At 39.7% G+C, this 70,689-nt stretch overlaps 6 protein-coding genes across 12 annotated transcripts in view; 2 read left to right on the top strand and 4 right to left on the bottom strand.

Moving 5' to 3' along the window:
* Positions 1–3,226: 3,226 nt before the first annotated feature.
* Positions 3,227–7,894, bottom strand: PYR4 (pyrimidin 4). Of its 2 annotated transcripts, none has more exons than XM_008794055.4 (7): positions 7,466–7,894; positions 7,187–7,368; positions 6,605–6,741; positions 5,137–5,302; positions 4,934–5,050; positions 4,146–4,306; positions 3,227–3,608 (listed from the first exon to the last, which is right to left on the bottom strand). In XM_008794055.4, exons 1-7 carry the CDS (start codon positions 7,681–7,683, stop codon positions 3,414–3,416), a joined length of 1,176 nt encoding a protein of 391 aa, XP_008792277.3. In that variant the 5' UTR covers positions 7,684–7,894; the 3' UTR covers positions 3,227–3,413. The 2 variants fall into 2 exon arrangements, with proteins under 2 accessions (XP_008792277.3, XP_008792278.3); XM_008794056.6 differs by having other exon boundaries at positions 7,187–7,384; positions 7,466–7,650.
* Positions 7,895–19,661: 11,767 nt separating this feature from the next.
* On the top strand, positions 19,662–30,489 carry LOC120112297 (uncharacterized). Of its 2 annotated transcripts, none has more exons than XM_039131139.2 (4): positions 19,662–19,725; positions 20,011–21,751; positions 27,515–27,970; positions 30,056–30,489. In XM_039131139.2, exons 2-4 carry the CDS (start codon positions 20,252–20,254, stop codon positions 30,326–30,328), a joined length of 2,229 nt encoding a protein of 742 aa, XP_038987067.2. In that variant the 5' UTR covers positions 19,662–19,725; positions 20,011–20,251; the 3' UTR covers positions 30,329–30,489. The 2 variants fall into 2 exon arrangements, with proteins under 2 accessions (XP_038987067.2, XP_038987068.2); XM_039131140.2 differs by having other exon boundaries at positions 19,718–19,893.
* A 3,326-nt stretch (positions 30,490–33,815) lies between these two features.
* LOC103708936 (beta-glucuronosyltransferase GlcAT14A-like) lies at positions 33,816–36,980 on the bottom strand. 2 transcript variants are annotated; one of them, XM_008794052.5, is made up of 5 exons: positions 36,520–36,645; positions 35,550–36,217; positions 35,373–35,448; positions 35,144–35,259; positions 33,816–34,506 (listed from the first exon to the last, which is right to left on the bottom strand). In XM_008794052.5, exons 2-5 carry the CDS (start codon positions 36,136–36,138, stop codon positions 34,007–34,009), a joined length of 1,281 nt encoding a protein of 426 aa, XP_008792274.3. In that variant the 5' UTR covers positions 36,139–36,217; positions 36,520–36,645; the 3' UTR covers positions 33,816–34,006. The 2 variants fall into 2 exon arrangements, with proteins under 2 accessions (XP_008792274.3, XP_008792272.3); XM_008794050.5 differs by having other exon boundaries at positions 35,550–36,980.
* Positions 36,981–45,254: 8,274 nt separating this feature from the next.
* On the bottom strand, positions 45,255–47,522 carry LOC120107321 (uncharacterized). Its single transcript, XM_039120554.3, has 3 exons — positions 47,199–47,522; positions 46,362–46,587; positions 45,255–45,855 (listed from the first exon to the last, which is right to left on the bottom strand). Exons 1-3 carry the CDS (start codon positions 47,421–47,423, stop codon positions 45,440–45,442), a joined length of 867 nt encoding a protein of 288 aa, XP_038976482.2. The 5' UTR covers positions 47,424–47,522; the 3' UTR covers positions 45,255–45,439.
* Positions 47,523–52,898: 5,376 nt separating this feature from the next.
* Positions 52,899–64,928, bottom strand: LOC120112296 (protein SPA1-RELATED 4-like). Of its 4 annotated transcripts, XM_039131138.3 has the most exons (8): positions 63,437–64,928; positions 63,105–63,262; positions 59,267–59,577; positions 58,602–59,173; positions 58,378–58,524; positions 57,944–58,255; positions 54,597–54,656; positions 52,899–53,495 (listed from the first exon to the last, which is right to left on the bottom strand). In XM_039131138.3, exons 1-8 carry the CDS (start codon positions 64,172–64,174, stop codon positions 53,304–53,306), a joined length of 2,490 nt encoding a protein of 829 aa, XP_038987066.3. In that variant the 5' UTR covers positions 64,175–64,928; the 3' UTR covers positions 52,899–53,303. The 4 variants fall into 4 exon arrangements, 3 of the variants coding, with proteins under 3 accessions (XP_038987066.3, XP_038987065.3, XP_088561044.2); XR_005513768.3 differs by having other exon boundaries at positions 58,355–58,524; positions 58,602–59,577; XM_039131137.3 differs by having other exon boundaries at positions 58,602–59,577.
* Positions 64,929–68,024: 3,096 nt separating this feature from the next.
* Positions 68,025–70,689, top strand: part of LOC120112295 (putative hexosyltransferase MUCI70) — a 10,597-nt gene continuing 7,932 nt past the window's right edge. The window contains exons 1-5 of the mRNA XM_039131136.3: positions 68,025–69,021; positions 69,687–69,977; positions 70,089–70,302; positions 70,425–70,534; positions 70,651–70,689. The exon at positions 70,651–70,689 is cut by the window's right edge and continues 161 nt beyond it. Of these exons, the coding sequence (XP_038987064.3) occupies positions 68,751–69,021; positions 69,687–69,977; positions 70,089–70,302; positions 70,425–70,534; positions 70,651–70,689 (925 nt within the window). The 5' untranslated portion in view covers positions 68,025–68,750. The remainder of the gene's footprint in view (positions 69,022–69,686; positions 69,978–70,088; positions 70,303–70,424; positions 70,535–70,650) is intronic.

Below are 70,689 nucleotides of genomic sequence, written 5' to 3'. Positions count from 1 at the left end.
AACACCGTATTTTTTAGAAAGTCACCGTTCTCTTTCAAAGAGTCATAATTCTTCTGAAAGAAGCGTCTTACGAAAGAGTTTTTTACAACATTTAAAACAACTAAAGATTAGGGGATAAGAAAAATTTAAATTTTGCTGTTAATAATTAAAACTCCAACGTTTTTCTGGCATATAAGCTTTACAATGACATGTTCAGGGTTCTCGATATATTATTTCGGCATTCATTCAGGAAACTAAGTTGTTTAATGTGCCGAATTGCAAATGAGTGGTTGCAGGGCAAAAATTTTCTGTGCATGCACCAAAGAAGATTCTCTCCTGTAGCATGGATCTCAATGTGAAAATCCAAGAGCCATACTGGGACGGGACTAAGCAAAATTACCATGGAAGGTAACAGGATCTAAGCAGAATTACCATGGCAGATGTTAATTCCTATGTTATACATAATTAACACATATAATGGATGGCCCCTAGGTATCCGAGTCTTGGTCTAATTTACTAAGCCAACTTGTTATATCCTTGTTGCACCGGGTGCTCATGCTTTTTGTCGGATAAACTAGCTTATTTTATAACCTAAAAATAAAAATAAGGAAGAAGAGGCCTCAAGGCAAGCACATGGCCGGTTGCCGCAAGGCCCGCAACCGAGCCTGGTTGCACCGGGCCACGTCGCACCGGCCCGGAAAGTCTCACGTCTCGCACCCTAGTCCGTGTCCAGCGCGGCGGGCTCCAACTTATTCCGTTAATGGCCAGCCCGGCACCAACTGGCCGATACACATCCCTCTCTCTGGATCACCCTCTCGTGAATTAAATGCTCCAACCCTAAGCCCAAACCCATACTTTTACTACAATAAATAAATTCAGAGCACTCTATGACGCGGCTTTAATTTTATCGACCCGAGCGGCTGAGAACCTAGAACTGACTGCTATAAATGCTCGCTTTGTGGCTCCAATGTTGGTCATTAGGGCTTGGGAGCTGAGCTTAGGAACTCGTACTGGGAAGATGGCTTGGTTGAGGGGACTCCTATTTGGGCTTCAGTTTCTGGTTCTTTTTCTGGGCTCTCTTCCTTCTCCTGCCAAGTGTGGTCCTGTGGGAAAATTACTGCCACCCTCGCCGCCACCATTGCCGCCACCATCGCCGGCACGCAAGCCCCCAAAGCCGACGCACGACGTCTCGGTTGAAGGTGTTGTCTACTGTAGGTGCAAGCTCCCGGGCTATCTTAAGCCCAAGGATGCTTCGCCTCTTCCCGGTTTGTTCCACCACCTTCTCTTGATGTTGCTGTCTAGCTAAAAACCTGTTACAAGAGCTCTATAATATATATTACCACATATTGGCCATCCCAGCTGGCTGGAAACTCTGCGAGTCTACTGGTATGCAGCCCATATAACCCTGTGATCTATGCTAGCGAATCCCATGCATTTCTCCTACTGTATGTATAGCATTAACTCTCGCAAAAGCACAGCATCTAGTAGCATTGCACCTGCATATCATTTGCCTCTTTAGCCTTTCACAAGCCTTGCATGTGTAGCTGGTCGATAGAAGTGTGAAGTGGCCGTCAAACAGATTGTCCCAGCGTGTTCTCGGAGACGATTGGTTTAGAAAGATGCCAGTCCCATTGCTATCCTCCAAAACAAAGAATTAAAAGGCATGCATTTGAGCTTAGACCTCGCAGGAACAAGGTGTCCCTCCTACGTCGACTGCTCGATCGCTTATTGCACGCTTACACCCTATAAATGCCCCCATGAGGCCACAGTATTCTTTTTTTCTAATCTTTAACAATTTTCATCTCTTCGTTGTTGCAGGTGCGCTAGTTAACTTAAAATGTGGCAACCTATCTGCGAGCGGGAAGTCGGATGCCAGAGGCTACTTCTTGCTCCATGCCAAATTTCCTTTGCTCGACGAAAAACTAATGAAGAGATATGTGGCCAATTGGTGCAAGGTGTACGTGGTGTCGACGCCATTGCCGGCGTGCATCGTGCCGGAATTCCTTGGACCCAAAGGGAAGGGAGCTTCTGTATGCTATGAAAGGAAATTGGTGGCTAGGTCCGGCTACGCGGCAATTTTCTCTGCACGCTTCTCGGAGCTCGGCCCGGCTAGCTCTAAGATGTGTCACACTTGAAAGAGTGTTTATATATGTACCAAAAAAAAGAGAGTGTTTAATATTATTGCTTTCCTTTTGATGATTTAGCAGGTGTCCTGGTTGGGAAAATAAAGCTGGCGCCTTAGCTGGTTGTTGTAAAAGTTTGGATGTCATTTACTTTCTGTAAGCTTTGGCTACATGCTGTTGGTGTTGGGATTAGATTTCAATAAATTTCATGGTTAGCTTCTTGGTAATTTGGAGCTTCTCAATAGCACCATTACGGCATGCAGGACGATGAAGTAAGCAAGTTTGTAACACCTTCTCACCTCAATTCCATTAAAAAAAAAGAAAAGAAAAACAAAAGCGCCCCATCTATAACTCTTGAAGCCTTCCTCACTTGTTGATAGCACAGTAAAAGGAAGAAAAATATTATAAAAAGGAAACAACCCATTCTTCTTCGAAGAAAAGAAAAAAATACATTTAAAACTATATATATATATTTTCATATATAAAAGGAAATTCAATCGATTCCTTTCTCTTCTCTACTAAAATTTAAATTAAACTTCGGAATTTGGGATCACAAATCTTATTTCAGTTTATTGTTTCTCCTCCCTTTAATCATACTGATTTGCTCCATCTCAGTTGGCTCTCTTCTCTTTCTAATCAGAGCCATCCATCCCATGTCAATCAACTCTCTCTTTTGCCATCTTCGTCTATCTCATGAAACATAAAATTTTTCTCTAGCCAATATTGATGATTGGACATAGCTAGCTAATTGGACCAACAAATAGAAAAATAATTGCTGACCTTAATTATTGAAAGAAAAGAAAGAAAAATAATTGGAGACTATGATGGAGATTTCAGCAGCTTTATGAGCATCCATGGGATCCTTCTTGCTGCTTGCTGATGCACTAAGATACCGTTCTTTTAAGTCTTCTTTGCCTTTAAACTATGAAAACATGTTTATGGAACCGCATGGAAGCAGCAGTTTCCTCTTCCTTTAACCTTGTAATTTTCTTTATTTGCTCCTTCACTTATTCGTTGTAAATTCTCTTATTGTACATCCTTCTCCTCCTCCAAATTTGAATAATTTGGTGACTAATGGTGGTCTAGAGCAGGAGGAGGAGCAGGAGAAAATATGAAAGCTTACCTAGCAAAAAAAATTAAATAATCTAACTCATAAAAATCATCTACTTCAAAAATGAAGTGAACTCAGGCGCTCAATCAGAATTCTGTCTCCCACAATTGATCTGCTGCAATAAAAATAATAACAAAAACCTACAACATGTTCCGCCTTCCAATTTCCTCTCAAACAAAACAAAAGCCATGTCCCTGCCATCAGCTGTTCGAGGGAAGCCATTCAAGAGTCTGTCCTGCAAACATAGGTACTACTTCACCGGATGCGTATGTATAGGATTCTGGCACTCTCCACGCACTCTGCCGCAATACAATCTTTGATGCGTTTCTTGGAAGACCATAGAAGTCTGGGCCATTGAAGCTTGTAAATGCCTCTAGTTTGTCAAGTGCACCAGCCTAATCAAAATAACACCCAAAAAAATGTTCATCAAACAGATTTTGTAAGATTAACTTTGCAAGACAAAAATGTCTAAGAAAATTGTATCGATTCTGCTGATATCTTTATCATCAACAGCACAGTTGCCAAGCTATGCCATCAACATCAGTAAAACTATTCAACCTTTCATGTATCTACACACTAAAAAGAACTAGAGACTGCATAGTAATTATCTTCATTATCTTTAATACTATGCATATCAGGATGAGAAAATAAATAAAAGTTGTAAAGAATCCAAACTAGGTAGATGAAGAGAAGACTTGTTTATAAATGGCTTTGTAAGGCATTAAAAGGTCCATATTGTTGAACTCTGCAGGATTACAGGAGCTTTCTAAACATGAATCATCAATGAAACAATAACTCACAAATCTGAGACCAGAAAGATGGCAAGGCTTCCAATGTCTAGTTGTCTCTAATAGCATTTTGACCATGCTTGAGCCATATGCCACCAAATGAGAATGTATTTCAGAGTTTCATCAAACAAAAAGTTTTGATACCTCTTCAAATACTTTGGCATAAAGTGCCAGTGCAACAGGAGCATTGTATATGCCTGCACATCCACAGGCACATTCTTTTCTTCGTCTCTCATGGGGAGCACTGTCGGTCCCCAGAAAATATCGTATGCTTCCACTTGTAACAGCTGACACTATAGCTTGTCCTACAAAAACAATTTACAATATGTAAGCATTAAACTGAAATTTTTGAAATATTGAAAAAGGTAGGAAAGATAAGTTAATTTCCTTGAAATTACCAGAGAAATATAATAACATAAATTGTTTCATTCTCGCATTTCTTCATTGCAAAAGTTCAATAATGTTTACATTAGCAGTAATCACACACATTTAGATGAAAGCACGATAAAATAATGTCGAATTTCAGACTCCCATACCTATTTAAAATATCTATTTATTTTAGTCACATTTTTATTCATAATATAACCTGAATCTATATCATCACAAATGGAAAAGAAAAAAAACACAGATTTTGGACCATGGGATTCACATGACAGCAACAGTATTTTTTTAAGCTTTTCATACAAGTTGAGAAAAATAGATTTGTGATCATAAAAAAATATTCTAGATATCACTCTTATATTTTTTAAAATATTTTTCTCCTGCTGGGGAAGGGGTGGTGGTGGGGGCATGGGGGCGTTTGCACTTTGGAGATGAATAGAAAATTTTGGTAATAATCATTGTATTAGATCTTAGCAATAAGTTCTTGAAGTCCTTGCATACATATTAGAAACAAGAAAGACTGGATTAGCAAAGGGAACAATTGAACATACTATGAGTCTCTCTTTTCAATACTGGAAGGCAGTAATTGTGAGGCTGCAATCCACCTTGAAACAAAGAATTTCTATTGAGAATAAGATGCTGTGGTGTCACAGTTGCAGCAACTTGGCCTAAAGAATTACAATGTGTTAGTAAGAAACTGAGCCCTCAAAAGAAACAAAGAAAATGGAAAACGAAATTCTATAACAAAAGATACCTTCACTGCACGATTCAATAAACCTGACTGCATCCATAGTAGTAATATGTTCCATTACAACTTTGAGTCGTGGAAGCTTCTGGACCAGTGGTTCTAAAATTGTTTCAATAAACACTTTTTCTCGGTCAAATGTGTCAACATTTGGATCTGTAGCTTCCCCATGAACCTGTAAAATGAGTACACAAAGATAAAGCAGTTTCATTAGTACACTGCAGATGGTAACAAAGTAACCGATCAGAAGGAAAGAGACTGTGAAGTGCAGTAAGGACTCTAAAGATAAGAAATATAAAAATGTCCACTTGGAAACTGGATAAATGAAACCTTTATGGCAGAGCTTCATCAAACCCAACAAACAATTCTGGTAGGTAAAGATATATATGAAATGACAAACGCAGGAATTAGTTCTCTGAGGTACAATAATAATTCCAAGGGGCACTAATGATGAAGAAAAAAAGATCAGTCTTTCAACTTCTGCATACTCTAATCATTCAAGATGCAAGTTGTTCAAAAAATAAGTTTTATCTGACACTTATAATACAACCAGAAGTTTCATTAGTACATATCAACCAGAAGTTTTAATTATAAACTCTCGGAGCAAAATTTGATGATTTTTTAAAAGTTTGGTTCTGTTGTACATGGCTTAGAAACTGCAAATGCAACCTGGTTCTCATTCACAAATCAAAATGAAGGCATATCTCTGAATTTAGCACATAAAGTTCATCATCTCTTGGTGACATCTCAATTTAGTAAAAGTTAGTCCCTGCTAAAAATTGCAATACTCTCAAAAATGTTACAAAGTCTCTAATAGATAAATTGCACTGAATTCAGACGGATCTAAGATTTCCTAGAATTTTGCTGCAAATGGTCAAAACAATAACAGAAACAGGGGAAATTAAAATTCCAGCATCTATCCAAACAAAGAAAAAACATGCAATAAATGATTTTACATATATATGATGAGATTTAAGAAAACATTTGGCAAGATTTTGAAATATAAGTATCAAGTTTTTAAGTGCAACTTATCCAAGCATCACCTTCCATATTATATTTCTTGTGGTTTTCAACTCAAATTGAAATAGATCGGGGCATCTTGATATGTCCTCAATTGCAGCACAAAATGATAATACATGCATGTATTTTATATGTTAAGTATTATGAGCTTGAATTAAATGACTTTGTTTGAAAAGGGGTAATATCAAACAGTTCCAGTCAAAGTTGGATCACATATACTGAAATAGAGCAGGGTATAGCTGTTTCATTTTCCTAAATTTTTTTTTATGCTATTCGTGAACCCATTTTATTTGGTTCTGAAACATTTCGTTCCGGTATTGATAAAAGCATGCTTTGGAACCACATTTACAATAACCTTGTTTTTCAGCTACACATTTTGTATTAATGTTTTCAACATGCATTAATTCTTTCTGCATGACCCCCAGAATTGGTGTCTGTATGTCTGGATTTTACCTACCAGCAAAGGCATACTTTGCTCTACCATCTCCTCAAGGACAGGTAAACATTTCCCAAAAACATCTGTAACGCCATCTTGTGAATTGGTTGTTGCTCCAGCAGGGTACAGTTTTACAGCAAAAACCAGACCACTCCTTCCTAAAAATTGACATCAACATTGTCAAAAAGATGATACAAAAACTAACATAGCAAGATGGCGTAACAAAGTTGAAAGCAGAAAAACAAACCGATCCATCCTCGTTGGATAAGATTAGGAAGATTAAAAGATGCTAATTACAAAATTTACTGTATGTCACCATTACAAACCAGGTTACTGATTTGATTCAAAGATGCTGATTCTTCAAGCGGGGGAAATCTCAAAGATGCTAACCAGGATTAAATATGCTGCTCCATACTCTAGGCACGCAAAGGATCGTCAACATATAATTGTAGCAGGATCAAGTTCATGCAAAGGATAGAGCAATATTATCCACAGAACACTCATGGTGGTGTAAATGTTGTTCAATCTAGTTCATTTTTCTTCTAGGGTTTTCGAAAACAAATACAGAAATCATACAAAAAGAGTATTGTTAGTTTGACTCACTGGCAAGCTTGATCTCCTCCGGGCTCGTGTTATCAGTCAGGTAGAGAGTCATCAACGGATCGAAGCCACTGTTTGGGGGCAACGCCTTCAGTATAGATTCCCGGTAAGCCACAGCGGCGGCCGTGGTAATGATGGGAGGCTTCAAATTGGGCATCACAATTGCCCTTCCAAAATGGCCGGCACTGCACTCAATACAAACTGGTTCTTTAGGCGAAGAATAAGCATTACAGCTCCAGAGACTATTAATAAAATCAAGGAGGAGAAAATAGAAAGCCGAACCTATGAGGCACGACGGCTTGTAGGAGGTCGCCATCGCGAAGGTGGAGGTGCCAATCGTCGGGCCTCGTCAGAGTAAGCTCCATCTTCACTTCCTTTGATGTCAGTGGACAGGGTTTCCACGCAGCCGGGCGGAGGGGAAGGAGGTTTGGTTGGCGAGAGAGGGTCACGGAGGAGCCCGGTAGGCCTGTGAGGAATTGGATCGAACAGTAAGCGAGCATTGAACGGGCGATCGAGCTACAGAGAAGAACGGATGGGAAGATCGGAGAGGAGAATCTAGGGTCGGAGTCCCGACAACCGGACTCTACTTCGGTTTTCAGCCGGATGAATTCGGAACGGGTTGGAACGGGTTCGGGTTGTATCTTTTGCACAAAAGAATGATCGGTCTACTTTAGCGACTTGGTTGGCGCTCAGCACAGCTCTCAAAGCGCCACAAAATTAGGTCGAATAAATATTTTAGTATATTCTTGTTTATAGTTATTTTATTTGAAAATATAGATATAAATATGAGTATTAGTTGAAAACAAAATTTTATATTTATATTTATTTTAAACAGATATAGATATAAATCAGATATCAAAAATATAAATACAAATACGTATATAAATCGGATAAGTAAACTTTATAACTATAGAATTAAAGATATTACTAAGTGGATGATAAATTAAGTTAATAGTTTATTAATATGGTCATTTATTTTTTAAAAAAAAATTATGAGTGACATATAAAATTAAATAAGTTATAAATGGAATCAGATATTCGGATATGGATTAGATAGTTGAAATATTTGGCAAATTTTTTGATATCAGTTAGATGCTTAAATTTCTATTTATATCCGGATAAATCCGGATATACAAATAGATTCGAACGAATGTGATCCAATCCATTTTCACCTCTACCTTTGAGTCATACACTGCACAAATCTCGAGGTCACCATTGCGCAATCCAACGGTAGATGCGTGCAAGAAAAAGGTGCATCATTCCTTCGTGCGGAAGATGCAACCCCTATCCGAGAACGTGGCCAATTGCCTGCTGAAAGTGTGACTTGGTTTGGGCTCAACCTTAACCTAATCACACTATCATTTTATTGGGTCAAGTTGGGTTAGCATATTTGAGAATTAGCATGATATGTATTGATATGAGATTCTGATTTGCTCTCAATATTTCCTTAAATAGGTGATAAATTATTCACATATTGATTGTTTGGACTAAATTGTTCTTCGATAGAATGGTAGTCAATTAAATAGCTGCGTCCTACGCTGAAGGTGGGTCAAATTCTAGCAGGATTTGTCAAAATCTAATTTTGGGTTTTCCTTGGTGGAATTGATTAGGTCCATTTTCATTGAGTGTTTAATATGCAATAGCTTTATAATATCCTTCTGAAGTAATACTTTTATCTTTTTAATATGCCTATATTAGGAATTTCGTAACAACAAAAAATATCTCTAGTATTAAAACATATTTTTATGGATTGGGTCCCATGGTCTATATCCACCCCTACTATGTATTCTTTAATATGAGCCTCCAAAATCGTCTCTCACGTGGTCTTTTTGTGTATATATCTACTATCTATTTTTATATATGCATCTCTTGTAAAAAAATAATTGTTTTTATTATCGCATCCCTCCATATTCATCACTCTAAAGTAATCAAGAGAGGAAGAAGTTGATGAGATTAATGTGGTGAATATCAAATATCCTTCAAATAATTTTGATTAGTGAAGTTATAATTATCCATCAAATACGTTCTTCTCTCATATAAAGTGTGTATCATGTGTACTTTATCTTAGTTTCAATGGTGATGGATGTGTTTGTGCTTGTAATATCATCCATGTGAACAAAACAAAAGTAAGAATGGTTTTTGATCTATGCAAAAAGGGCACAAAAAGGTCAAAAAGAAGCCTAAAGAACTGTTGGTTTCAGATAAATTAAAAATTTTGCTTACCTCTTTCCACGAGGTTTTCTATTCCATCTGTGGATATGTTATCCCTATGAATTTCTTTTCCTGATTCGGGGCTCTGGGCCTTGGAGTCATAAACTCTATACTACTGGACTCCAAGTGGATTTGGCATCACAAAAATTCAGAAAGAACCGAAAAAACCTTGATCTTGTCGAAAACTGTTGGACTTGAATTCAAGCACAGCTCAGTTCTTGGATCCAATCTTGAGTTAAATAAATTCTAGCCAAATCCTCACGCCTGGCAACATTATCCACCTACATTTTTGCATCCCCAAGTCCGAGGATACTCTGATCAAAACCAGGTCCAACGTGACTGGCTTCATTCCGTTTGGTTTAGAGTTCACTCAAATTTTCTTTCATACTGGTCGCAAGCTGTTAGGTGCATCAAGGTTTTTTTTAGTAATTCTGAAATACTATGCCATGCATGTATGGATACTTTTATGAGAATTAAAAAAATAAGATATTCAAAAAATGAGTAAGAAGATCATTTTCGAAATTCTACAATACAATCTTAGTATAGTTGGTCACATAAGCCACTACCCAATCCGTAGTACCGTCATCTCAAATAAAATCAAGTTACACATAATTCTTTAACAATCAGTGCATCAAATCTTTGCTAGCAAGCGAAAGAGAGTTGCTAAACTTTCAAATAACTTTCGAGCAATTATTATTATTATTATTATTATTATTATTATTATTATTATTATTATTATTATACTGAATGTCTTGTCTTATCTTAGTGTAAATACAATTTGAGGAGTTTGAGAACAAAATGTCCCAAAGCTAACTAGGTAAAATAGACAAATTCTCCATAATATGTTGATGGAATGACTAGTCATATAAAAAGCCACTCAATCCGTAGTGTCATCTGTCTTCCTAAATATATGAGTTGCCTCGAAATCTACCAAGTCCTCCACCATCCCTAGATAAAAATGAAATCCTTCTGCTCTACAAAAAAAGCACACATGCCTCTAATCACAGATGCCATACCACCACAATTGCCTCCTTCTGCCATCAAAGTTGATCTTTAGGTAATGGGGGTGGGAGCTTCCAAGTGAGAAACTACCTTTGAGGAAGCGCATAACCATTTCCTATTTTTTCCTAATAGCCATCAAAATTGAAGCTACGTATATTGCTTACCATATTTGGCTGACTTGAAATGATTATAGAAGATAAAAATCTATCGCCCACTCAATCTCATGAGAGCTTTGATGCAAGCAATCAATTTTAACCTCAGTACCTACAGATGAAAGTAGATTGGATAATATTCATTTGAATCGGTTTTCGTATCCAAATTTATTTGGATATAAATAGAAATTCGAGTATCCAACTAATATCCATATTCGTATCCATATCCTTAAAAAAAAAAAGATATTGATTTAGGTAGACAACTATCCAATTATATTTATAACTTTATTTAATTTTTTTATAAAACTCATGAACTATTAAAAAAATAAATAATTATATTAGCCTACTATTAATTTAATTATTATCTTTTCAATAATAATTTTATTTTATGAGCATAAAATTTCATTATCTAAATTATAAAGTGAGTAGCCGTGCGTGCGCGCACCCGTGCGAAATCCCCGGCAGCATAGCTGACCGCCAGCCTCCCTCCCGCACCAAAACCAAAACAAACCGAAAGCAAACAAAAAAAAACCGCCCTGCTCCCATCCACCGCCCCATTTCTCGTCAAGAATAATATAAGATAATATAAATATCTCCGACTCCATCGTTCTTCGTTTACCATGGAAACGACCCCCTCGGGGTCTATTTTTCCATCACCACGCGCGTGCGTGAATCGAGAGTGACGCGATGAAATAGAAATAGTTTTGTAGGGCTGCTTGAACGAAGAATAGCAACTTTGTTTGTGTCAAGAATATTTGACAATAATTTTAAATAAATAAACATTTCTCATTTAAGCAAATGATGCATGATATGGAAGCTTCGGCTTTTGACCTGCATACCATTCATGACGAACTTGGCGGCGGTTTGAAAGTATTTGAGCCATTCTTTAGGTACATTATTTAATATATGACGACGACAAATACGTATCTGAAAGTTTGACGTATATGGCTCCAAAATGGACACTAAATTTTCACGGTCTTATATTAAAGCAAAATTAACTGATGTAATTATATAGTTTCAAAGTATTTGAGCCCTATTCTGTTCTGAATTCTCCAATTAAATGCTGGAGATACTAGGAGAGGTGTCTTAGAGAAAAAGGAAGGTGCTCTTTATCAACTCGCTGCAATTATTGTTACGAGATTACTAAAAGTAGTCCGTTGACTGGACCGTATTTTGTACGGTATAATATACGCCTCCAAATAGAGCAAGAGGAGGGACAAATCCGTACTCTCCATCCTCCAAATCTAAGAAAAGATCTCGTCTTTCTTCCACGTTTCGCAGGGCCGCCGGGAGGAGCCGCCTTGTCACGACCCCCGCCCCGTTCCCGGCGGGCCGCCGCGACGGTCCTAGGGTGCGGGTAGGCATAAGGCCACCAGCCACCGCGTAGAACCCTACTACCTATCAATCATCAATAGATCTTGAAAAATTTTGCATGATACATGCACAAAATGATCACTTTTCCTATAGTGACCTGTCAGGATTATCTCAATACATACAACACACTACCTGTCAGAGCAGCAATCACATAATCCGTCACATAATGAACCTGGACAATATATATCAATACATTATCTCAGGCATATAACTCATCTGTATAAAAATCTGGTTCCCATTCCATCCATGGTCAAACCCATATCCACAACAGGATCTATGACTGTAACTATGCACTATATACAATAGAAGGTTTATAATACACCAAAAGGTATAAACCTCTATTTACATTATACTATACTATACTATGGAGCGGCACAGCTAGCAGGCAATCTCTAACCCTGCTCTTCTCTATACAATACCTGCCCTGCAATCAAAAATACCAAACTGGGGAGTGAGTATATGAATACTCAGTGAGTGGAGTAGAGAGTACTATGCACATGAGACAGAATATAATCATGGCTCGAGATGAAATCTCAAGATCAATAACAACATGAACATGAACTCAACGTAGAGAATATAGAGTAAATCATCAATATCACCACAATCAATATCAACTCATCTGAAGCATATATGGAATAATCAAGTAAACATATATGCTACTCATGAATATGCTCAACAGACCATAATGCTGGAACATACAAATCAGGTGTCAATATGCTGAAATCATCACTAGACAGCTGTCGGGAGGTGGGTTTTACGCCCCAGGCGAACCAGCAACAACTCCCTACTGTCACATGCATATGCAGGATAAGACACCATACCGATAACATAAATGCTAGACAGCTATCGGGAGGTGGGTTTTACGCCCCAGGCGAACCAGCAACAACTCCCTACTGTCACATGCATATGCAGGATAAGACACCATACCGATAACATAAATGCTAGACAGCTATCGGGAGGTGGGTTTTACGCCCCAGGCGAACCAGCAACAACTCCCTACTGTCACATGCATATGCAGGATAAGACACCACACTGATCATATAAATGCTGGCCAGTATCCAGAACAGAAATCCATCTCACATCTACATACTAAACGGCACCTCGCGGGAATTCTACATCCGCGGAAAGCCATACTGCACCTCGCGGGGTCTTACTATGCCCGGCGGCAAGCAGAATATAAGTCGTAGGACCGGCCGATCCTACGCCTAGGGCCGTGTCCCCCCCTAGGAAGGGACTGGGCTCCGCCCACCCAGAAGGCTACTATGTGCACAAAGGCCGATGTTCAACCCCATCGACTATAGGTGTCCTGCAGATACTGCCAAGCCATGCATAAATGCCATAATGCACCCTCCCAATACTCTACTAAAAAGGAGTATGATCAAGACTACCACTCACTCGATCATGACCCAATCATAAACTAACATCAGGGTTAGGAGTGAGGGTCAAGGAAGTGCAATACAACTCAATATACCACTAAGAAGGCTCTACAAATCTTTGAAATGGAGGAAATGAAATCAATTTACAAAAGAAATCATTTCACAATTCGGAATCAATTTGATTACTCATCAACCTCTCGTAATTCCTCTCAATGTTCCCTCAAATGCATGTACAGAATAATCAAGCATGGAGAATCAAGATTATAGAGGAATCTACTACAATATCAGTCAATATGCACAAGTGGAATCAATTCACACTTGGCGATATTCATGAAAATGAATTAAGAATGCTCATGGTGCAAAGTACATGGCTCCCACTCACCTGTCAATCCGGCACAGCCCTGATACGCCTCCAAAAATCTACAGCAGGCAGTGGAGAACTTCTTCCTCTTGTTCCCTAGCTTCTTGCCCAACTGTGACATGCATTTACAATACATTTAGTCTTGTATCAAGGGCCATAATCTACGTGCCAATTATAATATAGGGAACTTTAATTGATTCAACTCCCCCGTTCCCTAAATCTTTTCTTTTCTTTCTCTTTTTCCTTTTCTATTAATTAACTCATCATTTATGTGTATTAGGGACTCCCTTGCATGAGTACAAGGTCCCTTTTTGCTTGATCTAGGCTTAATACCCTATTATAGCATGAAATCCCCTATTTTCCACCCGGATGAACAGTAACCCAAACTGACAGTGGGTTACTTCATCCCGGTTTTGATCCACTTTCAGGACTCCAAATTTGATGAAATTTTTACCTAACATTTTACACTCATAGAGGATTCCAAAGAGATAGCATGCATCATCATCGGAGGCCGTTTGGCCTCCTAAATAATTCGCCGAAGTTGGGACTTCGACACAGTTTTTCCGTAGTGCCGGAAGAATTTGTTAAAATCCGATTCTTCCTCTTTTAACCACCTCTACAACCCTTATCCGACCCCTCTAGACTATATCCACCCTTTGTATAGCCTAATGTCATCAAAAGACTAGATAGGGACGGATATTTACCTTTTTCTTTTTTTGAAATCGAGGTCCTTGCGTAGAGGGGAAGGAGATCTACACTTTTCCCTTCAGCTGGCAGCGCAACCGGAGCTTCCTTGCACCTCGAATCCCCTCCCTCTTTCTTCTTCTTCTTCTTCTTTTTCTTCTTCTTCTCTTTTTCCCTCTCTCTGTGTTTCCACGCCTGAGACCTCCTCTCCCTCTCTGTCTCAATTCCCTCTTCTCAGCCAACCCACCGCCAGACAACCCCCATTTAAGTCAAATCAAAGCACTATTCACCTTTGTTTAATATTATTAAATTCCCATTTTGCCCCTAACACTTCAACATATCTACAACTATGCCATTATTTTTTGATTCCTTCCAATTTTACCCCTTATATCAATTTTAAAGGACTATTCTATCCCTTTTTTATATAAAAAAAATATTTTGGGGTTATTACATCCTCCCCCCCTTATATAAAATTCGTCCTCGAATTTAAAAGAGTAAATTACCTGATTACTCGAAGGGGTGAGTGTATCTGCTCTTCATATTCTGCTCGGTGTGGTATTGGGAATCAAATAAATTAGGAGTGTTTTACCTTCTATCTCTACCACACAGGTAGGATAAACATACTTCGCTTTTATACTATCCCCTACATGTGTACTAATAGCTAAGGGAATATGCATTAATATCTTATCCTTAGCTAACTTTTTAGCAAAATAAGGGGACACAAATGAATGGGTAGCTCCAGAATCAAATAACACTCTAGCTTTAATCTTATCAATGAGGAGCATACCTGTCACAGTTGCATTCGATGCCTGTGCCTCTTGTGGATTTACCGTAAACACTCTTCCTTGCCCTCTGCCTGCTGGGGCTAATGGCTGAGATGGTCCGGCACTCTGCTATGATGCTGGTGTCTGACCTCTGCCTCTGCCTACAGGCCCCCTACTACTAGGCCTGTCCATCTGCACAGAAGGGTAGGATGTTAGAGGCACAAACTGCTGGGTGACACCCTGCGGGCATTCTCTGACAAAATGACCCGGCTGTCCACATCTGTAGCACACTCCCTGACCCATTCTGCATATGCCAGGGTGCTGCTTCCCACATATGCCACACACTGGCCATGATTGGAATTTGGATTCAGTTCTGGCCATAGTGACCGGAGGACGAGGTGCTAATGGTAGAGAAGCATCCTGTGACTGACCTCTTCTCCTCCACTTCCTCTTACGTGGGGCAGGTGGAGCTGAGCGTACAGACTGCTCCGTCGGGCCCTCCGGGAGACTTGCTCCCTCAGATCTACCTCGGCTGCTTTGCCCTTTTCCCTTACTCATTTTCCTCTGTTCTCTTTCAGCCCTTTCCTCTTTGTTTCTGATCTCCCACTGTTTTGCTTTATCAATCAGCCTAGACAAGGTGGGGACCTCTACTGCTAGTACTGCATTATAAAGCGGGGAAATCAGACCCCGCCTGAATCTTTCTATCCTGGCAGCTTCAGTGGGGATGATGTAAGAAGCATACTTCCCCAATCTAGTGAACTCACGAGCGTACTCAGATACGCTCATTCCGGGCATCTGCTTCAGCCTCTCAAACTGAAGAGCCCGATTCTGCCTCTCAGCTGGAGACAAAAACTCATCCATCACTGCTTGCCTAAACTCTTCCCAGGTTGGAGGATTCCTACTGTACAATCTGTCCTCCATATGCCTCTGGTACCAGTCCCAGGCATCTTCCTTCATTGTAAGCCCTACAAGTTCTATAGCTCTTGCATCAGAACAGGGCAGTCTCCGTATCATCTTTTCAGTCTCCTCCAGAAATCTCTGAGGATCTTCACCTTCTTCCCCCTTAAACTCCGGGGTTCTGAGCCTCAGAAATTCCTGTATAGTAATCCCCTCATCATCTAGAGCCCGCCTGGCCAAACTTCTTGGCACAGGTACAGGAGGTGGGATGGATACTACTGACGGGGCAGGAGATTTCCCCCGAGCAATCTGCTCCCTCAGAGCCTGATTCTCCGCCAGTAACTGTTCCATCAATGCATCTCTACTTCCTACCTCTCCTTGATCATCAACCCTCCGTCTATCAGCAGGAGGAGATTTTTCTCTTTGGGGCTCGACATGTGCGGAACCCGCATCCAATACTATATTTGGCTCCATCCTCTTTCCAGGACGAGCAGGTCCTCTCCTTGGAGGTATTCTTTATATCTCTCTAAAAAAGTCAAAAAGAGAGGATGGTCGTTACACACTGAGTCATGATATATTTTACTGAGTTGTAAATGACTCATAAAATAACATACAGAAAAATCCTATGCTCCATAGTATAATCCTATACTTAATCCTGACTCATCCTATTGCTCTGACAGGACTCTTCTTAACCTTTGCTCTGATACCACCTCTGTCACGACCCCCGCCCCGTTCCCGGCGGGCCGCCGCGACGGTCCTAGGGTGCGGGTAGGCATAAGGCCACCAGCCACCGCGTAGAACCCTACTACCTATCAATCATCAATAGATCTTGAAAAATTTTGCATGATACATGCACAAAATGATCACTTTTCCTATAGTGACCTGTCAGGATTATCTCAATACATACAACACACTACCTGTCAGAGCAGCAATCACATAATCCGTCACATAATGAACCTGGACAATATATATCAATACATTATCTCAGGCATATAACTCATCTGTATAAAAATCTGGTTCCCATTCCATCCATGGTCAAACCCATATCCACAACAGGATCTATGACTGTAACTATGCACTATATACAATAGAAGGTTTATAATACACCAAAAGGTATAAACCTCTATTTACATTATACTATACTATACTATGGAGCGGCACAGCTAGCAGGCAATCTCTAACCCTGCTCTTCTCTATACAATACCTGCCCTGCAATCAAAAATACCAAACTGGGGAGTGAGTATATGAATACTCAGTGAGTGGAGTAGAGAGTACTATGCACATGAGACAGAATATAATCATGGCTCGAGATGAAATCTCAAGATCAATAACAACATGAACATGAACTCAACGTAGAGAATATAGAGTAAATCATCAATATCACCACAATCAATATCAACTCATCTGAAGCATATATGGAATAATCAAGTAAACATATATGCTACTCATGAATATGCTCAACAGACCATAATGCTGGAACATACAAATCAGGTGTCAATATGCTGAAATCATCACTAGACAGCTGTCGGGAGGTGGGTTTTACGCCCCAGGCGAACCAGCAACAACTCCCTACTGTCACATGCATATGCAGGATAAGACACCATACCGATAACATAAATGCTAGACAGCTATCGGGAGGTGGGTTTTACGCCCCAGGCGAACCAGCAACAACTCCCTACTGTCACATGCATATGCAGGATAAGACACCATACCGATAACATAAATGCTAGACAGCTATCGGGAGGTGGGTTTTACGCCCCAGGCGAACCAGCAACAACTCCCTACTGTCACATGCATATGCAGGATAAGACACCACACTGATCATATAAATGCTGGCCAGTATCCAGAACAGAAATCCATCTCACATCTACATACTAAACGGCACCTCGCGGGAATTCTACATCCGCGGAAAGCCATACTGCACCTCGCGGGGTCTTACTATGCCCGGCGGCAAGCAGAATATAAGTCGTAGGACCGGCCGATCCTACGCCTAGGGCCGTGTCCCCCCCTAGGAAGGGACTGGGCTCCGCCCACCCAGAAGGCTACTATGTGCACAAAGGCCGATGTTCAACCCCATCGACTATAGGTGTCCTGCAGATACTGCCAAGCCATGCATAAATGCCATAATGCACCCTCCCAATACTCTACTAAAAAGGAGTATGATCAAGACTACCACTCACTCGATCATGACCCAATCATAAACTAACATCAGGGTTAGGAGTGAGGGTCAAGGAAGTGCAATACAACTCAATATACCACTAAGAAGGCTCTACAAATCTTTGAAATGGAGGAAATGAAATCAATTTACAAAAGAAATCATTTCACAATTCGGAATCAATTTGATTACTCATCAACCTCTCGTAATTCCTCTCAATGTTCCCTCAAATGCATGTACAGAATAATCAAGCATGGAGAATCAAGATTATAGAGGAATCTACTACAATATCAGTCAATATGCACAAGTGGAATCAATTCACACTTGGCGATATTCATGAAAATGAATTAAGAATGCTCATGGTGCAAAGTACATGGCTCCCACTCACCTGTCAATCCGGCACAGCCCTGATACGCCTCCAAAAATCTACAGCAGGCAGTGGAGAACTTCTTCCTCTTGTTCCCTAGCTTCTTGCCCAACTGTGACATGCATTTACAATACATTTAGTCTTGTATCAAGGGCCATAATCTACGTGCCAATTATAATATAGGGAACTTTAATTGATTCAACTCCCCCGTTCCCTAAATCTTTTCTTTTCTTTCTCTTTTTCCTTTTCTATTAATTAACTCATCATTTATGTGTATTAGGGACTCCCTTGCATGAGTACAAGGTCCCTTTTTGCTTGATCTAGGCTTAATACCCTATTATAGCATGAAATCCCCTATTTTCCACCCGGATGAACAGTAACCCAAACTGACAGTGGGTTACTTCATCCCGGTTTTGATCCACTTTCAGGACTCCAAATTTGATGAAATTTTTACCTAACATTTTACACTCATAGAGGATTCCAAAGAGATAGCATGCATCATCATCGGAGGCCGTTTGGCCTCCTAAATAATTCGCCGAAGTTGGGACTTCGACACAGTTTTTCCGTAGTGCCGGAAGAATTTGTTAAAATCCGATTCTTCCTCTTTTAACCACCTCTACAACCCTTATCCGACCCCTCTAGACTATATCCACCCTTTGTATAGCCTAATGTCATCAAAAGACTAGATAGGGACGGATATTTACCTTTTTCTTTTTTTGAAATCGAGGTCCTTGCGTAGAGGGGAAGGAGATCTACACTTTTCCCTTCAGCTGGCAGCGCAACCGGAGCTTCCTTGCACCTCGAATCCCCTCCCTCTTTCTTCTTCTTCTTCTTCTTTTTCTTCTTCTTCTCTTTTTCCCTCTCTCTGTGTTTCCACGCCTGAGACCTCCTCTCCCTCTCTGTCTCAATTCCCTCTTCTCAGCCAACCCACCGCCAGACAACCCCCATTTAAGTCAAATCAAAGCACTATTCACCTTTGTTTAATATTATTAAATTCCCATTTTGCCCCTAACACTTCAACATATCTACAACTATGCCATTATTTTTTGATTCCTTCCAATTTTACCCCTTATATCAATTTTAAAGGACTATTCTATCCCTTTTTTATATAAAAAAAATATTTTGGGGTTATTACACGCCTCTCTCTCTTTCTCTCTCTCTTTATGTCGCCGTCCCTTTTCTTCTTCTTTTGAATCCAGGTATCGCTTCATTCTGTCCCTCTCTTCTTTGGTTTGATAAAATTCCGGGCTTTTTTTTTTTCGATGGCGAGGAACCCGTGCCGGGACGCTAAAAAGGGTTCCTGTGTGGTGTTTTTTGCTACTTTTCTAGAAAAGGAGATATTTGAATCCGATTTCGATGTTAATGAGGTGAATAAGAAAACAGTGATGGTCTCATCGACCCGTTCGTTGAATGGGACCTGTGTTGCTTTTTTTTCCCCCCCTTTTCCTTCTATTAAAGTTGATTTTTTGATTTTTTGTTTGTAGGATTTATGGAGTAGTTTAATCGGATTGGGGAGGCCGACTGGAGCTCGGTAGGATTCGATGAGGATGGCAGTAGGGTTCAAGAAGCCTTGCTGCCGGGGTTTCCGTGATGGATTTGGAGGGATTCTGAGATCCATGCTCTGGTCGTCGAGGTTTCTTTGATTAAGATTCTCTTTAGATTGAAAAAATTGGGGTTGGAGTTTTGATCGTTCGTTGGTGGTATTGTTGAGTGAAATTGGAGAAAATGGAGGAAGAGTGCACTTCTTGGGTGAGGAGGGCAAAGTTTTCGCATACCGTTTATCACCGGTGGAATTCTTCGAGGTCGCCTTCGATTCGTGATTGTGACTTGGAATTGAATCCGAAGAGCTTGAATCTAGAGTCGAAAAATAGGAGTTCAAGTTTGGAATCGAAGCCGAAGAGCTCGAATCTGGGTTCATCTAGCCAGGCGATTCCATCGTCGGCTCGACTCTATTCTGGGAGGGGGCTCAAGCCAAAGGCGTCAATTTTAGAGTCTTCAAATGTGTCTTCGGTTCCGTTCTCTTTCCAACCCGACAATGATCCGGTTGTAAAAGCGAAAAGCTTGAATTCAGATCCTTCTGTGCTGTCTAAGGTACGATCGGATCGCAGCTTGGGCCCAAACACAAAGAAGACAAGTGTGGTGGCTCCTAGTTTGCCCTCAGTTCCATTATCTCTCCGACCAGATAGTAATCCCTCGAAGCTGCAGCCAGAGGGCTCAGGTTTAGACTCTTCTGATTTCTCTTTCTATCCTGACAGAGATTCTGGCCCGAATCCAAAGAGCTTGGAGTCTGGTAAGGTTTCTATATCTTATGGGAGGGCTATAACAGATTATGAGCCTCCTAAAACTAGCTTGTTTTCTGATGGTAGCAAACAGAACTCTAAATCCAAGCAGAGGTCACTATCTCCTCTTCCGACTACAATCCTTTCCAATGTCTTTAAAGAAGCTAAGTTGATTGGAAAGAGATTCTCCAGCCCACCACCTAGCAGGAAAAATTCTAATAAGACCCCTGAGAGTGGCAGGTTCGCTTCACCGTCACCTCCAAAAATGAGTGATTTTCTGCATTTGTCTTCAATTAGAGCCTCTGAGAACTTGAAGACTAGTTTGAGCTCTAACAGTTCAGGTTCAAACATGGTTTCTATCTCTTCTGGGAGGACCGAATTATATCCCGATTCTCACAATTCTAGTATGATTACTAATGATAGAAATTGGAACAAGCCCAAGCAGAGGTCAAAATCTCCTATTCCCACTACTGTCATTTCAAATGTCTTTAAAGAAGCTAGACACATGCGAAAGAGATTCTCTACCCCACCTCCTAGCCGGAAGAAATCCGATAAGTCCCATGAGCATCATGAGTTCGCTTCCCCATCACCTCCTAATCTGAGTCCTCTTCAGCATTTGTCTTCAGGTAAAACCTCTGAGAAGTTGAAGAGCAGGAATGACTCTTCTTGGGCAAGATATTTTGATTATGGAGGAGGGAGAGTCACTGCCTTGGAGACCACAGAGAAATGGACTGTTGATCTCTCCAAACTGTACGTCGGGCTTCGGTTTGCCTCTGGAGCTCATAGCAGGTTACACCGTGGTATTTATAAGGATCAGCCTGTTGCTGTGAAAATTATCAAGCAACCTAATGATGACGAAAATGGAGTGATGGCTGCACGACTGGAAAAGCAGTTTGCTAGAGAAGTCACGTTTCTGTCTCATCTCTATCACCGAAATGTGATCAAGGTACTTGTTATATTATCTTTAGTTCTTCTGACATTTTGTTGCGGCTTCTGATAACCTGAATAGTTTTTTGCATCAGCATGTTGAGAAGATACATGCAATATGACCTAGTTTGCTAGCACCTTGCTGTAGTTGTCCACTGAGTTTCAGGGATGTTCAACCAGTCCTGAACTTCATTTGAAATGTAAACTGGTGAATCCTTAATGAATTGATTGGACCTAGTCCAGATAAAAGATGTAAACTAGTGAAGTGGTGCCAACCAGCCTTAAGCTCAGCTGGGAGAGGTTGAGGGTTCAAACCCTGGTGGTGGTGTCCCCACCATACTTTTCTTTAAAAAATAAAAAGTGAAGTTGGGCTCCAGATAAACTTCTTGAGCCACGAGAGAGATTTCAGAGTATGATTCTTTATATTATATTTTTTATGGCTATCTACAGGAATTTTTGATGGGATTATGTGCATGAAAAGTATTTATTTTTATGCAGTGCTATCTGGACACTTCTAAATATAGGTTTTTTTTTTAAAGATCCCGTATCTGGTTCTTATGAACACTGGGACATTTGACATCTGTGTCACATTTCTAGGTGACATTGTCTTTATGTGCTCATAATTACTCAGATAAATATGCCCACAAGTTGCATTGTCATAAAACTTAGTTTCTTTTTTTATTCAAGACAGCTGATTGAGAGCATCTTATCTACTATAAAGTTTTCAGCTGAAAACTGAGCACCTTTTGATATGGAGTGAAAAGAAAATCTGATTGAAGGATTCTTCTTATTTTTTTCCCTATGGTAGAAAAGGGTTATGATGTGTAAAAAGAAAGAAAAAGAAAAGGATGAGGTTTAAAGCACTATATAGTGGTAAAGAAGGAGATGATCATCTTGTGGTTGAAGATGGCTCCCTCGATAAGATACCTTGTGGAAGATGGAGGGTGAGATCTTGGAATTTGGGTTGGCAGGTAGTGGATATCATAGAGTAATTTCTTTGGATGATTTTCATCTCTTTCATGTACGAGGCACTATTATTTCTAAGATCTAAAAGTAACTAGAACCTTTTAATGAGTGGGGCTCTTGACCTGATTAATATTCATCCTTTGTAATGTTATATGCTGTGTAGATTTTTTTTTTTTAGATGCTTAAATATTAAAAAAAACCTAACACAACTGTGAATTTTCTTAGTTATGCTTATATAGCGCCAAAAAAATCCGAAGTTTATGTTATGCATAGGGGTGGGGCAAGGATTTGGCACGTGGGGAGGGGGGCAGCTAAATATGTAACACTGCGAGATGGCATCCACTTTAAATAATAAAATATTTATCAACTAGAGAAGAAATTAAAGGAATTATCAAAGTTCTCTTTGTATTGTTTCAGGCAAAAGGAATCATCATGTTTAACAGGATTGAATTATTATCAATTGGCAAAATGTGTTTGTTTAACTTTTGCAGGAACAAAGTTTAGAATTACCTCTTAGTGCTGATAAATTTAGAGCCCAAACGCCAAGGCATCTAATGTATTAGCCCTACATCTCTACCACAATCAGCACTGGAAACAGATCGAATATGGAATGGATACTTGTTTCACTGGTGTTCTTATCAATAGAACATTATTTTGTTCTATGTTTTATGAATTCAAAATGAGTATGTGAACCTCTCCATTTTTTATTACTTTTTCTAAAACAAACAAATGATTATACATAAAACGACAAAGAAATAATTACATCCACTCAATCACCTAACTCTTTTAGTGAATCCTCACAATTCTTCTAGGTTACATACTTTAGCTTAAAAAACTGATGGTGAAGAATGCAATCCACCAAATTAAAGATATCACTATATGGAAAGAAAATCAAATAAAAGATGTTGATGTTGCTACTTATTTCTCTTTGAAGTTTATAAGAGTTATACGAGACTAAATAGGATTGTAAATGAAATCAATTATTCATGTACGGATTAATTATTTGTGTATTCGGATCTATTTCTGTTTTACTACGATGGATATAAATATGAATACAAATGTTAGATGGATGCTAAATTTTGGATACAGAAGCCAAATGGATATTTATCCGATCCATTTTCATCCCTAATCACAATCTAATAGCTCCAAGTCCCCTCCAGATATGAGATCCTTCTGATGGATAGAATTGATAGATCATCTTTGGAGTCTGACCCCTTGGGTTATATAGAGGGATTTGGATCACAAAGTCCTCCTTATCAAGTATGCTTCTCAACATAATAAACACAATCTAAATAGACCCAGCTGCTAGAATCATCCACTCACTCAGATATATCCCTTATCAATAACTGAGATGGATCCTGCCCTCTTATTAATATTTTATTTGTAGGCTGTTGATAATTACAATGCACTAGATAAAATAAAATTACCATCTAAATTTAATAAGGCCAACTGACATTTACTTATACCAATGAATTGTTCTACAAGTATTTTATAAGTATACAAAAAGATGATTGCCCTTCAAGTTGGTATAATTACTTTACAAATTACAATAGTTCAAACCCTACTATGCATACCAACCTTTTACCTCGCATAGGGTATAATAGGTAAAAGTACATTATTATGATTAAATAAAGAGTAAAGACATAAAAATTGCATGATTTATTAATATTATAGTAATAAAAATTTTAAAGTGTTACCAGATATTGTTGTTTCACAGATTCAGTCATAAAAGCCTTGGGGCTTTTTCTAAGTAGTAGACAAAGTAGACACAAAGTTTGGAATAGATTTTGAGCTCCACTAGACAAGATACCTTTTCAAGGGAGAAATTTAAAAATCTTATCTTTATAATGGCAAGCCAAATTCTTTTAAGAAATCAATGCCAAAATAAAGCCTATCACCATTTATGGAAGTCTTCGTTCAAATTTGCCTCTCTTTCTCTCTCTAAGAACTTTTCCAACTCCCTGCCTGTTTCTTCATCCTTAAACTATAAAAAGCAGCTTAATTTCCAAATTTTAAATCTAAGAATACCCCTGATTGGTTTTCTCTTGTAAAGGATTTAAAAGTTGCAAGACTTCTATAGAAGACGAGACTCCAAAAGCTCCTAAGAAAGATATCTTAGTGTATCTGGACTCTAGGAACTTTCAAAGAGGAGGAAGAGTAAATACTTCTCAACCATGAGACTAAGGTGAGGGATAATGCATTGAAACTTTATAAATTAGTTATCTTTAGAATTTAGATTTTAGTTTAATTATTCCAAATTTAAAATCTTTAGCAGTGCAATATAACTAGTATAAATTAAATATCTATAATCCATTGGCAACATGGCAAGAGGACAAAGCACTTCCCCACTTTTCAAAATAATAAATTATATTCTTTCCCTTTAAAACCTGCCTCAGCCCCAATCTTTCCTTATAAGACTTTTAGTTTCCATATAAGGATTGTGGGAAAGATAAATACAAGTTTCAAGGGGGAGCCATATGGGCACCGCCGAGGGGTCCCCCCCCAACAGCATGTTTGGTTTTCCTTCTATTTTATAAAAAGAGAAGCCAAAATCTAGGTTTTCTAGCTTCTTCTAAAAGCACGTCTGACTATTTCTTCTTATAGATGCACTTTTCAGATAATGTTATCAAACACTATTTTTTAAGAAAGTGCATTTTAGAAAGTGACTTTAAAAGCACTTTTTTAAGCAATACCATACATGAGTCTGAAAATTTCTCTAATGTGGCACACAATTGATCCCCTAAGTCTGAAAGTTCCTTCAATGTGTCCCCCAAAAGTTTTGAAGTAGAATATCAGGAAATAACTTGTATCATTGGAATTCCATTTTGTATGGTCTTTTAACAATCACCACTCTTCCACACCTTTAATCTTAGATTTTTGAGTTCCCACAATCAATGATATTTCTCATTCCAAGGCATCTTGTCTCTTTGGACTCTAAATAGCTATTCTCTAGAGATTTTTATTGTTTTGTTTGTTCTATTCTAAACAATATAAAAATTAGAAAATAATGATTATAGACCAGCAGCTCTTTTTCCATCCATGACAGCCCCTTAGCAGGGGCTTATCTTGTAGGACTCTAATTGGTATCTTTTTATTTTTTTTCCTTGACTTTTCAACCTGAATCTCTTAAAGGGACTATTATTATCTTAGTTGGTGATTGTTGGTTGAGATTATCTCCCTTGCTCATGGCTCATGGCCAAAACCTAACTCTCTCACAATTTGCCTTGTAAATGCCCCCAAGTTCTTTTGATAGAAATTATGGGCTTTGCTCAGAAAAATAGGAGCTTGTCCTTCACAGATTTTATGGACTATTATTTTGAGCAAGGTCCGCCATACCGACCGTATCGACGTACCGGTGAGCGCCGGTACTGGTACCGAACCGAATCGGTACTATACTGGTTTGGCTGGTTCGGGTCAAAAACTAAAAAAAATTTGGAGCCGGTACGTGCTGGTACGTACCGGTACGAGTCAGTATGGGTTGCGAATGGTCAGAACCGAAAAATGTAGCTGTACCGTATCGGTGCTGTCCGATACCAGCCCGTACCGACCGGTATGGCATACCATGATTTTGGGATTGAGGGTGGTGGGGTGAAGGGGGGGGGGGGGGGGGGGGGCTACTTACAATGTTAGTTAGATTGTAGCTGGGATTAATTTTGAAATTATAATATTTGGTTGGGAGCAGAGATACTTATGGAAAAGGAAAGACTTAACTGCATTACTTTGGTGATGGATGATAGTTGATGTATAAGGAAAAAGAAATTGGGGATCAACTTTGATGGTGAAGTGGCGGTAGGGCTAATATACGTAGCGATTCTTTTGAATTTTACATGGGAACAGAGAATATTTAGGGGGTGTAATTGTAGCCCCCGGTAATGTATCACAATCCTGCTTCCAAGACAGGGAATTAAATCATGTGTTGTGCCTTTCCCAGTCAAGAGCCAGCGCATCAGCATATTGTACCACACAACCACATTCTGTAATCACTTCTATCAAGGAACTAAGCAAAACAGCTATAGATACTACGATGCCAGGACAAACTTTTTTTTCTTCTCTACTTCTCATATACACTACTTATAGTTGCCTTTTTACTAAACAGTAGACATGTAAACACTTTTGTGACCTGAACATAATAAACGTAGCATTCTAAGATGCACTAGAAACATGTGCTGGTTGCTAACATATATGTTCTAACGGCGTTCTTTTAAAGAAATCTAACTCATAAACTAACTTAGATGACACTATATTGGACTTGAAAAGCAAAAATGAAGATAAAGCACTTATAGGATATCGAGAATGTTGGGAAGAGGAATACTATCAACTAAGCACTTAAAGTTTAATTGCGTATCTATGCAGTTTGCTTGCACCTTTCTATCTGTGCCAGCTCAATTGCTGCATATTGCAGTAATATGCTATGGTATGAGCTGATAAAAAATGATATATAGCTTTACAAGCTAGTACCAATGCCGACTGTGGCCTAGAATGTATCATATAACATGGTATAATGTGGATTAGCACAGACACTGCTGCAACATAGATGTGGTCTTGTGTCAGATTAGAAGGCCATTATTAGGTTATTGTCCTGGCACTCCGGGCTCTTGAGAGAGACGGATGGGATACATGCGTAACCTTTTGGCTTTTCTTATTTAAATATAAAGTGGTTGCCTGATGACTCGAATTCGCACCATTGCGCTTGTCGGCCCAAGCCTTTTACTATTCACTGAGCAAGCTTAATTGAAAAGACAAAGAATTATATTATAATACAATTACATATCATGATCTGTGTTATCTCCATCTGATTATTTCTGGTTCGATGCAGCTGGCAGGGGCATGTAAAAATCCACCAGTCTTTTGCATCATCACAGAGTATCTCTCGGGAGGCTCTTTAAGAGCGTTCTTGCACAAACTTGAGCACAAATCCCTTCCTTTACCAAAACTAATTGCAATTTCTTTAGATATTGCTCGGGGCATGGAGTATATTCACTCACAAGGGGTTATCCACCGTGATTTGAAACCCGAGAATATCCTATTTGATCAAGACTTCTGTGTAAAAATTGCTGATTTTGGAATAGCATGTGAAGAAGCATATTGCGATGCATTAGCAGAGGACCCTGGCACTTATCGCTGGATGGCGCCTGAGATGATCAAACACAAAGCTTATGGACGGAAAGTGGATGTTTACAGCTTTGGGTTACTGTTATGGGAGATGGTGACAGGTACTGTCCCTTATGAAGACATGACACCTATCCAGGCTGCTTTTGCTGTGGTTAATAAGGTATGCTTTTCTATTGTCGCAGATGTTCCTCTCTAAGATCTTTATCTGATATCTTTTTCTTGTTAAGCTAGAAATTTGTATTAGCCAATGCTAGACAATCTTGTCAATAGCAATAAACTTATCAAGGTAGCATTGTCTGACATCCAGCCATCACATTACCCAAAAACGTTTTCATGGCGTGCTTGCAAGCTGGTGTCAATATTTTGAACAACTCGCCTTTTTTCCAATTATATAGCTGGCTAGTGTGCTGCAAGGTAAATATTCTATATTGACTATCCAAACAGTACCTGCATATTCATGGTAGAATTATATAGCTAGCTAGTGTGCTGCAAGGTAAATATTCTATATTAACTATCCAAACACTACCTGCATTTTAATGTAAAATCCATTTATTAATATGTAGAGTAAGGTTTTTAAATCTCAATATATCAGTTATCTCGGTGAATGGATGAACTGAGATCTCGATTTATCTCAAGCAATATGGTAAGTGGAAAGATTTGGAGGGAACCAATATTTTTCAAGATCTCAACTGATATTTTCAGGTCGAGATATCAAAATCTTAGCCAATACGGTACATCTATGATCAAGAACTATATTTAAGCAAAATTTTAAGTTTATTAGTTAGCAAAGCCTATTTAATGAAACAAAAAATAAAAAAAATATCGGTCAATACGAATATGTTGTATTGGTCAATATCTTGGATTTTATCGGTTTATATCAATCAAGATAATAGGGTCGAGATTTTTATATACATTGTATCGAGGGGGTGCCCGATACTGATACTAGGAATAGAGCACCCCCCCCCCCCCCCCCCCCCCCCCCCCCCTCTTCTTTTGCAGGTCAATCTTTTCCAACTCTCTGACAACCAATCACAAAATTGATTACTTGGATGGACAGGATTATTGGGAGAAAACAATCCAAATTAAGATAGAGTTTTTGTTTAGTGGGAGTCTTAAGGTGCTAATTAAGGAGAGAGGGAGTGGCCTGGTAGGAGATGGCTGTGGTGATTAAGAGAGAGAATATTTTTTTTCTTCTTTTTTTGAGTGAGTTAGTTGATTACGATATTTGTGTCCTCTAGCTTAAGACTTCAACGGTGGCTTCCATTTCTAGTGTGATATAGTGGCTTCCTTTCTTACTACAACATTAATTGCTAATAAGATTTAAGTTATCCTATTAAATTTGTCTCTGAATATTATTTCTCTTTACATATATTGTACTTTGGTGGCATTGTATAATTAATCTTTTATATATTCTTTATATTAGGCAATTTAGCTTTAGATAGTAGGTAAACTATTGTTTGATTAAATTGTTCATTAAATGATTTGTTCTCTGTTAGAATACATGCATCTTATACTGGTAACAACCAAGATTGATGAAAGGCCTCATGTTTGTTTATGGAAAAAAAATTCCCTCATGTTCTTTCGAACATATAACATATTCAGACATAAGAATTATATTTTATAATAAATAATTTCTGTTGTAGTATCTTTTTTTATAATTCCAAGGAATATAAATCTATAATTTATTATATTCTTTTTGTAACAAATAAACTTTTATCGCATATTAATGATAATACACCCAGGAGGAAATTCTGGCTCGGTTTCTGACCGACAGAAACTGTGATCTTGGCCAAGGTCTCTGCTGCCATGAAAACCTTGACATAGAGATAATGGCATAAGAAGTGCTGACATCTGCTCCAAAAAAGAAAAGAGCATTGACCTTTCCATCAGTGTTTACAAATTGACCAAAATACAACATTACAGCCATTATTCTATTCTGCTACCACATTGAGTTCGAAAAAGCCATCTTTGTACATGAATTCATTCGCCTGCCATTTTTAGTACATAGTATTATGTTCTATATTGTTCATTCCTCAACATAAAACGTTTTTCGTCGACTGTTTAAAGGGAAAAGATTTGCAATGCCTTTTTATATTTTGATTACTACGGTCATCATTCTTCGATACAATGAAACAAGCTTTGCCATGATTGTGTATATATATATATATTTTAGTTATACTAAAAAGCAGAGATCATTGCTGGCATCTTGCTATGATGCCCTAACAACTAGAAATGCCCTTTTCAGAACCTGAGGCCTGTCATTCCTTCAGACTGCTCTGCACCTTTACAAGCATTAATTGAGCAATGTTGGGCTCTGCATCCAGAGAAGAGGCCCGAGTTTTGGCAGATAGTGAAGGTCTTAGAACAGTTTGAATCTGCTCTTGCTCGTGATGGAACCCTCAGCCAGCTTCAAAACTTGACCAGCCGGGATCACAAGAAGTGGTTGTTCCATTGGATCCAGAATCTCAGACCCTGGCATGTCAATGGTTCAGGGACCCCGCAGTCTAGACTGCTATAGCTTCTCGCTCTGAATCAACTAGTCTTGATGGATTTTCTGCCTTTGTAGTTATGATGTTTCATCTTACTCCAACTGAATAAAACTGCAGGCTATTTTCTGTAATTTTTTTAGTGAATAGCTGGTTCTCTTACTGTGAATAGATATTTCACTTCTTTGTCAAATGGACAGCTGTTTCTGCCTTTGCATTTGCATGAGAAAACAAGCCATCAGTGGTTTCAGATGCACAGCATGTCCATAATATTTTTGCAAGGCAACAGATTCTGGTTCATGTTAGTTTTCAATGTCTATGCCCTCGATTTTTTTAACCTCATTATTTGTATGATATGTCAAACAGTTCTTAGTTAAGTTTGCCGCACACTTCGGCATATGCTTTGCATGTCAGCAAGTAGACTATGATACTTTGTATGATAAATCAAAACCCACTTTTGTCCCCCTATACATAGGGTAGAAGTGTGGATCCAAGTATGTAATCTGCCTGACTTCTTTACATCTCCTTGTTAATTCTTTTTATTGTGTTATTAACTTGTGTATCATAGGAACAGTGATACCATATGACAAGCCCTGCATATATAGACTGGTTATTGACTACTAGTCTTTGAAGAATTACACGCTCCTGTCTTGTTCTTGAATCTTTGGAATACTCGAGTGGGATCTTCTTCTTTGAAGACTAGACTTGGGCAGCACCAGTTTGTTCCTATTGGGAGCCTTGTCATTTTCATTGGAAGGGAATGAGTGGCAACCTTTACTAGAGTCCAAAAATAGAAGACTCATTGGAAGGACTTGGATGTCAAGATCTTCCTAACCTTCTTGTGGACGTGCAACGATCAGTGTGAGCCTTTTATCTCTGTCGATCAGCCACCATTGTAATCCATTGGAATCCAGGTATTGTCATGAATCCTTTTCTCCTCTCTTTTTCCCCCCCTTTTTTTCCTGCCTGCCTAACACTCTTACCCATATTGCCTGCTCAATTTTTGGAAATTTTATTTTTTGATTTCCATGGATATTTCTATACTCGACTGGTTTATCTGTTTTACTATGGGGTTACTTTATCCGGTTAAACTATTGAAGATGTAAACTGAAAAGACGGGGCTGATTGGCCCGAAGATTGGAATGACCCTAAATGAGCTCCTTGGCAGCATGAGTCTTTTTTTGATGAAATAGTTGGTGTGAGATGGAGAGAAATCTTCTATTTTCTGCATATTGTTGTCTTAAAATCGGCAGTAAAATTTAGAATGCTAAAGATAAGCTTCTACTTTGGAGTCAAAAACGAGTTAGTTTTTCTGATCAAAATCAGAATGTTGATAAGGTGATTTATTTGAGAATGTTGACAAGCTCTTATGCACTATGTTTTCCCATCTTGGGTGGCCTGTGGCCATCTTTTCTGCTTGTTTCTTTTTCCATATAATGTTTTCTTTTGACCTTCACGGCTCTATCTTTTTCAGCGTTTCCATCTCCCGTCAAAAGTTAGAATTCTAATCCTCTAGCTCAGACTATAAAAAAGCCATCACTTTCTATCCTCAGAGCATGTATATTCCGCAGGAATTGGTCACCTCTTGGCTCATTCATCTGTCTCGTTCCAGTTATTGAAAATTATGTTGCTTCAATAATATACTGAAATCTTTCACTCTAAGCATCCATGGATCATTCAATTGCCATGCTTTTAAGAACATGGTAGATTCAGAAAGGCTGTTTCTTGCTGCGATGGTAAGCTTCCTGCAGTTAAATCACTGTCTCGGAAACGGGACCAGTCCTCTCGGCCATTGCTTCAATCTTTGTTGGGCCTTCACTTTGCTAGCTAGTGATTTTGTAACGGACAAAGGGTCGTTGATTTTATTTCCAATGATGACAATGGGACTTGGCTCCACTGGTTGACACTTCTCCCCTCAGCCTATAGCCTTAGGTGGCACTGCAATCATGTTTATCAAAATAAAAAGAAAAAGAAAAAAATAAAGAGGGCGGACGAAGAGGGATACTTCATTCTCTGGTACCTGTTTGGAAGACTTCTAAGCAAATGATGGGCTCTGATCCTTGCCTTTCTACCAATAAAGTGGCCTGACTGCCACTTTCTACCAATAAAAATCTAGTAAGTGGCTAGAGCGATGGCAAAGAGGATGGGATCTAGTTGGCGACCACTGCTTCAGACTCAGGGGCAGAGAAACTAATGGGAGGAGGCTCACAACAGGATCGGGAAAAGAATTTGTTTTTTTAAAAGAGATTTTGCATTGTTACTTCTTTATCTTACAAATTATGTTCAGAAATAATTTTTAAACAACTTTCATAAATATTTAGTATTTGATATGCATAGAAGAAATACATATGACTTTTATGAACGCACTTAAAAGACAGGCAAGCGCACAAAAAGTAAAAAGCCAGAAAGAACTCTTTCTGGCTTCTCCTGAAATTTATTTTTACTTCTACTTATTTGAGTAGTATTTCTGCAATTATGTTAACAAAATATTTATTATTTTTCTTAGATTTTTTGAAGAATGACATTTTTTTTAAAGCAGCACAAACATGATCTGAAAATGCTAAAGGATGTGACAGCATTATTGCCCGCAGCTCTCTGAAAAAAATTGCTGGTTTTGTCATCTAAAGATGCTCAAAGGTGATATGATGACTCGAGTTCCGACAGGACAACCTGGGGGAGACTAAAATAAGATACCATTTTGAGTATTGAAATAGGACCCTCAGCAGCACATCTTGGAACTTCCCTTTTTCTAAGTGTTGGAATGGGACAGAATGGCAGTGTATCCTATTCCATAAAAAAATCGAGATAGTGCCGCCCATGAAATTTAAAACCTTGAATTTTGTTGTATGTATCAACAGGAACATCTGATGCCTATGTTCCAACCTCTAGATCAAGGAATACCCTATGAAGTTTCAGAACATAATCTAACAAAAAAAAAAAAAAGGTTTTCTTTGAAAGATTCTTGAATACCGTCTGTTAATATACGAATACATCTAACCTCTCATATAACGACTTTGCTTGCACTCAGTAGATGTGTAGGGTGGTTACTTCACTTTGAAAAGGAGAATTCTCAAAGATCCCAAAAATGATAAACATACATCTTTCGCCTCTAAAATATAGCATACATCTTTAAGAGATCAGAATCTCAGAGTGTCAGTTACATGTTAGATTTCGGCTGAGTGTATGACACGGTCATATACGGTCAGATGTATGAGACATACTCCCTTGCGAAGTCAAATGATGCTACTCTATCTAGAAATAGAATGGCAGCCTATAAGCAAGCAGATATCCAAGAGGTATTTCAGCTGGCTGCTGCAACATGAGATTGCCCGAGTTTCACAGTAACATCTTCTGCGGCGATGTGGAGCTAGCTCATTTCACTAAAAGCCATCAAATCTTCTGAGAGGAACAATAAGCTGCAGGAAATAACAAGTTAACTGTGTAATTAACATCTCATGCTCGCTGATGACCTGAAAAGAGTAAAGAAAAAGCCTCAAGCACTCAATTAAGAAGTGTAACTAAAACACAACTCAGATTTCTTTGAACTATAGTTCATTGATGACTTATCTACAGATATCCCAATTGCAGTAACTGAATCACTTTTCCCCCCTCTGAAATTTTACTGTTCTGCCAGAGTCTCTAATAAGTGACATCGAATCCTCTTTCTATACTCTGCTATCATGTAACATTTACCTTGTTACTCTGAGATCTTATTTACACTGCTTCGAAGCAAACCTCTCTGAGTAAACTACTCTTTCCATAAGCTTAGCTAGCCTGTCAGCCCCTGGTCCCGGCTTCAGCTGTGTCGGGTCCCCGGCTGCCGAGCACGGCGGACTTCCCTCACACCAACCACCAGGGACAAAGCTCCCGTTCTTCCGGCCTAGGAGATCTGCATCAATCTTATCCAGTACTGTGTCGTTTCTGCTGAACTTGCGGGCGAAGGGTGCGCTGCTGCCGATCATTTTAGGGACGTCGGCGAGGGAGAGGATGTGAGGATGCTGCTTTGGGGGCACATCCCATGAAATGTAGTGGAGGTCATGGTTCACGACGGTGTGCATGAACTCGGGCGTGTTGCAGATGACTGTGTGGAAATAGCCTTCAGGGGAGGAAACGAAATTGGTGTAGTACATGAGGACAGTTCTTGGCAGGTTGTCCCAGCCCCAGATACAGTACTCAACAAACTCCCGGGTCAGGGCCATCCATGCAGAGCCTGTTAGAATCACAACAACAGCAGCATTCAACTCCAAAGCATAAGTGATAGAATTCGATCTTTGTTCTTCTCAGCATAGAAGGGAATGCATTTGTTCAGATAAGTTTGAGCCCACTATGTGAGCAGGGAAGTGCTACATCAGAGCCTGTTAGAATCACAACAACAGCAGCATTCAACTCCAAAGCATAAGTGATAGAATTCGATCTTTGTTCTGCTCAGCATAGAAGGGAATGCATTTGTTCAGATAAGTTTGAGCCCACTATGTGAGCAGGTAAGTGCGACATCGTCGCACAGATTTCTCCTAGCCCTGAATTGTAGAATATTTCCCAATGAGATAGCTGCCATTTAGGAACTATGTAAGCGTAGCTAGAGATTTCTAAGCTCCCTTTGTTTCAAGAAAATCAAAGCAAATAGGAGCACAACGTAATGCATGCAATTATGATATGGAGAACTGATATCTAACTTGCCTCGTAAAGGCAATGAATATTTAACTAGCCAAAGAGGGGACAAGGTGAATCAGATTAAATTAACCGACATATTGAATTCTAGTTTTCTGGATCAGAATAAGTTCTTACGGAAGAATACAAATATCAACATGTTCGAATGAGTAAGAACTAAGAACCAGCAGAATTTTTACCTGTAAACAGCTTAAATGCAGTTGGTAGCTCTCTACTCTGAGTCGCCGAGAAGATATCCTTCTTCTGGGACATATAAAGCCCCGGGTCTATGATCAATGGCTTTGCCCTCTGCCCCCTGTAACACCACCGCCAAAACCAAATTCCACTGTCATGCCCCATGATTTCTATACTTGGAACTGCAGAATGGATACATCATGAAGCCTGAAAGATAGAATGATATCAACTTACGCCTTCCATCCCAATCGACTTGTATGGTCGACGAAATTCAAATTCCTGGGCAGCGATGAAAAAGTGTGGAGGATATCTACACCCACCCACAAACATCAAATCAATAAAGCTTCTTAACAAGACGATGGAAACAAGCACCAATTCAAATCAGAGGAGATCCGAAAGGCCTACACTCACCATCTTGCGTTACAAGAGGATAGTCGGAGGCGCTGAGGTTTATGAACCAGTCCCAGTCCTTGCTCTTCTTGAGAAGTATAGCACAAGCATGGAGAGTGTTGGCAACCATGGTCGGCCCTCGATATGTCACCATGTTAGCCTTAGTGATCACATGAACGTTACCGACCTCGCGGAGAAGCGTATCATTCGCCACCCGAGAAGCCAATTCCAGTCTCTCGGCAGCCGGCGATTCCAAGTCCAAGTGGACCACGTAGAGGTTCCGGGGGTGGTAGAGAGCCTGCAACGTCCTCCACAGGAGGTCCAGGTCGCCCTTGGATCCCGAGACCAAGTAGGCCAGCCGGGGAATCGTCGGGCCGGCAGGCGGCGGTGGGCGGTCGGCAAGCTTGGATTCCACGAAGGCGGATCTCGAGGTCATCGAATTCCCGTCTCGGGAGTTGGAGAAGATGCTGGGGAGGGAGCAGAGGTGGCCCATGTTGAAAGAGGCCACGACGAGAAAGATACAGACGGCGGTGCTCAAGGCCAACGGGCATAATGCCCATTTCTTCTCCATGGTTGGAAGCAGAGGAACTCTTGCCTTAATAAATTCCATCCTGTATACGTATAGAAGTATCCTGCCCCTTGAAGCAACTTAGGATGTATGGCTTCTAACTATATATATACTACAACTTCTGTCAAGAAAAGGAGATGGAATTAATTCAGGGAATCAGGATTCCTTGAAAAACTAAAACAAAGAAACAAAAGAGAGGCAACAACTGAAGATAGGGAGGAACAGAGAGGTGGCGATTTTGTGTAATTCTCGAAGGGGATACAAAAAAATAAGAATAAACGAATGAGGAGAAGAACACCAGATCCAAGAAAGAAACTGGAAACAGAGGGGTAAAGGTTTAGAACTTAGAATCTATAAATAAGAAGAAGAGCAACAACAGATACAAGAAAGACAGCAAGAACAAGGGTTTGAAGGCCAGATTACTTGAGGGAGAATACAACGAAGCAATAACAAGAACAACGGAGTCACCGTGACTTCCTTAAAGGATTCCGTTAAGGCAACTGGAGAACAACAAAGACGGTTATAATAATAACCTTTAAGAAACTAGTTAGAAACAGAAGAAGATCCAAACACACAAAAGAGAGAGAGAGAGAGAGAGAGAGAGAGAGAGAGAGAGAGAGAGAGAGGAAGGTGACAAGAAAAACATAAAAAACAAAAACAATGGGGACCAAAGGCTCCGGAGAAAATAAAGGATGGAGCCAAAATCGGAGGAAAGCAAGAGCTGAAAAAAATATCGTACATTGGGAAAGGCAAAGAGGGTTGAAGATAAGATAGAGAAACAGAGGAGGAAGTTATCGGCTTTCTCCGTCCATGTGAATTTATATCTATTTTTGTGTATTATTTATTATTCCCGCAGCTTCTTTCACCTTTCTTTCTTATAGTACACACGTTTTTCAGTCTTGTCTGTAACCACCAAAAAATGGCAATAGCGGGGAGAGGTGTATACGTAGAAAATGGGGGTGGAGTTAACTTGAGTTTCTGGTATATTGCGGTGAGCTAATAAAGCGGGAAACGGTTGTAGTTAATGGGCATTGAAGTCGCACTCAGTCTGGCCGAGACGGCAACCACGTCGCCGAACCCAATCCGCCTCTCACGTGGTTACGTAGCCACCTCTGCTTCTAAATATCAAATTTTACATTAATATCCTTCTAAAATTGATATTTGCATGTATACTCTTATAAAATTTTGTTATTGTACAAATGCCCGTAATATAATAGTTGTTCTAACGGTGTTAAGAAAAAACATATTTATTTTAATTAAAAATAAAATAAAATTTTAAAATTACGCTATTGCTCTTGTCTTCTTCTTCTATTGGGATTCCAATCTATGTCTACCCAGTAAGGATATTTTAGTCATTTTAATTTGAAACTGTTAATTTTTTAACGTCGTTAGATAACATAGGTACATATGCAAAAATAAAAATAAAAAAGGGTAGAATGATAAAACAAGTGTTTTATAAGGGTATACATGTAAATATTAATTTTGGAAGAGTATTCATGCAAAATCCGATATTTAGGAGGATATTCATGCAAATTTTTAATTTTTTAATTTTTTTATTTTTTTTTTGTCTGTCACAGTAGCCACCTCTTTCGCATTCCTTGATTTGATTCCACGCTTTCCATGTCCCCACGGTGACTCCGAGTTTTCGGGCGCGTCCTTTCCGCCCTGCATTTCCGTAGCTTTTCTTTGAACTTACATCCACGGTTGAAGGATTAAAATTCTACGGCATCGTAACGTTTAAGAGTAGCTAACTTTTGTCCAACTCCAATACGTCGTCTTCTTCCCCTTGTTCAGGTCTACTATTGCATCCCGTCCAATGACAATGTGAGCTCTCTTTTCCGCTTTGGGAATGGTTGCTGCCTGCGAACTCAGTGCGAAGGAAGGAAGAACAGTGCTACTGTGTTGCTGTGCTAGGATTTGAGACCAAGAACAAGAAAATGAGGCCGAATAGGACCAATAGCCATAAGCCATAAGCCATAGGATGATATGTTATACCAGTAACCAGGCTTAAGAGCTTTACAGCGATGGGATTTCTTTCCCACGTCTCGTGGTCTTGAAGTCTGAAGCAATTTTCCACAGGCCATAGCGAAGTAGGCAACTAGCTTTCAGCCTTTCATGTTTTCACAGTTTTGTAGCCCTGCGAACATCTTCTTTCTCACAGTATTGGCCAAGGGCATTCCTTTGGGCCGCCTCAGGCGACCGAGGCAGGCGACCGCCTCCGTCGCCTAAGAGTTGGGCCGCCCTGTCTTATAGCATAAAGAATTGTTTTTTCTTTTTATGTATATATCTTTATAAATATCTGTATATATATATATACCCTCATTAATTTACTATTTATGTCTATATTTTATAAATTATTATTTTTACATATAAACCATTATAAAGATATGATATATAAATTATTTTTTTAATATAAACCATTATAAGATATGACGTATATGCAAAAAAATGTAATTTATAAGGTTGTACATATAAAAACAAATAATTTATAAGAGTATACATGCAATTAGAAAATTTATGATATATAAATAGATATTTATAAGAGTATATATGCAAAATAAAGCAATTAATGAGGGTGTATATACAAATCGTAAATTTTTGAGATTATTCACATAATTTCAAATATTTAAAAAAGTATACATGCAACAAATTCTAGAGGAAAATAGAAGCTTTTTCTAATGGTGTGGTAAGTGGCCCAACCTCATGAAAAGTCCACGCCAATCTAACTTGTAATTTTGCTTGAAAGCGTTGCTCATCTTCATACCAAGAATAAGCAAACCTTAACCTTAGTTTGGTAGACATGATGTCATTATCAATTATTGACTTACAGCATTGAAGTTTGTCAGATAATCACTTTCAAGAATTTTTAGAGGCCGTTCGGAATAAACTATGAGGATTTTTGTGAACCATGATCATATATTTTTCACCCTGCAGTCTTTGATGTAATCACTAAGATACCTCCCCAACAAATCAGGTAGCACCTTCATGATTTCATATCATTTATTTGAGGGCAAGGTCATATATTTGATTTCTACAATCTTGTAGGGTGTACAGATTTTTTTTGATAATTTGAATGCTATACTTTGCATATTCTCCTAACCTGAACGTAGTTCTACCATAAAGTGCAGAAAAAAGTGTTCGAGATATTTGAGATATGATGAGTGATGGAGTGGCCTTTCAGACTAAATATATGTATCAAGAGGCCAATAGGGCAGCGGATTAGATGGCAGCATATGTGGCGTGTCACTCAGGAGTTAGGAGACACCTTGTGGGCCGAGAAGGGCGAATTGTATAGGGCACTGTGTGACTTAATTTTTGGGGTGTATTCATTCACGTAATATATGAAATACCCGTTTTTAGCCCCACCAAAAAAAAAACAAGAAGTAAATACATGAATCTTTAATGTCAACACCAAATGACATCCCACTTCAATGAAAACCATCCCTCAAAGTTTTCCTATATACTTCTAAGCTATGAGGCCCAAATCTGGTTCCAAGAGAGGACACTATATATCAAGAGAGGATTGGCGACATTGACGATGTGAAACGTCAACTTATGACAAGCAGGTCCCTGCGTAGGTACAGGGTTGCATCAAGGAACCACCTTCCTTCTGCAAATCCACTGTCAAATTATCCATAGGTTACTTTAAGATCTATATAAACAGATAAATGACGAAGTTCAAAGTGCTTAGAGATTTGTGCCATGGGCAATCAACGAATTCTTACAAAAAAAAAAAAAAAATGGTGAATCAGATATAACCCTCAAGCATCAAGTCTCTTGCAGCATGTCCATGAAGCTTTTTCTTGCTATTAAGCTTGGGCCTCAAAACATGCATATTATGTATTGATTAGCCATGTCTTGGTGATGTACGTGTACCCTAGAATTATGTTGCCGGATAGCTTAAGCTTTATTGACAATGGCCTAACTTGGATGACTTGACCACCTTCATTATAAAACAACATGTACCTAATTGAGAAGAAAAGAACCGAGCGATGACGCTCACATGTACCTTAAACACCTAATTACTGAGCTTGACACGTATTCGCCATTGATGGCCATTGGCAAGGCAAAAGTGAGCGTTTGAAAGCTTGACAGAGGGAGTATAATGGTAGGGGCCGTGCCATGCACGCCAAATGAGTGCTTCACACGCCAAAACTACGGGAAGGCCGCATAAGAGAAGTACCGAATCAACTAGCCATTGGCTTTTGCCTTTTGGTACGAGCATAATTATGTGGGCCATTCTTGGAGACGATTAAACCCATACCGTCAAACCCCCGAACGAAGTTTTCAAACACGCATCCAACTAAAATTTTGTTCGACGCCACATAAGGGGGATTAAAGGTATGAATGCGGATGTTGTGGTTGGAGGCCGCGCACTGGTTTGTGTGGTCTTCCACTATCTCCCACAAATATAAATCCAAGTCGTTCCAAGTCTTCTGCCCTGTCCGTACGCATTATGCTCGGCTCTGGTTCGGGTTGTATTAAAAAATAATCGATCTTCTTTTATGATGACCGTTGGATCACATTTTGCACTTATTTTAATGATCTCGAAGAGGCTGTTGTGCGATCCAATGGTTGATATTGCAGAAGAAGAAAAATTATTTCTTCGCACGAATGATACAATGCAACCTGCTTGGCTATGCACGTACTGTAAGGTAAGTATCATTTACCAAGTGATTTTTATTGGCTTACATCAAGCTCTAGAGCTGTTGCTGCTGAAAATGCCGCTATAGCATCTCAAAAAGAAAGAAAATGGATGAAGTGAACCGATCTCCTATTTATTTATAAGGTGTTTGACTAACTTATCTTTCACATCGAAGATGAAATTGTACAAAAAAAAAAAAAAGCCTTTTTAAAAATTATTATTTAGATTTTTTGATCTATCCAAAAAAAATTTTATGCGTAAGCGAAACCGACGGAAATTGCTCCTTTCAACTTTAATTTCTCCTGCTAAAGGGACTTTGTGCTCGGCCGTCACGTTGCAGGAAATATCTTTCTTGCTCAGGAAATCTTTTTGATGGAACTTGCTCAGGAAATCATGCAGTCTCTACGCAATCTTCCAGAACCAAACCCTTAATGACTGTAAAGGTCAATATGGAAAAAGCTTTTGATAGGATTAATTGGGATTTATGCTTGCTGTCCTTAATAACTTTCATTTCCATCCTAATTTTATTAAAGGGCTTAGGCATGTGTTTGTCATCCTTCTTTTGCTCTTCTCATCAATGGTTCACCCTTTTCTTGGTTTAAGCCTACGATGGGACTACGCCAAGAATGTCTGTTATCACTATTTTTATTCATTATGTGCTTTGACATGCTTTCAAGGTTGTTGCAGCTCTCCATTGAATATAAAGCTCGGGCCTATCAACCAGGCAGATGTGGCATTACCCTATCGCATATTTTTTTTTGTTGACGATTACTTGTTGTGGCTAAAGCTACAACTCGGGACACTTTATCGCGAAGCAATAATTGACTTTTATTGTGCTTTTTTTTTTTTTTTTGGTACTACGGTAGCTCATGTTAGCTTAATGTGAGTTCTACTTTCAGCATCAAGAGAAATAAGAGTACATAAAGAAAGAAGAGCAAGAATAGACGACAAATTCGTTTGTTTAAGTTTAGCCCTCTCACTCCATTCTCAACTAGACGACAAATTTGTTGACTTCTTCAAACTCCTCTAAAGAAAGGTGTATGGCTATATTTGGGCGTTCCAATTTCTGCTGCTGCACTTGGATCACCTGACTATGCATATTTGTTTGAAAAATTGGATAAGAGGATTGGCAGCCGGCAGTGAAAGACTCTCTTCTTTGCTCAACTTTGATCCAGTCGGTCCTTTCCTCGATTCCTATTTACTTTGTCCTCTGTAGACATTCCAATGGTAGTGTGCCGGCGCCTGGTGATGTAGGACATGCTGCTGAACCTGTTGCTGTTTTCGGAATTGCTGACTTGTCTACTTAACCGGAGGAACCAGCTGTTGAAACTCTGCTGGTGCGGGAGCGAAACAATGCAGCTGTGGGGAAAATAGGATTGATCTCATGTTCCCAAAGATGAATCCCACGGTTTACAAGTTTCTGAATGTTGGTTTAATCGAGTTCTAGTATGTTGAGAATTTCTGAATTGAGTCTATTTGGGAGTCTGAACTTGTTCTGAAATTCATGTCTGAGTTAAGTCAGATTAGGAGTCCGTTTTGATTAGAGCTTAGTTGATCATTGAGTCCTTTTTGTTAGGGATTTAGAATGAGTTCATGGCCCTATAAGAGGTGGGATGTACAGGGCCGCCGCTTGCTTCTTTTTGGCTCGGTTTTACTGTGAATGAAAATTCTGATGAAGCTCTATTTTTTGGATTCCGAAATTCTCCTGTTTTTATCTGTTGTGTGCTCCTGATTTTTGCAGTGGAACAGCAGGAGAAACTATCCTTCGCTTCCCTCATCACCTGGAAAGAGAGTTCCGTGCATTTCTTTGGGGGCACTCATCTGACAGCAAAGACTGTCATCTTTTATCTTGGGATCTCATTTTTTCTCCCTGGTCTAGCTATTCATTCTTTGCCTTCAAAACAACAAATTCTTTTAAGCAAATTCGCAGCTCATGTTGTGCTAAATCCGGACTCTTTGTGGGCTCAGATTTTGGTTGCAAAATACAAGTTTCACGGCACCTGGAGGAACTACCATCGGCCATCTAAATGCTCATCCATTTGGCATCGAATAATAGTAGTAGCTCAAGGCACTCAGCTGCAGTACAACTTTATTTCGAACCTCACAGATGGCACCTTAGTGTATTTTTTACAGGATCCATGGTACACTCTTCAGTCCCTCTTAACTCCTGGCCTACATTTATTAATATGGATACTCCTCTGCAGGGTAAGAAAGTGGCGGATTTCATCAATAATGCCCGCACCTGGAAGGAGGAGGAGTTAAGCTCTTATTTTCCCAGCTGATATATTGTCACGAATTCTGGCTATTCCGCTGGCCCAAGGTTCTTGGCCTGATCGATTTTCCTCTGCGACAGCCAGCCATTCCTTGTTCAGGTAATCTCTCTTCCTTCCGTTGGCTTTGAAGGCTGCCCATCCCAATGTCTGTTAAAACTCTTTTCCTGGAAATTGCTGTGGAAAAGACTACCCTGCAAGCAAATGTTGTATAGCCGAGGCATTATAAGGGATGATCGGTTTACTTTGTGACCTTTGCCCGGCTGAGGCAGAGGCTCATGTGCTCTTCCATTGTCCACTTGCTCGGCAATTTTGGAACTAGCTGGCCGGCCTTCTAAATAGCATTTACCCTTGCTCTTTGCTGGTATGGGATGCCATTATGTCTGATACCATGGTAGAGAGCAAATCCAACATCATTCTTGCTTATGCACTTGGTTTCGCTAAAGTGGCTGGCTGGTTCGCTCTTCAAAGATGACAGTTCTTTCTTTTTGTTTCTGTTTCGGCTTATACACAGTTAACAGATGGCTCTCTTCTTTGCTTTCTCATGAGTTTATTGGTTACAACTGACACCTGCAGTTCTGATCTGATAAGAAATTATGATTGTTATGGAAATCAAGAAATTATAGACTGTTTCAAGAGTCTATCTTGGTAAGACAGCTCTATAGTTATCTGTCAACTCATTCTTCTGGGCCTTCTCAAGTTTCTTTTGCATCGCATTTTAGGTACTGGGGTATTGCCTCTTCTTCTTCTAATCCTATCATCACTTTCTGTTGGATACCCCCTCGCCCTGGTGTTTTAAAAGTTTAACTTTGGTGGCTCTGTAATGGATGATAAGGCTGCAGTGGTCGGTTGATATCAGCAGCAGGCAAACTAGTTCCAAAAATCTCAGTATCTTATTCACACAGCCATACACACTTATAAAGCTTTGCAGGTGTGGGTTGAAGGAGATTCATCTACTGTTATCTCCTGGCTCAATTCACCTTATTCCAAAGTGCAGGTTAGCCCACTTTTGCAGGATATTTGGCAGTGGAAGTTTGTTGCTACAAATTTCCAAGCCTCCCATCTGTTTCGGCACCGCTCAGGCAATCAGTTCTCATGAGGTTTCGTACCAGGACCATCTCTCAGCCCCGGCAGGATTTCTCAACATTTTGTTGGCTGATACTTCCTCTGCTTCTCTCTTTGGGCCGTGGGTCTCCTCTGTATCAACAAAAAAGAAGAAGAAAAAGAAAGAGAGAATCACAATAAAATTCAGTTGGATATGGAACAAGAAAACAGCATCTCGGATTCACTTTTTTTCGCGGAAGGTGTAGGGAAAGTTGCCATGCAAAGACATTTGATTCAATAGCTGTGCAAAAAGTATCAGACTTGCTCTGGAGTCTAAGCAGGATACTGTCGAGAATAGCTTAATGGTCAATGCAGGGAATTGGGGTCTCCCTCAAATACCCATGCCATTCAAATTTAATAGGAGTAGGTCACTTCCTAATAAAACCAGGCCAAGTATTGTTCTAATCGAACCATTCATATAACCTCCTGCGCCGCTCATTAGCAATAGCATCTAAGGTTATTCCAACTCAAATGACTGAAGCAAGTGCAAATTGATCAAAGTTGGCTCCACACTGGATGAAGCGCTTTAACTCGGCCACTTTTATCATAGAACATCCTGCACATAACAAATTGCTTGCAGTAGCAGTATGAAATTGGCGAACTAGGAAGGTCGTATGAGTTAGTCCGAAATAAAGTCATAAGACTGTTTTGAGTCATCAAGATAGTAATATAACTCGATCGATATTAGTCGATACGATACTCAATAGGCAAGGGCCATTGCATAACACCCTCCCTCACTGAAACCAAGATTTAGTATCTCAGTTAAACCCCTTGAGATATGATATGGTCCATAGAAGCATGAGAAAAAAAAAATATTAACCCTACATTTTTACATTCGAAACAGCTACATCGGGCATGCATCTTATCTTACCCTAGCTACGCCGTCCTTCCTCGCTCATGATTCATTCCATGTGAACTTACTTCGGACTTTGCATAAAACTTGGGGTATTCTTGGATAAGATATCAACGTTGTTTCACCGGCTTCCTCAAAAAACAAAAAAAAAAAAAATGATATCAACGCTGTCGTTGACATGTACAATTCCCCCAAGAATGCCAAGCTTGGCCCAAGCTTGTCCAGATCGTTTGGACTAGGCCCATTGGGCTTGATGAAGCCTTAAAGTCAGCTGTCACCACTTGGCTTAATTTAACATGGATGCTTGCCTTGGTCATTACTCTTGGAATTGTACAACGTTGCTCTAGTGCTTGGTTTGGGCAACTCAAGAAGTCTGCCGACAGTTCTACTAATTTCCTTTTCTCAACCTATTTACAACTCTCAGGATAACAAGCATGCCGAAACTGTAAGCAGACGAGGCGACGAGAGAAGTCAAATGACTTCCACAGCAGTGCGGTGCAAGTCAAAGGTCAGCATGGAAGCTCTAAGCTTTGGTTGCCGGTCGGACGCCGCCGTTGGGAGGAACGGCGCCCCAGGGCCAGGGTCCATCCTCTCGGGTGTTCCGAGCCATTTAGACTGCATGTACTTGTGCTTCCTCCATGGCCCCAAGTGCATCTTGTTATCCTTCATGCACTTCTTCGCCGCCGAGCACATGATCTTGATCGCATTCTTTAGCTTCTCCGACTTGCCAACGAAGACCTCCGGAAGGCAGTTTACAAGCTGGTTGTATTCCTCGCTGGCTCTCGCCATCTCAAACTCCGCACGGAGGTTCAGCTCTATGACTACTCTAATTGGGTTCCTTCTGCCGTTCTTTGCCTCCATCACCACGTCTACGTAGCTGTGTTCCCCTGTGGACGTACAACCAATAATATGTCAAATACCGTCGCATCCGAAGTGCTACATATTCTGAATTGGCGAGACAACGTATCTGAAATGCACTAAGATAATAATATTCAAAGCTTGGACGCATACCCAAAAGCTCATTGCGAACTTATCAACTTTGTGCTTGTGATACTTTGATCACTATACACCCACTTAACTTTGTTACTTTGTATCGTGTAGTCATGGGGAAATGATACATGCGATGCTATATCGTCATAACATAATCTCCGAGACAGGTACGCATTCCAAATACCTAGCTAATGGAATATTTGCGAATTGCTCTCCGAGTAAGTCACTTTTTTGTGGAAACCTGGGTCTAATCCAACCCTGGCTAGTTAAAAATCTCCCTAACCTGTTTGTAAAGATTGTAACTTTGTCACTTTCTATCATGTGGTGGGGTAGCACAAACTTGATGTGAATGATCTGGACTTGTCATGATGATCCGAAAGAAGAGGAGAATATTCCCAATTACCTGAAGGGATATCCAGGGACCGACTCCACTTGGACTTGCAAAGGGCGCTGTTATATCCTGCTTCCCGGAGCCTTTCGGTGATGTGCCTTAGTGCACAATTCCGGCATCCCTTGGCCATTCGATTCGGGCAGATGCAGGCAAGTCCCATGGATTGCATCTTCTTCACGGCATCCTCTGTAGCCATCCGTACCTTGGCTTCCGCCAAGCTATCCCGAGACAAGGCCTCCTATTGCAATCCATTAGTACAACTATATCTAATTAGATCAGTATCCAAATCCAAAGATAATAAATAAAAGAAGAGAAAACAGAACAGCCCATAGCTTTTACATATGAAGGCTATAACAGTTAGCCTCTGTCTGTCAATTCCTGGCACCTTCCCTCTTTCTCTCTCTCTCTGTGTTGATATCTTGGTTGAGAAAATAAAATGACACGAAAGACTTGACCAAAAAATTGATAAATATGCAATAAAATTCTCTCTATAAATTATAGCAAGCAATCTCACCAACTCTAAATTGTTTTTGTTATAGCAATTATATGCTTAAATTCGGTAGATGTCTACATATATATTTATATATCCTCAAAAGATATCATGCATCTACATAAAAACACATTTAAGCAAACAAACAGCTGCATCGCTCTTGCATGAGAGGAGCTTTTTTGTTCACAATCTCAAAGGTTTTTTTGTCGAATCTATAAATAATTTATCGATCATTTCTTTCAAATAATTGATAATATTTTTATAAAAATCTAATATACAGATATACACACGGACATATACATATATATAAATTTTCTCTGCAAAATTTAAAGCGAAGAGGCATGGATCATCGAACTTACTTGGAGGAGCTGGTGTTGGGTCTTCCAGAAAGCCTTGTTTTCTCGAGCATTACTTTCCGAGCCATCTCCGCCATCCTCTTCATCGCTGCATTCACCATCACCCTCGAATGGGTCGCGGCCCAGTTCATTTCCTCCCCCTTCTTCAAAGAACCCCAACACCATTGCAGAAAGGCTCACTCCACCGTGTATCCACTCCCTCTCTCTCATGGCCACCTTTTCCTCCATTAACGCCCTTCTCCTGAAAAAGCTCTATAATAATAATATCTATATAACACCCACCCTCTCCTTCTCGGATCAAGTCCGACTCCGGGGCCGAGATGGATGAGTTTTTATACGAGGCGATAAGGAGGAACGGGGGCCCGAGGGACAACGTGGACGAACGGGCCGCCGCGAACATGCGGGTGACAGCTCAGGAGCCACGCGGCGGCGAAGAATTGCGTAGAAAAATACCCGGACTCGGTAGGGAATCGAGTCCGATAGTAGTTCGGATGAGGGTCTACGACAGCGCGGATCCACGTCGGTTACCGCGTCCGCTTCTCAATTATTAGCCATGGGCCCCACTCTCTATCATCACCCAGTTTTGTCGGACTCATCTCCTCACTCGCAGATATGCCTACGAGTCGCCAACTCCGTTCCCTGCATTGCTGGCATTTGACGTGGCAAGCGGACACACACTCTCGTGGAAGAAGAAATCATTGCGTGCATGGCCACGTTGGTGCACGCTAGGCGCGGCTGTGCAGGGAAACGTTTTGGTACCAAACTTGTGCCCTGTAGAATTATTGGAAATTATTTAAAGGATATTAAGGTGTTCTATGGAGATTTTTCTCTTTCTTCTTTTTTTTTTTTTTTTTTTTTTTGGCGGTGGTGGTCGTCATCTCCATCTTAGCGGTCAGGTCACTCGACGGTGAGACGAACCGAGGTCGTCCAAATCGATAGGTTGGCCATAGGAAGGAAGGCTGGATGGGACTTATAATATAGCCTTTTTAACTTTCTTTAATATTGAATACTATCTTGACCTTTTTGCCGCTGGATTAAACGGGCTCAGGCTATGGGTAGCTTGGGCGACGGAGCCACAATAACTAAGTTGGACCAGCACTGCCGAGGCAAGGAGCTGCTTCATTTTTGTTTCCGGAGGAGTACTTGATCTAGGGAGAGTTACTTGATTTGAAGATGTCAAACAGATTATGTGAATTTTTCTATGGAGCAAAGTTTTGAATTGAAAAATGATAAGTTGATCAGGTTCTAAGAACAAGATGCTACACGAGAAACAATCTAGGCTTTATTTTTGATATTTTAAAGATATAAGATTTTGCGTCACCAACTCTTTCAAAAATTATCTGAGCAAATTAAATGCCTAGATAAACAATTTTCAAGGCTCCATCATCAAACCTCCATGATGGATGCTACGACCAGATGACTGGAGTATAACCATGAGAATTTGTCTGCTTAGTATGCTTTGAGTTCAATAACATGATTGCTTGGTTGTCTCAAGAGTCTTCAAGTATTCAGTGTTTCTCAAATTTGGACGCTCAATACACCTCATCATAAGACAAGCTTTAGAATTCATGGTTCGCCAGCTTAGGATAGTAAAACTGGGACGCAGGACCAACGTTAGAAATCAACCTTTATCTGGAAGACCAAAAACAGTGGGCTGGCTTTTTTGATAGATGGAGATGATAAACCTACACCAAACAAATATGCATGGAAGGCGGGTGCTGATAGCATCCACCTTAAAAAAAAAAAAAAAAAAAAACAAATCGGATATGATGATTGAGTGGATCCGAGGATAACATTTCTGTGACGACGGGCACCTACTTCTTGAGACTTGTTCAAGAGCGTGATTTCTTTTGAGCTTCACATGGAAGCGAATAATATAGTGGAGGATCACACGACTGATGTAGATAAAGGCTGCATAAAAAAAACAAAAACAAATATGCATGGGATTAAAAATAAAAATCAATTAATATAAAAGCTGGAGATGGTGGTTCAAATCCTGAATGTTCGAAAAGTGGGCCTAGTTCGAACGGTGTACACCGTACACCGTGTCATCTTTATCCAAAGACATGGCCTGATGAGCTGGGCCCCCACCATGTCGGCTTGTAATCATATCTCTGCCTGTGAGGAAAATGGACCGCATTTGTTTTGGTGGGTCAGGGTCACCCGCCCACAGGAAGCCCACAGGAAGAGATAGGCACATCCAAGGAGTTGAATTTATCCGTTTGATCAGGATCAGACGGTAGGAAGAGCAGCAGAGAAAGCGATTCTTTTGTCGCTCTCTCTCGCCCATTAATTAGCCCACAGGTTTGGTGTCAGGTTTTGGCCCTTCGCGGAGGTACGTAGGCCAAGGTTCGGGTGGGTGGAACCGTCGAGAAGGGGCGTCTGAGCTCGTGAACAATTCCGCGGCGCCTGCACCCTGTTTTTTTCAGGGGGCCCACCGCACCACCCAGAGAGCAGCGCGGATTAGCTTAGCGATCTGTGTCTTATTTCGGTGTGGAAACCAGCCGATATACGCCTGGACTCAAGTGGAAGCTGAGTTACGGGCAGCTTGGGAGGGTGTGTCCTATGCGAGACGGGTGCTTGGCGCTAGGCGGGTGCACCTCGAGGGAGATTCCTCTATTGTGATCGACTGGATTCAAGGTGCGGACAGATATGGAGATGGACATCCTCTCATCAGGGAGACCCGCAGGTTGGCCCTAGAGATGGACGACTTCGAGGCAGTACATGTGTTCTGGGAGGCGAACAGTGTGGCAGACTGGGTCGCCTCTTACGTTGCACGTCACTCAGGGGACTTTTGTTGGACTTCCACGGCAGGGCTCCCGCCCCCATTGTATTTTTTGCTTTCTTCTGATATGGCAAGGTGTACTCACGTTAGAGTAATATGAAGTTGCCGTTTCCACCAAAAAAAAAAAAAAAAAAAAGGGCTTGTTTGGTCCGCAAAAAATTTTTTTTTCTAAAAATATAATTTTTAAAATTTAGGTTTTAAAAAAAATACCTGAAAAAATATTTTTGACATATTTGGTTGATCATAGAAAAATGACATATTTCCAGAATGCTTATTTTGATTGACCATCTACTTTTCTGAGAAAGTTATGTGTAATTCTTATTATACTCTTAATAAAAATTAGGTCTTTAATGCCTTTTTAATGTTGAAGGGCCTTTTTAGAAAAAAAATAAAAATAGAGTGATTTCTGGCTCATAGAAAAGTAACTTTCCCATATTTCTTATGGGAAAGACTTTCTCATGAAATATGTGAATCATATTTCTATGGAAATATAACTTTTTTGTCTCTCTCCTTTAAAAACTCCAACCAAACAAGAGGCATTTCATTACTTTTCCGTTGACCATACTTTCCCTCCTTCTTTTTCCGCGAACCAAACAAGCCCCTAATGTAGACACCCAAACTTCATTCGATTAAAGTATGCTCTTTATATTTTATATTATAATAATTTTAATAGTTATGATATCAAAATATTTTTTCTACTTATTGAGTTTATTTTTGTTTCAAGTGAGCAACCTAATTTCGAGTAAAATATTATGCGAATCTAAACATGGTGACGGGGGAGAGCCGAAGATTACATTCAATAATCTGACAAAGTCCAAGCACAAAATTTCGAGTACTCGAGTGATATAACTTAAGCAAGTGTTGCAAAAATGGACCGCAGCTTATTGGGTCCACCATTAATGGTTTAACATGAGAAATCATCCAACATTTTGGTGAAATGATTGATGAAACTCCCACTTGTTCTCCTCATATATATATATATATATATATATATATATATATATATATATATATATATATATATATATAAGGCTTTTAGACATATGTTTTGTGACACAGGAGTTAAATGCCAATATTGTATTTATTTTCCAATTTAAGAATCGTAATCTTAATAATAAAGTTTACAAGTTAAATTTATTTATTTATTTTTAATTACTGGCAGACAGGATAGTGGTGATCAAGTAAACCTTTCCAAGTTGCCGATCCACTTTACTTATGAAATCCCGATAATTCAAGTTGCTCATCTACTTGTGTTCATTACAATAAAGATAATCAAAGAACTCATATTCTAAACACTGGATAAGGATGTTGTTAGACCACCACATTTGAATTCTTCCAACTACATCAACGATTCAGCTACAAAGTCTTCTACAAAGTTTCCTGCACAGTTTTTCTTTACGTTGTAACAATAGCAACGTTATATAATATTGTATATATTAGATGACAAGTTGTAATCTCTACCTTCGTTGAAGACAATTTATGTAGCTCTATATATTCAAATGAACAGCTCTCGATTTGGTGAGTTGGCCAAACCAATTTTCCCATATCATTTTTCTTATAGATGTATGAGACGTTTTCAGCGCCGGGGTGGCATCCACTTCATGCATAGGTTTGCAACTTCTTGTTAAATTATCTTTATGTCATTTTAACATATAATGAGGCGACCTACAAACATATTTGATAATCTCCTTGTAAAGATCCTATTAAGTAATGTGCATGCTTATCCAATTGTTTTTAATGAATTAGGATTGAATTTGAAAAGAAATACGATCAATTAAAAACACATACATACAAACAAAAGATCGGGCAATTTGACCATATTTTATGATGATACTTAATCTACTTTGCCATTAATATATTTTCTTAGAAAAGTTTTTAAAAGATAAATAATAATTTTGATATTATGAGATCACATGCATTCATTCTTGCTGATTTTTTTTTTTTATTTTTTATCCATTGAGGATTAGGTAATAGACTACATAACAGAAAACCCACCACCAAGCATGCTCAACCCATCAAAGTCCGGTTAAGGAAAGAACTCAAACTTCTAGCATAAAGATCAAAGAAAAAATTACCAACTTGATAAACTATAACCATCTTTTGCCTACTTTCACAAACACATTATTGAGATGTAAGTTGAACAGAATGTTAAGGCTCGTTTGGATCGTAGGAAGCAGATTCCTAGAAAGAGAATGCCTAGAAAAATACTTTTGGCATATTTGGTTAACCATGGAAAAGTGATAGATTTTCAAAGTGTTTATGTTTGGTTGGCCATCTACTTTTCTAGGAAAGTTATGCATAATTCCTATTATACCCTTAATAAAAAATAGATCTTTAATGCCTCTTTAATGTTTAAGGATCTTTTTGAAAAAAAATAAAAATGAAGTAATTCCCGCCTCATGAAAAAGACTTTCCCATGAAATGTGTAAATCATATTCCTATGGAAATATAACTTTCCCGTCTCTCTCCTTTGAAAACTCCAACCAAACAAAAGACATCTTATTACTTTCCCGTTAACCACCCCCCCACCCCCCCCCCTCTTTTCCAGCGAACCAAACGAGCTCTTAAAGACATCCAGCAAGAAGGCCGGAATCGCATAACTTCCGACCGATCATAGATACAGCAGATGAGATATTCCCAACTTTGTTCTCTAACAACTTAAATCTTTGGGGTATAGATAAGTGCGAAACTTTGGTCGAAAAAGGATAACTTCTTTCATTCCCCAAAAGCAAACGAATTATGGCTATGTGCCATGTGATTCCCAAGCAGATGCCGTTCCTAATCAACTCGGGATCAAAAGTTTGCGAATATGCCAAAGATGGCATCAAGCACTACACTGTACAAGGTTTACTAAAGAAAAGGATATAGAGGCAGATGTACTTCACAGTCCAAGCTCCGCGACCACAGCTTTCCATGTCTTGCAGCAGGAAACCAGGCTTAGTTTAATTGATTAATTAACATAAACCCCATTCACCACCGATGGCAGTCGAATGGAAAGGTCATGCAAAGAAAAACAATGTAGTTTGGAGTAAAAAGGCCCCATTTGATGGACTAATGGTATATACCCCAAACCAGACCAATGATTTACACATATCATTTCCCTCCGTCTCTCTCTTTTTTTTCCTTAGCTTTATATGTTACATCTGCTATCAGCTTCCCCTATAATATCATTAAGGAACCACCAAATTGAAGAACTTCACAACAGATATCCATGCTTTTGAATTACTGATTACTTCTGCTGACCTGTGAACTTTCAGAGGATAAACATCATTGTGCTGACACAAGCATTTCCCCTGATATGCGATCCACTTGTAATTTTGGAGTCATACCATCTCCAAGAGTCTGATGTTCCCACTAGAATTTGCAGCAAGCAAGGTGGAAGAAGATTGACCACGCCAGCAGACGCACGAAATGAACTGCGATGCGTCATCAACCTCCTGGCCTGATATGGGGTCTGTCATACTGAATTTGTACGACAAGACTGGCATAGGAAAGGCTTTGTGATAGACAAAAACCTGATCGAAAACAGTAGAAAAGATGATCGATACAGGAAGGAAACACAAAGGAATGGGCACTGGGCAGTTAACTGTGAGAATCTGAGAATGTATATTTGATATCCAAAATGGTGCTCATATTTTCAGAAAAGTGTATAGACATAATTTCTCAATGTCAAAGCTACCAAATTCCTTAGTTATCGGAGCAGAAGCAGAGTGCAGACATACCCGAATAACACGCAAATTCAATGCGATAGCATAAGAAAATCATGAAATATGTCCCTTTCATATGGCAGAAATAAGGAATCTTCCAGCCAGGTTGTCTTTGAATGTTCTGTCTTCATAACTAGACTAAACTGTTTGTTTCCTAAAATGCCTTTGACAAATGGCAAAAAAACAAAACACCATTTCATCGTTTTGAAGCATGTTCAGACCTACAGGGAACCTTCTGTTACTGCCTTCAAGTTGTACTTGTATGACATTACTTGTGTATTCGTTAGCGATCATGCTGTTTCTTGAAATTTATTGGAAAAATAACTGAATTCAATTTTGCTTGGCTTGCCTGGTCATTCATGACAAGCAACATGGGCAATAAAGTCGCATCCATGCACGAAGGCCGTAAGATTGTACCACAGAAATTGGCAATTTTAAATCAAATGGCAACAACTTGAAACTGGTCAAGCAGAGAGAGAGAGAGAGAGAGAAAGAGAGGGACAAAAAAAGGGAAAAGAGATTGTAAGAAACATATGTTTGTTGATCACTGAGCCATTCAAGTAGCTTTTCTGCATTCATTCATATTTTTCTGCAAATTGTACATCACTTCTGGGGAAACACATATATTTCCCTCACTGTTGTTTTATTAGTTCTTACAACTCAAAATTGTCACTTCTCCCAGAATAGTTTTCTAGTCATTTTTTTATGATTTTCATCTCATTCAATCCAGTGATGAGCATATGTGTGAGCATAAAGCAGCCTACTGTCTTAATTGTTAAAGTCATATCTTATTCATCACATACTATAAAGGATCACTAACCTAAATATTGCACTGAATAGATTTTATTTAGAAATAATTTGACCATCCACTCGCACTAGGTAAATAGAGTGGAAACATAAAATGCATACCTCATTGGTTTCCGAGCCCGTAGCAATGTATCCATCAAATATAGATAGGCCAACAAAATTCTGGAACAGTAGAAAAAGAATCAAACGAATCAAAGAAAGAAAACAAATGTATTGCAAGAAGAATGCTTTAAAGACTGACAAAATAATTATATATTATTAAAAAGGGTGTTTTGCATACCACACTCGACATTTTGCCAATATTGGGTGTTAAACCTCCCCTTATCCCTATATGCAAATTGATCCAAAAAAGCTATACTTACTTGCAATATGCACCTTGAAATACAGTTCCATCAACAGACCCCAAAAAAGCCATTAATCTTTGCGTTAGTGGAGACTGTTGAGGGTTGAGACACCAAAATACTCTCCAAATTACTTTGGAGGGGAGTCTATCTAGGGTTCTTCTTCACATTAGCGGGTTCGGTTGTTAGCTCTCTCTTTGCTTCAAGGTGTTAGGGCTTCTTCCCCTCTTTCCCTCTACTTTTCTTCTCCCTTCTTTCCTTCTTGCTAGCATTTAGGTGGACAGAGAGAGGCCTCCTTTTGTTGCCGCTGCAACCGCCATATGGGAACTTTGATTACCCTAGGCTTGTAGATCAATTTGAGATAAGGGAAATGGGAAAATTGAAGTGTATTCATGTAAAGGAGCTACCTTTAGCTTTCATTCTGCTGCATTTGATGGATGATGAAAAGGCGAGGTCGGCACTAATCTAGTGGGGGAGTAAGGGAAGGTTAAGGCCATGAGCTGGGAGGCGCCACCCAATCTCTAGGATTTGGACCTAAGAAGCAGCTCTCAGCACTACTCCTCAACGATGGGGTCTATCTTTCAGCTGTCGATGCATACCATGGCAGTGATAGCGGTGTCATCAAGACCCGGTGAAGGAATTGGCAACTAGCATCGTTCATGCAATACCCCTCACCCGCAACACACACACACACACACAAACACCACTATGCCACCCAGGGAGTAACATAAATGCATGCCCTCTCCACCTCCACTCAAGCTTTAGCACTCAGCAACATCTGGATGGAATGGTCACCACCTTTGGGTTGATCTAAAGGGCATGGTCGGGTTTGGAGACACAGACCTGGGCAGCGAAGGCAGTGGGGTCACTAGGTAAGGAGAGATGGTCCTGGAGTTGGAAGTCATCCATGAGATCCCCATCGCTATAGAACAGCAACACCACTACCGGCTTGCTAAGGCTCACGAGCTCGTCTGGGCTCTAGATATCGTGCCTATGCCATTAATATTATTCACACCACTACTACTTGAGGAAATCAGAGGCAGAGCCCACAAGCTCTGATGGTGATGCCCACAAGTTGAGAGGAGTTTTGTCGGTCGAGGAGGTGAGAGAAGAAGGGGTGGGGGGGGGGGGGGGTGGAAGTTGAGTGGAGCCAGGTGAACCCTAAATACTAAACTAGGGGAACGGGAAACCCGTTCTCTAATTGAGTGAACCCTAAAATTTTTTTGAGTTTAACTGTTCGTGGTGGAGCTTGGTTGAGAATAACCAAAGGTAAAATCATCATTTACCATCTTTGGTTAACTAGGGTCCATGGTCCATAGAGGAGATGGCATGCTAACACTAAGAGTTTCCTGCAAATAAATATAGCTTTATCTGGGACAATTTGCAAATAGGGAAAAGGTTTAATACACAGCATTGGCAGAATCTTGGTACAATATGCCAAAAAACTCTACTAGAAAAATAAATAGGTACTACTTGCATATCAAAAGGTTTGACTTGAAAAAAGATGCGTGCAAGTAGTTCCACCAGGAAAAAAATACTATTGCGCACAAATCAAACAAATATCAGAAAATGCTGTGCATTCAATTTGGTGGTATTGAGACAAAAATGTCTTTCATTATATAGGATTTTGTACAGTCCAGGTGAAAAGAATGTTAAAAAAAAATGGTAAAGCAAGCAAAGCATGGTGAGTCAAAACTTCATGTATCAAACAAAGAAGCTAAACTAAAGCAAACTAAGTAAAACTTAAAAACAAGAAGAATAACTTCAAATTTTAACAATATAGTAGCAGTTGTTAGTTATGATTTTTTTTCCAATTTTTTTAACAGATGAGTTAGTAGCAGGAACATTAGCATAGGCCACAATCTAATTATATCAAAGGATATCAATATTAGTGACAGGGAAAAATGTTTAGACTGAAAAAGTAGCAATAGATTATCAAACAAAAACTTGAGAACTGGGGCGCTGCATGAATGTTCCCACTCACTTGAACTCAACCAACTATAGACACTTGTAAAAGTACACAACCCATTAGTTCTAGAAGGTGTCATTTAGAATAGAAACAATTTTTAGATTTTGTTTTGAGGGTTTGGCAGTCAATGGGGAAAACAACTTTGGAAGGATATCCGGTGGGGGGGAGAGAGGGGGATGGTGGCACTAGCAGTTGAATATTCAGATATAATTACTATTTCCTGGATGAGAATGCGGCAGTGGTTGATTGTTTCTTTGCATTCAAAATTGGAGTTATAATGATTGTTATATTAGAAAGGCCAGTATAATAATTTTGGCACTTTGTTTCTGCTATATACATTATATAATAACTTAATAACAGTCGTTAAACATGTGAACAATTGCTGCAACAACATAAGAGCAATTAAATCCCAATGTACTATTACCATTGTCAATAATTATCACAATAATCTTCTGTTAGATAAATTGTGTTATATTAATTATACTAACAATAAATAATAAACGTACATGATACTGTAGTAGGACTAATATGAGTTGTTATCTGTTGCTATAGCAGCTACTAACATACATTACAGCTGATCAATATTTTAATTGAAATTTTCTTTCAATATATTTTGGCATCAATTTTGTTTTATAACAACCATTATAATAGTGCATGATAGTTCTAGGCCACAACAGTTACATGCAAATGACGGTATCATTGACATCCTTTGATGGAGTTGTAATGCCACAAATGCAAGTGATGTTGCAAATCTGCATGCCTGCAATGCTAGTAGAGGATGAACATCTTGAAGATGCCATACAAGATGAGAAATGTTGCTCCATCTCATGCTAGGAGTCTTGAAATGATCGAAAACAACCAACGAAGATCAACTTACGCTGGTAACATTATGAAGAAACAAGATTTTGAAAATCCAAGGGCTCCTAATATAAATATGCTAAAATTTACTGTTAATGGGATAAAGGAGAGCATATCATTATATCAATGTTTACAGAGAGAAGATAATAAATTGTAGATAACCAAGTGATATTTTCAACGATCCTAGGATCCATGAAAATAAAACGTATTCATTGCATATAGCAAAACAGAGAGCTATGATATATCTAATTAAAGATCCAATCTTTAACAGGTCAGCATACCTTTACATTTATATGCCCTGTGAAGGTCTGAAGAGGGTTGTCCAGTATCCTCGATGTACTTGTAGACAAGTCCCAGAGCTTCAATGAGTTGTCAGTGGATGCAGATACAATATTTGATGCATGTAAATACTTCACATAGCTCACAGTCTTTGTGTGACCAACTAATGTATAAAATGGCATTCTCGTGTTGCGAAGATCATAGCAATAGATATTATGATCTGCTGAACCAATTGCTAGTGAGCATGCAGAATCAGGTTGGAACTGAACAGAGCACACATTTGCCTTTGTTCTGATGGTACCAATGCTTCCAACCTGCAATAACAATCATATGATTGAAATAACTTAGGTATGAGGTTACCATGATAATGTCAATTTGATGACCGTGATGCAAATAGTTAAAAGCTGACATACACCAAGTGCAAGAATAGAATTGCCTGATTGATATTCCACAGCTTCACTGCACCATCATCGCTTCCACTAGCCAACTTTGTTGGATCCACAAGTGAAAAGTCCACAGACCATACGCGCTTCTCATGCTCCCTCATTTCTCCAAACACTTGGCCTCTTGTAACATCCCAAACCTAACAAGACTTGGAGTTAGCATTATATAAAAGTCAATGAAAGACTAAGAGAATTTTAAACATAACGGACATCCTACCTGCACTATACCTTCAAAGTCACTTGAAGCTATCTGGTTCTTGATATAATTGTTCCAGCAAATACAACTAAGTTTTGACCTACTCACCATTTCAACTACAGGATAATGAATATCACGATCTTGATTTAGAATCATATCATATTCAAAGATTTTAATCTTCTTATTTACACCAGCAGCTGCAAAAAATTCTTTATCCCGATCAAAACCCAAGGAGCATACTAGATTTGAACAGCTTAAAATATCTCCTTGCTTTACTTCAGCCTTAACTTTCAATTTGCTGAACGACAGATACTTGCATAACCCCTCAAGAAATGGATTTATCCATTTGTTATTTCTTCCACCACTATGGCCCTCTTTAGAAGCAAAATCACCAACTGAACTTCCTTCAGTCCTAACAACTGATCCTCTTCCACTACTAGTAAGTGGATTAATTATGGGCTTGCTTGATGGCATCACCACCCTGCATCTTGTTGAGAAATAAGCTGCTTCCAATTTTTTGAAGTTCTTCATCAATCGAGAACTTTTTGACAGAAAATCTTCCTGAATCTGAGGGTGTATCTCTGATCTGGGAGCTGCATCAAGCATATTATTATGCTCCTTGTCATTTGAATTCTGAATTCCTGGTCTGAAGCGTTTTCTGGAACCAGAGCAGGATGAATACTCACCTATTGCAGGATAATGCAAAGGTTGGTCCACTTTATTTATAGCAGAATGCTCCTCTTTCTCTGGCTCTGCATAGGAGCCTCCTTTCTGCTTGAGAATTGACTGCTGGTTTAGAACCTCTTCTATGTCAGCAGAGAGAAAACAGATTGTATCATGCAATCTATCAGCAGCTTCCTGTTTTCTTTGCTGCAACTGCAAAAGAAATTCCAGGAGCAATTCTTGAACTTCTATCTCCTCTCTTAACTTAATTGCTGCTTCACGCTCTTCCAAACTATGTTTTGGTTGATTTAGAAACTCACTTTTTAATACCTCACTGCGATATAGCACACAAAACGAGTCATCCTTTAATCACTCTCATGGCCACTGAAGATTTTAAGAAGTGTGCACGATAGCTGTTCGCTCCATTCTTTAAACGAATAAATATAAAAAATTAAAAAAAAATCAGGCCTAAAGAAGCACTAATTAGCTAGAGATCTGACAGAGGATGTTCATCAAGCATGCATAAATAATGTAAAGTACACTTCTACCGAACCATATATTCCCCAAAAAACTGGAAGCGCTATTCCAAATATCAACCTTCAACCAAATTCAGTCACAATGGGCCGGAAGAAACAAGGGCATGGAAGCCAATTGCATGTCTGGTGGTGGAAGGGTTTATTAATTTATTCTTTAATAAAATTGTTGACCTGCAACATACTTAAAGTTCTGGTTTCAAAATAAAGGTGAATTTTCCCGCAAATGTTTCAGCTCTGCAATGAATTAAATCAACAGAGAAACTTGTCACAACACAATGGAAAGTCCATGACATGTATGTCCCAAGCTATGCATCATTTGTTTCTTGACTTGCAGCTGACAAAAGATGTAGCAGAAAGCAAGCGTGCAACTTAAAACATGCTGTGCCTGTTGCATCTGATGGAACGATGAAAATAAAGAGAAAAGTGCTATAACAATATGCATTGTCAATTATAAAATATTACTGGCGCCATAATAAACTAAATGAACTATAACAAGGAGCATATAGTATTGTCCCAATTGATATGAAGTTTGACTAATTACTATGTATTCTTGACTGGTAAAGGAGGTTGAGCAAAAAGTCTTGAAACTCAAGAGTGGCAAGGAATAGAAATGTGTTAGCCACCCTAAATGTACAACTGTAACACGGTATCCTAGCCTTTAAAATAGACACGTGCACATGCACTAGAAGGGCCCTGAGATGAAAAACAGTCACTGATTTATCAAGAACAAGCTCTGACAGCAAGATTACAGAATCACTAAGGAACGAAACATGACAGTTTAAAAAATAAATTAAAAAAAAAAGCAGTGCTTCTCTCTTCACCAAATCTTCTTTGAGATTTAGCTCACTTTTCTATTTTGTCTAAGGCAATGGAAATTGGAAATCAATATCCATACAACCATACAATTGGGCCATAGAAAAGCAATATTTAATTTATATTTGATGCCTTAATACACTAATAAGGTGTGCCATGTTTGAAAAAAAATCAGCAATCATATGTAATAAATCAGAAGCTCCTCTTGCCTTTGAAAACACAAGAACAAATATTCATGTTTAAAATCCCTGGTCATCATAGCAGGGGCATGTGAAAGCTCCTGCTATGATCATTAACCATTATTGTACTCAGCAATAGAATAACCATCAAGCACCAAACCTATAAAAACGATCAACCAAATTTATTCTCAATGAATGCAATTATTATGAAGTCTAACAAGCTGATCCTTACATAATTTCCGTTAATGATTATTCAAATCTTGGAAATGCAATGAATGAGACTGCAGATTGGCTAGCTATCATGGAAAACTATCTTGATGATATCTGCCGGGCAGTTCAACAATTGCCAGTTAGAAATTTCAGAGTCTTCTTCTCTTAACATTAGCAACAACCATAGACAGTCAATAAAATTGAGCTTTTTGATCAGGGTATTGTCACATTTGCATGCAATACTCGAATATTCAAGTTTGACCAGTAAGCATTGTCACTAGCACTTAAGCACTCAACAGTAAGGTCGTACTGGCCCAAATCGGATGATACAGAGCATACTGTACCATACTGGTTCAATACCGGTATCCGGTATGGGTGGTATACTGATACTCTGTACGCCAAAAAAAATTGTGTATCATACCGTATCGACACTGTGCTAGTGTGGTATCGGTACGGGATCCGGTACCGAGACGGTGAATCTTGCTCAACAGATTTTATAAACCCAGTACATCATAATGGCTCATGGTTAAAAATGATCATCAAATGATTAATTAACAAGATTGTGCCAGCATATAAGTCCTTGCAAATGTGTAAAATAGCACCACTTTGTATGATTGAATTTGTCACTGCTATATGCTACAGAATGCCTCTCTTGGTTAATAAGCATGCTATAAGACACATTACATGAATCATTTCTGCCAAGTCTAGTATCCTTCAAAACAACAAACCAAAATTATTTCTTAATAGTTTCTAACATTACTATAATAACCAAACAAAAAAGCTCGCTTCCATGCATTCTGTGACTTCCAAAAGGTATAAAAATAGAAAAGACAGAAGGTGATGAAGTCTAAAGTAAAATTTTGGTCAGAATGAAAAGGCAAAAGGCAAAAGAAAGAAATACAGAACGTAAAGGCAAAAATTTATGATATTGGAAATATAGATCTTCAAAGAAAAGAAGAAATATTGAAAATATAGAAAATTCCATGCTCTACCATACTGCCCCGTACCGTACTGACAAAAAAAGGGTATCAAACACACCTTCAAGTAGATACAAGCCCCGTACCGCTCCATACTGAGGCGTACCAACATGTACCGAGATAGACATTGAGAAAAATAGTTAGAGAGTTATTTCGGCACAGAGGTATATTGTACCATACCATACTGAATCGTATCAAACCGATAAAGTACCGATACGGTATCCGGTATCAAAATTGCGGATCTTGAAAAATTCTAATGTTATATGCTAGGGTAGAGAATTTCTTTATCGATACAAGCTGGCCGAATTTGAAGCGTTCTTTGATCCAATGGAGCAAGAACAAATACAGTTCAGGAAGTACAGCGATCAATAGTATGTGAGTGCAAAGTGAAAGAAGGTACATGTTCAAGGAAAGATACCACACAAGAAAGAGAGAAAATTTCATAGGCTTTTCACATCAATGAAGATGGCCCTACACATTACTGTAATCCAAAAAGCATCATTTTTCCAGGACCCTCAAGTTTCGTATTTTTCAAGAAGCTAGAATGATGCCTAGATGGAAGAAATTGTTTAGGAGGGTTGTGGGATATTAAACCAAACTTATTGAAGTATTGATTAAAGTCTTAATGCATCAGTGAAGTCAGTACTAGTAGAGTGTTCATCGATGTGCCTTTTGGTGTTTCCAAGTAGTGTCATTTAGAGTTCCATGGATCTATTTAAAGTGTTTCTTAGATATTGTAATGCATACATGTAGGCAAGCAAGAATGAATGATGAAATGAAAAAAATTAGTGTGTGTTATTCTCCATCTATCCTCTCTCATTTTCCAACTCCATATCTTAATAGAGTGATATTGGAGACCTCTATGCTTCCACTACCCCAACACAAATGAACACAAAAATTCTGGCCATTCATTTTCCATGCTTTGATGTCAAAGGCATAAAAGCATGCTTTATTCTAAGTAAAAGATGAATTGCATGAATAATTCTAATACAAAAAAAATGAGATTCATTTCCATTTCAAAGGAGCAAATGTCATCACCTGCTCCAAGATGTCATAAACTATTTATCTTGCAAAAAAGGAACACCTGCTGAAGTGTAAGAAAAATGAAATTTGAAACACAACCAAGCTTGGAGGTGTTTAACTGACCTCATCTTTGGTCGGCTTTCCGGCTGAGGGTGCAACAACCACAAGCAAAAAGAAGCTTCCTTTGGCCACTTGAGCAGCAGCTGAGGGGGAAGAACACGATGTCTCAAGTTGGACATGGTCCTAAGCTTGTCATCCAGTGAGTCGAACGTGCAAAACAGCTGATCAAAAGAAAATTAACAAATAATTAAACAACCAACTCACCTTGCAGGCTATCAAACCGAGAACAGCAGCAAGCAGAAGGCAAAACAAGCACTAAAAATAATAATAATAATAAGAAGAAGAAGAAGAATAAGAACAATAATAATAAAGACACACTAAGATTGGATCTTGACCTCAAATAGAATAACACCCAATCGGTAGATATCCGACGCGAATGTACTTGAACCGCCACTGGCTTCCTCCGGGCTTGTATACCAATGCAACTCCATGCGCAGTATCTGCTTCAAAGGAAATGCCTTTTTCTCCTCCCCCAAGACCTCCACCTCATCCACATACGCCGAGCCTGAGGGCAGACAGATGGCGTCCGACGGTCCCTCAGAGGCGGCGGCCTCGGGAGTCCCCTCTTGCTCTAAAGGCCGGTGTCGGCCACGAGGCCTATCGTCTGCGCCGCTGCCATCCTCGCAGGAATCGGAGCCGGAGGTGGAGCAGGAGGCAGACTCGATAAAGGAGACACGGTTGAAGGGCGATAGAACGAAGCAGGAGGGGCGGACGTTGCTGACGACGACGCCCTGCGAGTGGGCGAGGCTCACGGCCTCGACGATCTGCCGGAAGACATGGAGGCTCTCAAGGAGGTCCACCGGCCGGCCCCGACGGTCCAGCCACTCCCTCAGGCTCACCTCCACGCCCTCTTCCTCCTCCTCCTCCGCCGCCGCCGCGCCGGCCGGCCGAAAGCTCCCGTCCTCGGTGCAGGACAGCAGGCGGCCCAGCTCCTCCTCCTCCTCCTCCCTCGACTTGTCTCTCGGGCCAGCCGCCGGGCCCAAGCTGCCACTCGAGACGACGCAGGCGGCGGTATTGGGGGCCCTGGAAGTGGAGGACCTTTCCCAGCCCGACGCCTCCTCCGACCCCTCCATGCCCCCTATCCCATCCCCCCGAAACCCAGCCCACACGGCTCCAGAATGAAGAACCCAACCACCAAGATCGAACCTTTATTCTTCCACCACCAAAAACCTCTCCTCATTACCCCAAAATACCATCTTTCTCACAGAAAACCACTCGCCCAAAGCAACCCACCAGAAAGAAAGCTTCCACTTCACACCCAAAAACAAAAGTTACGACAACTACTCACCGATCAAGAAGAGACCACCGAAAGAGAGGAGAGAGAAACAAGAGGAGCGGTTGAGATGGGAGAAGGATAAGGATCTGCTGCTCCAACCTGGGAACGGAACCACACAATCCCAGCTTTAATTGCTCCCGTTTTCGACTTTTCCGCCCTCAATGCAGCTCCGCCTCACAAAATTCGCATTCCATATTTTGCACCCCGCACTAATACACGCGGCCCTTCTCTGTCCCTTGGTGCACGGTACGCGACTACTGGGAACACAGCCGGCCTGAGAAAACACCAAATACCACTACGGCAACCAGTTGCTTGACTCAAAGCTCTCACCTTTCTTTCCTACTTGGACCCAAGAAGCCATACTTCGCCACTAGAAAGCATGAAAAATGGCTATTTTCCTCAACCTGGAAAGGAGGTGAGGCCATTTGTAGCGACGTTGGTCATGACGCGAGAGAGGGCATTATTCTATGGTCTTTGTTTCGGAGCAGCAAGGGCCTAGGCTTTGCTTCGTTATCGTCGCCACCTCTCGCTCCTCTCTCGCGCGCGCTGTCGCTTTATAACAGAGGGCGTACGTGGCGGAAGGATATCCACTCAAGAGGAGCTCGGGGGCTTGGAGGACTTGTGGACCAGGTTTCCCGAAGGGGAATCCGTGGGGCAGAGCCGGACGCTTTGGGGCAGGTGACCATTTATTTTTACTTCTCTCGGGGGGAGAGAGAGAGAGAGAGAGAGAGCGGTGTTATACCAGAAGAGGAAACTGGGGGGGTTCCATGAGAGGCAACTTGGAGGAAAAGGAGTATTTTTTGTCTTCTTTTTCTACTCCTTGGTTAAAGGGAGATTGGAAGTAGCCGTTTCTGCCGGAAAATGAAAGAATTTTATGGTGAAGAACCTTTGGAATTTGGAGACGCTGGCCTCGATGTCGTCTGGAGTTACATGAGACGCCATTGGTGAGAAATATGTTAATAAGTGACGGAGGTCTTCGATGTTGTTCCGGTGTCGCTTCATGTCGTTGATCCTTGCATGCAATGGTTGTGGTTTTCTGAACCGGATCGAGCCACGTAAATTGTCACGTGCAAGGCCCACGTGCCAATCTATGTGTCAAGCAAGACCACGTGCCAATCTATTTTAAGTTTTGGTATTACATATTATATATATATATATATATATATATATATATATATATATATATATATATATATATATATATAATATGAACTATTCTAGCGGTTAGATGTGATTTAGTATCTTGAAACTACATACTATCAAATTACAAATTTGGAGATCCACCGCCTATAAGCTCAATAATCACAAATGGAAAAAACTTTGAAAGTATAAAACAAAACATATTTTTGACCAACAAACACATAAATTAGAAATCAAGTGTTTATACTAGAAAAGTACAATAATAAAAATGGTATAAACCAAATTTCTACTCTTGCGAATTGAATTGGATAAATAAATTTTATATTTGAATCTAAATGTGATCGTTTTGTTAAATATGGATTTATAGACCCTGCAAGATTCCATCTGCAGCCAACCTATTTAAACTTCTAAACAAAGCAAAATAGCACTGATATCACAAAACAACATGCACTAGAATAACTAGTATTATTATCACGATCGCATGCCTCTTCCATCTCAAATCATGCACAAATTCATACTAGACCACATATGAATTCTCTCTCTTTCTCCCTCTCTCTCTCTCTCTCATATATGCACGCGGGCACCAAATAGCCTAGGTTTTTTTGGTAATATTAAAAATTCTAAAATCTTAAAATTATTCTAAAAATTTTGAAAAGTTTTCAAAAATTTGTAGAATATATATAAAAAAAAAATACACTTATATCCCCAATATCTGATCCATTTATACATATACTATCTCTACTTTAAAAGTTTCAATTAAACATCTAATTTTTGCCGATGTTGTCCTTCCATCCATTTTATCTATAATATCTTTAATTGGAGATGTGAAAAGATATATTTATAATCTCATTCTAGAGGAGATGCTGCCTATAAAAACAAAAGCACCATAAAAGTTTTATGTTAGTATGTTCTTTGAGTTCCTCGCTTTTCTTGCTCTATTTTGTTAAAATTGAAAAAAAAACCCCCTATTTTGCAGCTAAATGATAATAGCGCATGAGGTTTGGGTACTCTTTGGAAGGTCATTTAACAATTTTAACGTTTAAAAGACTGATGCGTGTAGGTCCACTAGCATTATCTTCGTATTACCTCTTTGGTATACGAACCTCTTCGTATCATCTTCGTATTGAAAATGAGACAGGCCAACGAACCTCTTTGGTATTACCTGGTAACTATTAGTTATGTCGTAATATTTTTAGTAACCTACGACAAGCTTCAACGATTGCCTAGGTCGCAAGGAGAAAAGGATGGCATAGCCATTTTATATATATATATATATATATATATATATATATATATATATATATATATATATATATATATATATATATATATATATATATATCATTTTGTGATTATATCTATTGTGGAGGGGGAGGGGGAGGGGGCCTTGAATTTAATCTCACATCGGCTAGTAGCGGAATGGTTCTGTGCCTTAAATGGGGGGCGGAAATTCTTTCCTCTCGAGGGCCTTTTTGTGGGACAAAACCGTGAGGGCACCAGTCTTCCCCCATCTGCGCTAGACGCGTGGGCCGGAGCGCCCAAAGCGGACAATACATCGGGAGGAATGCAGTCCTCTTTCTCTGCTAGCTTAATGTGGGCTAACTGTTGCGTGAGGGTCCGGCCAAAGCGTCCGTCCCCGCAACAGATAGCGCTAGAGGAAGGGATCTTCCCGCTGGGGGGCTATGTTGTGAAGGGGAAGGGGGCCTTGAATTTAGTCCCACATCGGCTAGTAGCGGAAAGGTTCAGTGCCTTAAATGGAGGGTGGAAACCTTTCCTCTCGAGGGCCCTTTTGTGGGACAAAACCGTGAGGGCACCAGTCTCCTCCCGTCTGCGCTGAACGCGCGGGCTGGAGCGCCCAAAGCGGACAATACCTCGAGAGGAATGCAGTTATCTTTCTTTGCTAGCTTAATGTGGGCTAACTGTTGCGTGAGGCTCCGGCCAAAGCGTCCGTCCCCGCAACAATATTTATAGTGTGTGATGATATGTATAATGTAGACATAATAACAAATATCCAAACAATAATTATTTTTAATTGTCATTTTGTTGTAATGGTCTATAACAAAATATAGCTATTTTTTGTATTTTATTTATTTTTTGAACAAAATAGCATCATCAAATTCAATTCTTATCAATTTTCCTTAAAAACATTTGCGCCATTTTTTTTATTGAGTGAACATCGATTGAACAAGAATATTATCATTCTTTTGTTATCATTCACTATCTTTTACTACAACCCTAATTCCGACCCACATAGGGTAGAACGAAATCAACAGGCAACGACACTTTATTACGGTCAGTAACGGATTGACGGTTCCGGCGAGAGTCCAAATAAACACCGTCATTGAACGTTGCAACATTGTTATCAACCATCCTACGGCGACCGGCTATAGCCGGTCAAACACCATCCAACGCTAGCGTATCATCGCCGAACTGCCGCCGGTCGATGGAGTCGATATTCCATAAAGCGGGAGTGACGTTATAAAGTTCATAATCCAAACTAATCCTTCGTAAGCTGTAACTGACGACAATTAAAAGCGTAAATTTCCTCACCGCCTTCCTCCCGTCTCGCTTATATACAACTAATGCAAGAATTCCCGGTGTTCGACGCCGAAGCCCGGACTCGAAGACGGACAGATCGGCGAGTTCCGCGGAAACCCTAATCCCCAACCGTAACCTGGAAATCCACGGACGACGGCACGAACGCCCCCCAAGATCCCCTGCCCCTGATCGCTCCCGCTCGATCCCTCCTCCGAGTCCAAGAAATGATGCCCCCTGCTCTTTGAATTCAGTCTATTCGCGCAGTCCTTTGTACACCAGAGTTGGCCTTCTTGGTGTCCGAAGCGCATTAGCGAAGGCTGGATCTGCAAGAGGTTTGCTTTTTGGGGAAAAAAAAGCTATCTTGGTTCTTGATTAGAGGAGATTCTGCGGGGTTTGCATAGTTGTACGTGTTTCTTGGGCTTGGATCGCGGATTCCGATGAGTAGAACTGGTGGGGTTGTTCCAGCTGAATCTTGAATTCTGGCTGAAGTCGACCGGGGGATGAAGATATTCTCTTTTTGGTAGGTTTAGATCCGTGGCATTGGATGGAAAGGGCCGGATTGTAGGGTTTTGATTCGTTGTTCTTTTTCCTCTTTTTGGTTGGGGCGGGGGTTCTTTTGATCATTGTACATTGGATGAGACGGATTTGGAAGGGAGAGGGGAGATGAGAGGGAGGCCCGTGGTGCGGGAGGGACAATGACTGGAGGGTCGTTGGGTCTTCGATCCTCGGGGAGTTATGGATCATTGCAATCGCAGCTGCACAACGGTGCCACATTGCCGATTCAGTCAACATCTGGCTCCGTCTCCGTCCGCAAGCCGCCGAAGATGCTCCTCCAGAGCTCGAGAGAGAAGGAGAGGTTCCTGCCTTGGATCTGCAAGCTCGCCGGCAGGAGGAAGATTGGGATGCTGCTCTTGCTCGTCGCTTCAGCTGCAGTCGTTCTGTCGTTCATCCCTGCTATGAGTAAAGGTCTGACCTTTCTTTCGACTTCCGCCTCTCTTTAACCAATTTACTGATCTAAAAGTAGATGCTCGGTTCTTTGAATTAAGTACCGTATATCGCTGATACACATGTTGGGAGGGATTTTGTGTACGTATCTGTAAGTATAGATGTCGGCGCAAGTAGTGAATTCCTAATTTTTTTAATTTTCATGAAGTTCTGAGTTAGGTTTTGTCTGCTATTCCAATTTTTGAAAGTTTCACGTTATGGATCTTGGATGTTGATAGATCATGTTTTGATTTTTTATTGACTTCCTTGCTTGTTAGGTTATATTTTGCTCTTTCAAGGCTCCAGATGGTAAAGAATATAAGAACATAAATGTTCATCTTTTTTTTTTTTGGTTAAGGAGGATATACGTGTCGCAAAGTCGCCTTGGGGCTGGAGATGATGAAAATGATCATCTTCATTTATTGGTGTCAAACTTCAAAATTGTCTCCGGATAAGCTGCCAAGTGTGACTAGTTATATTCAAATGCCTGTTATCATCTTGAAAGAACTTCTGCCTATGTATTAGTCTGAACATTACTGCATCAAAGCTTAAGTGTTTAATCTTCTTCATTTCTTTTTGATAAGCTATGAATTATTCTGCTGGCAATTACCATAGTATGTAGTCTTGTCTGCTGTTGCCTATTTCAGATGAAGATGCATCAGAAGGTCCTCAGACTAACTTGGGCTCTTCATATCATGTCTGGGGTCTTGTAAGAACTGGTGGGACAGCATTGCGTAATTTCACACCTCCTTTCACTCCTGTAAAAGAGAACAAGACAGAGATAACAGCGATGCCAAACCAACAGTCTGCAAGTGGTGATAATGAAACCCAGCCTCCTGCTCCAGTTCTTCCTCCGAGAGCAATTTTTATACACCATCCTTGTGAAAATTTTTCCTTTTCTCCCCCACCAACTGATAGGAAGCGCACTGGCCCACGACGTAAGTTTGATTTGATTAAATATTAGATATCAAAATTTTAATTAATTTCTCCCTTATATAATTTTATCATGGAACTGAGGGTTTCATTATTTTTTCCTCTTTTTTCTGTAGCATGTCCTGTGTGCTATATCCCTATAGAGCAGGCCATGACCTTCATGCCAGCATTGCCATCAGTATCACCTGTCCTTAAGAACTTAACTTATGTTTCTGAAGAAAAGTTAACAGAGAATAAGACAAATGGAGGTTCTCTATTTGGAGGACATCCATCTCTGCAGCAGAGAAATGAATCTTTTGATATTAGAGAGTCAATGACTGTGCATTGTGGGTATGTTTAAGTCTAACTTGTTGCTTTGGTAACTTTTACTTTCAATAAGTGTATATAATTGGTTCAATGCTATTTTTTTAGCTGATGTCGGCATCTTAGTCAACATCTTTTGTTATTGTCAGATTTGTTGGAGGCAAGAAACCTGGTCAAGGGACTGGTTTTGACATAGATGATGCTGATCTTCTTGATATGGAGCAATGCCGTGGTGTCGTCGTAGCCTCTGCTATTTTTGGTATCTACACTGTAGTACCTGCTACAGCTGCTGTTTCTTTTTTCCTTTAGTTTTTTAACCTCTGGCTTTTCTTTATCCAACTAAATGGAATCTCTTTCTTTTATATGGTTGACCAGGAAATTATGATGTAATGCAACAACCAAGAAACATTAGCG

This window comes from Phoenix dactylifera, chromosome 9 (assembly GCF_051530095.1).
Source record: "Phoenix dactylifera cultivar Ajwa chromosome 9, Ajwa_hap1_PhDact_Kaust_v1.1, whole genome shotgun sequence".
Taxonomy (NCBI): Eukaryota; Viridiplantae; Streptophyta; class Magnoliopsida; order Arecales; family Arecaceae; genus Phoenix; species Phoenix dactylifera.
The sequence above is the reverse complement of the archived record's forward strand: the minus strand, read 5'-3'. Positions and strand labels throughout refer to the sequence as shown.

Coding starts and splice junctions, on each gene's coding strand:
- PYR4 (XM_008794055.4), bottom strand. CDS start 7,683: ATGCTCGCTTACTGTTCGATCCAATTCCTCACAGGCCTACCGGGCTCC. Junction 5,303..6,604: donor AGCAAAGTATGCCTTTGCTG/GTAGGTAAAATC, acceptor CTCATTTTACAG/GTTCATGGGGAAGCTACAGA. Junction 5,051..5,136: donor TATTGAATCGTGCAGTGAAG/GTATCTTTTGTT, acceptor GTAATTCTTTAG/GCCAAGTTGCTGCAACTGTG.
- LOC120112297 (XM_039131139.2), top strand. CDS start 20,252: ATGGAGGAAGAGTGCACTTCTTGGGTGAGGAGGGCAAAGTTTTCGCAT. Junction 21,752..27,514: donor ATCACCGAAATGTGATCAAG/GTACTTGTTATA, acceptor GGTTCGATGCAG/CTGGCAGGGGCATGTAAAAA. Junction 27,971..30,055: donor CTTTTGCTGTGGTTAATAAG/GTATGCTTTTCT, acceptor TGCCCTTTTCAG/AACCTGAGGCCTGTCATTCC.
- LOC120112296 (XM_039131137.3), bottom strand. CDS start 64,174: ATGGAGGGGTCGGAGGAGGCGTCGGGCTGGGAAAGGTCCTCCACTTCC. Junction 63,263..63,436: donor TGGGTGTTATTCTATTTGAG/GTCAAGATCCAA, acceptor TCTTTTGATCAG/CTGTTTTGCACGTTCGACTC. Junction 58,525..58,601: donor ACTTTGAAGGTATAGTGCAG/GTAGGATGTCCG, acceptor AAGTCTTGTTAG/GTTTGGGATGTTACAAGAGG.
- LOC120107321 (XM_039120554.3), bottom strand. CDS start 47,423: ATGGAGGAAAAGGTGGCCATGAGAGAGAGGGAGTGGATACACGGTGGA. Junction 46,588..47,198: donor CCCAACACCAGCTCCTCCAA/GTAAGTTCGATG, acceptor GGATTGCAATAG/GAGGCCTTGTCTCGGGATAG. Junction 45,856..46,361: donor GTCCCTGGATATCCCTTCAG/GTAATTGGGAAT, acceptor GTACGTCCACAG/GGGAACACAGCTACGTAGAC.
- LOC103708936 (XM_008794050.5), bottom strand. CDS start 36,138: ATGGAATTTATTAAGGCAAGAGTTCCTCTGCTTCCAACCATGGAGAAG. Junction 35,449..35,549: donor TCCTCTTGTAACGCAAGATG/GTGAGTGTAGGC, acceptor GGGTGGGTGTAG/ATATCCTCCACACTTTTTCA. Junction 35,260..35,372: donor AGTCGATTGGGATGGAAGGC/GTAAGTTGATAT, acceptor GTGGTGTTACAG/GGGGCAGAGGGCAAAGCCAT.